The sequence below is a fragment of the Caretta caretta genome, chromosome 1 (assembly GCF_965140235.1).
Source record: "Caretta caretta isolate rCarCar2 chromosome 1, rCarCar1.hap1, whole genome shotgun sequence".
Taxonomy (NCBI): Eukaryota; Metazoa; Chordata; order Testudines; family Cheloniidae; genus Caretta; species Caretta caretta.
Window position 1 is genome coordinate 289,761,124 of NC_134206.1, and position 72,089 is coordinate 289,833,212.

At 40.4% G+C, this 72,089-nt stretch overlaps 1 protein-coding gene across 1 annotated transcript; it reads right to left on the minus strand.

The window, feature by feature from the left end:
- Window positions 1–3,487: 3,487 nt before the first annotated feature.
- CAND1 (cullin associated and neddylation dissociated 1) lies at window positions 3,488–56,550 on the minus strand. Its single transcript, XM_048835823.2, has 15 exons — window positions 56,168–56,550; window positions 51,810–51,953; window positions 30,489–30,643; window positions 22,352–22,475; window positions 21,601–21,857; window positions 21,417–21,522; window positions 20,286–20,431; window positions 15,816–16,108; window positions 14,489–14,630; window positions 12,045–13,538; window positions 10,956–11,051; window positions 7,272–7,441; window positions 7,016–7,180; window positions 6,601–6,708; window positions 3,488–4,384 (listed from the first exon to the last, which is right to left on the minus strand). The coding sequence occupies exons 1-15, from the start codon at window positions 56,233–56,235 to the stop codon at window positions 4,160–4,162; spliced, it is 3,693 nt and encodes a 1,230-aa protein (XP_048691780.1). The 5' UTR covers window positions 56,236–56,550; the 3' UTR covers window positions 3,488–4,159.
- Between the last annotated feature and the right edge of the window lie 15,539 nt (window positions 56,551–72,089).

A 72,089-nucleotide genomic window follows, 5' to 3' on the forward strand; every position in this document is an offset into this window, starting at 1 on the left:
TCTATTCTGGAAAGTAACTAAAAAGGGCACTGTAGTTTCAAGTTTCTTGAATCAGACTTCTTCATATCAAGTGTTTAATTTAGAAATTAAAATGTGTTTCTTCTATACTTCCAGTCCTGCAAACCAACCTGGCTTCTAATAGTGAAACAGGGTTCTTTTCTTCTCATATCACCAGTAATAGAAGTTCTGCAGGTCAAATAAGGTCCTCACAGTTATACCTGTGAGTTCCCAGTATCTTCCGTGAGTCCATACAGGTTTAACAAGGAATTTAGTAAAACACTGATGCAAAATTAGTAGACGTATCCAACTCAGTTTCTTAAACACACTGGCTCTACAGCGATAATAGGAGCAAAAGGCATCAAAAACCTGTTGCTGAAGCAAAAAAGTGACAATACACAGGAGTATTCCTGTTGAACAGGAAGATGCCATTTTAATGGTCACTTTTGAGAGAACCATGCCTTAAATTGTTTATCAAAAAACACTTTGCATCCCAATGTTCCTGGTGCAGGCTTTGCAGCAGTCAAATAATGAATAGGGTTCTCAGAGCTGTGCTGTCCTTGTGCACTGGTAAACTAACTAAAAACAGCTGTTAGTTTCGGTGACATTCAAAAACTAAAAAGTCAGTTTGCTCACTGAAAGGAGGAAATAGATAGAGAAAGATCTGTAAGCAGATAATCGCTCAAACAATGGGGAAAAAAATAAAATATTGTATGAGAATACTTTTCCAAAGCTTTCATTAAGTTTCACTTTCCAATTCTCCTACCGCAGGCAAATTCATAATAGCCTAATGCTAAGACATTCAATGGAAAATACAATCACCAATTCAGCTATTTTTAGCCATTATATTTAAACAAACCAGGAAGCTAACTACGGCTATGTCTACACTGCACACTTTACAATGGCGCAGCTGTGCCGCTGCAGCCGTACCGTCGTAAGGTGCGCTCTGTGGCCACTCTGTCACCAGGAGAGCACTCTCCCGGCTACCAAATAAAACCACCTCCAATGAGAGGCAGTAGGTTCACACCAGTAGGTCCACACCAGTACTTTTCATCGTTAAAACTTTTGTAATTCAGGAGGCATTTTTTCACATCCTTGGGCAACAAAAGTTTTAGCGATGAATGTGCCAGTGTAGACAAAGCCTACGTATGGAGATTTTTTCAAAAGATTTTACAAACGCTCACCACTGTTTCAATTCATTCAAACTGAATGTCGCTTCAGCGACAGTTGCCATTTTACTGATACTTCCTAGCAGAAAACAAGTCTGACAAATTTGAGGGAGAAAATGTCAATCAGAATAGAAAACAAGCATAAGCTTTCAGAGTTGTACGTTATTTAATTTTTTTTAACAGTGGTTTAATATACATATTGTCAAATACTTACCTTAAAGTTTGAAAAACTCCTACATCATCCTTTCATATGATAAATAGCACTGTCTCCATCACAAACTATGCTAGGAAAGAATGATGGGGGGCAGATTTACAAAAAGTATCGAGGTGCTGAAGGAGCAGACAAGCACTTTTGTACGCCCCACTAGGTGACTGTTTGCATCATTACGCACCTAAATACATGTTTAAATCTGATTTAGTGACTTCCTGCTTTGATGTAAGACCTTGAGTTTCGTTGTAATTACTGATCAAAAATCTTACTGAAGTTTAACTTCTGTAGTTTTGTCCTATGAAAGTTTTTTGCTGCATAAGAAAATTTAGTTCTCTCTTCCGACCCTACCTGCAACTTCAGGGGTCAAAGTGGAAAAAGAATAGCTTATATACTGTTTGTTCCGCTTAATAGGCTACGCTTTCTTTCACATCTTTCAATGTTTGGCCTTGAAACTCTGCACTTTACAGAGAAATGTCAACCAAATAGAATCTCAAGCTCCTGCTTAGTCCTGGAGCTTGCTGTATTGCAATTTACTGTGGAACAAGAAAACCAAGTAAGTTGGAGTATCCACAACATCAGATACCTTGTAATACTGACTAATACGTAGCATACCAGTTTCTCCAAGGAGAAGTCTTATTACACTTATATCTAAATTTACTATTTCAGCATCCCTTACTAAGTTTAAATTTGAATTAATTTTCAGATTGGATTCCTTTCCTATGTCTAAGTCTATAAACCCTTCTCACTTATTGTGAGTGCATGTTAGACAACATAAGATCCTAGTATTTTGCTGTTAACTAATAACCACAACACATTCTTAATTAATACAGTTGTTAAAACAGATAAGGTACACAGCAGAGAAAATACTCAATTCATGGTTCCAATAATAAAAAGGTGCATTTTCCAAATATGTAATTTCTCACTAAAATCAGCCATCACTACTTTTCACCCTTGATTAGTCCCCTTCCACTACATTTAAATATATTGGTAGCTCAAGGAGATAAACTGATAAACTCCATTTCCAGTCAACTTCCAGTTACATAAGCCTGAAGATTTTGAGGCTAGATCAGAAGCTACAATATCAAATGATGCTTCTGCACCATTATTTGAAATTGTAACTACTGTATGAGTTCATGTAAACTTTTCCTCTCAGTTCAGGTCCCTTTAAAGTAAAAGGCATCAAAACTCCACCAAGGTATAATCTGGTAAGTAAAATTAAACAATTCACCTCTGTTAGCTAACAAATCCTGACAACCTACTAAGCTCCACAGAATTCTTTGATAGAGCATGATACAGGTAGTCCTGTAAGAATTAATGTGTGCCAAAAAGGTGGTAGTATTGGGCTTCAAGAATTTCTAAATGGCGAAAAGTTATCAAGCCAAACGAAACTAGAGAAAAACCTGAAACAGAGATTGGAATTTTACATTAATCAGTTTAAGGCAGTGGGTTTCCAATCTTTTTCTGATGAAGCCACTTCCAACGAATTGAGGGACAAGCACCCACCACTTCAGTGTCCCCTTTCACTAGGCCCTGGCACAGTTGCTGCAATCTTTGTCCATTTATTACTACTTATTTTCTTGCGTATCTTTTTGCTGTCTAGTTTTCCAGTTTGGTCTTATTTCATGACTGATTCTCTGTTTCCCACTCACCAGATGCTTGAGGTATGGGAGTCCATTGATGGTTCAAGGTGGCCAGAACACATGTGCTATACCTTCTGACCACTACTAAAGAGAAGAGAAGAGTTTCCTCTGCACATTACTTGCACTATTAAGAGCTGAGGGATGGAAAGCAGACGCCTTTCAAGAAGCCACCTCTGGCACGTATTTATAACAGAGGGAGAGCTGGGCCCAAGGTTATGCAGTTTCCTCCCACCTACTATTCTCTGCCCAACCATCCCAACCTCCTTGCTTATCTACCCCCACACCTCCCAGGGAATCCATCCTCCTTGTTGGGAAACACTGGTTTAGCAGACAAGATTACTTTCACTGTAAAAATACCTGTAAAAATTCACTACACCTGCACCTAGAAAAACAGATTAAAATTTAACCCTCTCCCCTTCCTCTATGAATGCATTTTCTATGTAAAAATAAATACCTGAAAATTGCACTGATACAGTATTACTTATTTTAACATGTATTATGAATAAACTGCACATGCTGTTTTACAGACAATATATATTTGTAAACTTGCTCATGCAAAGTTAGTGTGCACAACAGGGATATGAATTTTCTAATCCCCACACCTTTAAAAATGACATTTACTTATGTCTGCACTTTTTAAACTGTGCCCAAACCCTCTGCAATATAATAAATCTTACACGGAACAATTTCTTATCGGCCAGCCAAATCAATTTATGTAGCTGAAACACAAAAGAATAAAAGTTATACAAAAACATGGTGGTTTTGTTTTTACAGAAAGAAGAAAAATTAAAAAAAAAGAAAAAAACATGGTCACAAAATTTTAACATTTTAATCCTAAACATTACAGGGCAAATGGATGTTGGAACCTATTTCCATACACCATATGTTTTAATCTTTTATTTTCATTTCAAATGTGGCCAAATCCACTAAAACATGAGTGGTTTACAACTTCTGGATCATGGAAATACGTATTTCTGGAATAAATGCTAGAAAAGCAACAATGGGAAAAAGCCAACTGTCTCCATAAAGGTAAATAAAGTGGAACAATGTGAAGATTAGATATTTTTCTGTTTCTTACTCTTAACCTGTCAATTCAGTGCATCATATGGTTCAACGTAATGGTCCCCATTTTGAACAAACATCTAACTAGTGTCCATTGATTCTAAGTTAGTGGATGATGAATCTTTCTGGATACTTTCAAAGATGGCTGCCAGCTCAGGGTTAGAGCTTATCTGTGATTGAAATTCACTCATTAGCGGACTCTTCTCTGCTTCTGGAATGGTTAGAAGGGCTGCTACTGCCCTCATGGCAGACCGCTTCAGTTCATCTTGTTTTTCAAACTCCTGTTTCACTGAGTTTGCCTTTACCTGTAGAAAAAGTAGTGTATGTAGGAAGTTTACATTTAAAACTGAGCTCTTCTTAAACCAGTCGATGTAAGGTATCTTTCCTTCCATATTACCACTTTAATTTGACAAGCACTTGAAATAGTTTATACTGCACAAGATACTTTTTTTAGGATGAAAAGAATATAAAGATAACCACAGGAGACTGGACAGCTGTAGTGCATCTGATGCTTAGCAGTCTTAATTAAAAAAACCTTACAAATAGGTTAGAGCCTGAAAATTGCAGATTAAGCAAAAACATTCCTTACAAAAAAATAAATAAATTTGACTTAGCAAATCATTACACAGATTCAAAGCAAATAGCAGCCAAACTGGTTCAATTTAGTAAGGTCAGTAACATTATAAAAATGACCACGAGTTGCTGAAGCACAAATTATAATACAGCAATGGGCATACTGACCAAAGCATATTCTTGATCAGTTAGAAATTTTTGATATCATTCCTAAGCAAGAACTTTTAATGGTACACAGACAGGACTTCATCATTGAAAGTAATACTCCCTAAATCAATCAAGTGAAATAAGGAGCAGATTATTGGTGGAAGATGGGTAACAAGAAACTGTGTAGGTGATATGAAGGTGGAAGTTAATTATTACTGTATCTTAGGAGCCATAGTCACAGACCATGAACCCATTGTGCTAGGCACTGTATAAGCACAGAACCAAAAGATGGTCTTTGCCTGAACAATCTTAAATTTTTAAATAAGGAAGTTTTCAAAAGACGGGCTGAAAGCACCATTTTACACTGCTCTTCTCCCTTCAAACTGCTTATTTCACCTTCTAGAAGCAAGTTGTAAGTTTCTAGTAACTTTTAAACCTCTATAGTTAAAAATTAAAAACTATTTAAAATTCCACATACAGTTTCTTCAATGAAATCTCAGTTTTTACATTGCTTAAATGGGCAGCCTGGCTTCTGAGGGACAGAGAGTAGACCAAATAATCCAAAGAATTTAAAAAAAATTAGAAAAAGTGAACAAGTATATTCAGATTAGAAAAGGGATTTATACTCTTTCCCTCCCTATTTTCTCTTATAATTTTACTAGGAACTATTTTTCATATGATGTATTACATGAGCCTCCCAAATTATTTTTGATCAACAACATTTTAAATTAAAGAGCCATACTCTAACTCAGGGGTGGGCAAACTTTTTGGCCCGAGGGCCACATCTGAGTGGGAAAATTGTATGCAGGGCAACGAATGTAGGGTTGGGGCAGGGAGTTGGGGTGCAGTGTGCAGGAAGGGGCTCAGGGCAAGGGGTTGGAGTGCAAGACGGGTATGGCAGGGGGCTCAATGAAGGGGGTTCAGGGTTCAGAGCAGGGGACTGGGGTGCAGGAGGGGGCTCAAGGCAGAGGGTTAGGAGGCTCAGGGCAGGGGCTTGGGATGTGGGGTGCAGGAGGCGTTCGGGCTCCAGCCCAGCACTGCTTATCTCAAGCAGCTCTGGGTTGGCAGCGGCATGCAGCAGGGCTAAGGCAGGCTCCCTGCCTGCCCTGGCCCCACGCCATTCCCGGAAGTGGCCAGCATGTCCGGCAGTGGCTCCTGGGGGTGGAGTGGGGTGGGGCGGGGCGGGGCAGGCGGCTCTACTGCACGCAGCCCTTGCCTGCAGGTACCACCCCCGAAGCTCCCATTGGCTGCGGTTCCTCATTCCCGGCCAATGGGAGCTGCGGGAGTAGCGCCTGAAGATGAGGGCAGCGCACGGAGCCTTCTGCATCCCCCTCCCCCAGGGGTCACAGGGACATGGTGCTGGCCGCTTCCAGGAGAGACGTGGGGCCAGGGCAGACAGGCAGCCTGCTTTAGCCCTGCTACGCCACGGGGCTGGCAATCCCGCGGGCTGGACTGAAAGCCCTGACAGAGCAGATTCAGCCTGCAGGCCCTAGTTTGCCCTGCCATGCTCTAACTCAACCATGTCAGGGTATGCATAAACAGACTACAGGTGCACTTTACATGAGTGAAGCTACTATTTTGGGCATCTTGCCTTAAAATGCAGTGGAGTCATGCACAAAGTCTATGGATATAAATCTATTGTGGATCAGTAGTCCAGAACTACAGGTAATACTAAATTCATATGGACAGCTTCTCAGACACTAATATACTTAATATTCAAGTCTCAGGTTCTTAACATTTCTATAGAACCAAAAAGTTCAAAGTATTATTCAAGAACATAAGCATCAGTTTAAGACAGTACCTTTGTTGTACATGTGGCACGTAAGGGTTCGACAAGCCTATCCAACCTCTGCAGTACTGCACTTGGACAAAGAGTAGACAGTCTCACCAACATTAAAAACGTTAGCATCTAGTTGGGGAAGATCAATTCAGAGATAATTAAGTTTTGCACAATTAAGGTCTTTTTTTTAGTTCACTACAAAAGGAGTTTTAAAACAGCAACATCCTAGTACAAGTATGATTCACTATACATCCCACTGTATATTTAAAAACAGTTTTCAGGTAGTATTTATATCAGCTTTCTAGTCATCTGAACAATATTTGTACAGCAAAAACATTGCAAAATATTTAAAAGAAGTCACTGTTTAGCCAATATTTCATATTAATTGGGTCAGAACGCTCAAGTTTAAGTGTAAATGTACAAGATGATAATTTACCTTAATGTCATAATGATCCTTCAAACCATCTTCAACATGGTTTAGGAATTCAAATATGTCTAGCCTATCCAGACAGCTATCTAAAAGAGTGTACATGCACTCAAAAGCTGCCTTTCTAATGTCCAGCCCATCATCAACCGTATGCTTGAATGGTCCCATTTCCACCTGTACACAAAAAACATTAGACAAGAATATATTTACTAAAATTTAAAATCAGCTTATACAAATATTTTGCAGTCTCACCAAGTTCACCTACCTCTCTTATTAGTTCCTTTCTGACTTTTGTTTCATTGTAAAGATGAGGAAGCACAGTATCTAAAAGGTCTCTTATTAATGATGGTTTATTGTGTGCCGCTGAATTAAACGTCACTAGGGCCACTCTCCTTACATTGAGATCTGGGTCTTCCAATGTTTTTAGAAAATCACCTGTAAATATGCCAAGAAATTAATTACCATGACATGTTTCTATTTGCTACTCTCAGAAACCTGGAAATATTTCTCCACATGGGATTTATTTTTACCTGTTAACAGAGAGCTTTTTACTGTGCAAACTGTTTTTGATTGAACTGACATTGCTACATTTAGCAGCAACGCTTTAAACTATAAACTAACTAAAATCAGCTTAAAGATTTTAATAAGTTTCAGTTTACACAGCTGCATAACTGCCTAGAACAATGTGTGATGCAAGGCATGACTGCAGAAAGCATGTACAGCACACTAAGGTGGCTGGGGAAATCCCGAGTAATATTCATATTTGAATATGAAAAGAGAAGAAATTATAAGAATCAATATGAAAAACACATGTACATGTAATCTATGGTGTGTCTCACAATTTGAGAGACACAACCAACCAAATAAGGTTTTATACCTTAGATATTTAAACTGAGCAGACAATATGCACTCAAAACAGCTACAAGGCCATAAAATCACATTACTTTTACAGAAGAAAGAAATATTAGTTATAGGGTTTTTATTTTCTTTGGGGAGTGGCATGGGAGAAGAAATATGGCAAACTTCCACATGGAATAGTGAAGCATATGCCTGTAATGCTGCACAAGATTGTGAGAACTGGATATAATTCTATGACGTAAAACTGAAACTATATCTTATATATAATATACTGGTATTAGTGTAATGAAGTTGAAACAGAAATGTTCTGTTATGCAAAAGTAAGTTTCATGAGTTTTACCAGCATTTATACTCATTTTTAAATTGGTAAGTTTTTATTGTTGAAAGGTAAGCCCTGTATAATTACGGAAAATTGTATTAAACAATCATGAAGACTGCCATCTCTCTCCTTATTTCTTTGTTCCAATTTTCTTAAAACATACATATGAGACAGCCACTGTAAACTCTGGAGTTAAAGATGAATTCTCTAATATAAATTCCTGGAAGTACCTTCCAATGTATATTTTAAAATACCCTAGCAGAATCATCCACGGAATCCTCTTAAAATTATCATGAAAAGAAGGATAATTCAACATATATTAAAATAAAAACACCTCTACGGACGATCCGCTGTCCAGATCCTGTGGAGATCAGTAACACAGTACTTCCTAGACAGAATAAATACACTAAGGATCGCATCAGTACTGCTTACTAAATATTATGGGACACTGCTATGAAGGAACAAAGTAAAAAGGGGGAAAAACAGGATGGATGAAACGCAAAACAAAAATTCTAGATACCATCTTTCTTTTTGTGTAACAAAAAATAAAGAGGAAGCAAGGCTGACTAAGGGAGAGGAACACTGCTGGATGTCCAGGAACACAACAAAAACTGGGTTCCTAGCTCTCTGGCCCAGCAAGATAATTTTGAGTTACTCTAGACTAGGGGTGGGCAAATTTTTGGCCCAAGGACCACATCTGGGTGGGGAAATTGCTTGAAGGGCCGGGGCTGGGGGTTGAGGTACGGGTATGGGAAGGGGTGCGGTGTGCAGGAAGAGTTCAGGGCAAGGGTTGGGGCAGAGGAGTGGTGCAGGGTGTATGAGGGGGCTCAGGTCAGGGGGTTGAGGTGCAGGAGGGATATGGAATGCAGGAGGGGGTTTAGGCAGGGGGTTGGGGTGCAGGAGGGGTGTGGGATGTGGCAGGAGGTTCAAGGCAGTGAGTTGGGGTGCGGGGTGCAGGAGGGGTTCAGGCTCCAGCCTGGTGCCACTTACCCGCGCCGTGTCACTCCGGGAAGCGGCCGGCACCATGTCCCTGCGCAGTCCCTGGGGCGTGGGAGGGCCGCAGAGGGCTACGCGTGTTTCCCTTGCCTATGGATACCTCCCCGAAAGCTCCCATTGGCTGTGGTAACCCGTTCCTGGCCAATGGGAGCTTAGGGGGAGGTACCCACAGGCAAGAGCAGTGTGCAGAGCTCTCTGCCACCCCACCCCCACGGGCTGCAGGGACGTGGTGTGGCCACTTCCCAGAGCGGCGTGGAGCCCGCGGTGGTGACAATCCCGCGGGCCGGATCCAAAGCCCCGAGGGGCCAGATCCAGCCGCAGGCCGTAGTTTGCCCACCCCAGCTCTAGACAAATTCAGACTGGAAATAAGACAACGGTCAGAGTAATTAAATATTGCAACAAATTTAACCAAAGGTCATGGTGGATTCTCCATCATTGACAATTTTTAAATCAAGACTGGATTTATTTCTAAAAGATCTGCTCTAGGAATTATTTTGGGGAAGTTCTATGGCCTGTGTTGTACAGGAGATCAGACTAGATGAGTACAATGGTTCCTTCTGGCCTTGGAATCTACGAATTTCTTCTGGCCCTATGAAAGAAGGACACTGGCTGATTCTGAAAGAAGGCCCCTCAAAAACTTCTAGGCCAGAGGCCTTGACGCCATGCAGCAAGGAGTTTAGACAACAAATAGTAAAAAAGTGACTAAATGAAACCGCTTGCCTCAAAGAATGCAGTTCTCAAAGAGAACTTGAGAAAAACAAACAGTAATGGAAGGGAGAACAAAATACAAGTAAGGCTGTAGGAAAAATGGACTCAAAGAAGGAAGGTAGTGAATTATTTAATTTCAGAGAAGGAGACTAACAAAGGCTTTTGGACTATCATATCATTCATGGCGATAGTTTCTTTTGGCTACCCAACCAATTTATGAAAGGCTTTACTAAAACTTGAGGAAGTGTAGTAATAAAGCATAAGTGTAATACAGATACACTGTAATACCTATTCCAGATACAGTCTAAAATAAAGCCCAGTCGTATCATAAGAAAATAACCCATTTGGAAATATGAAAATCATACCAAGGTTTGTATTTGCTTTAAAAATACATGATTTTATAAAGACTGAAAAGCTTGAGATCTAAAATAGAGTACTAAACACATGTGTAGAAATGATTTACTTAATAGATTCTATAAATGTTCTCTCTAGTGGGTTTGACCATACTACACAATGCTAGAGGGTCGTGAACAAGAGTGGATCTAGAGGATCAGAAAGTCATGTGACAATGCAAAGCTTGTTTTTCCCCCTAAAGATTTACTGGATTCTCCAAGTATCTTGGCTATTTATGGATCAATAACACATTTTGACAGCTGACTGGTTTCTTCAAATAATGTATAAAAATTATATGTAATAGAAATCTCTCAGTTTCTAATGCAGTACATGACTGTATATACATTTTAATGTAAGATTAATCACTTGAAAAGAAATTTAACAATTAAAAAAGTCAATGGTTAGCAATCTTGCAGCTACTGCTATCTAGTTTGGGACCTCAGTGGTCTATACTGAAGAATTACCATTTCCTTAATGGCATCCAGTAAGCTTCAGTCTGCAGTCTTTAACAACAGCTCTCACTAATAGTTGTCATTGGTGATTGCTTAATTCAGAAACTTGCAAAGCATTGTTTTAAATGGATTTTTTACACTGCACACCTGATATAAAAGTCTGAATATTAACTGCTTAAAAAGAAACTTGGTTTTAAATTTTAAAAAAACATAAGAAACTTACCTATGCAGTTCTTTAATAGTGGATCTATGGGTTGTGGATGATCAGAAATAGTGAACTTCACAGCAGTAACAACTGAACTTCGAGCATATGATGACCCTAATACCAAACATGTTATTTTAGTTAAAAAAAATACTGAAATTGCTAAATAATTTAATTAAATATATTTAAATATTATAAGTCATCTTCTCTCTTCACAACAGGTCTTCTTTCAAAATACTAAAATTAAACGTTACTGATTGGCTCGCAAGGTGTTAAGTTTTTTTTATAATTTTCCATTATTACATTGTAAACAGGGATTAATGTTAAATGTTAATTAGGAATACATTAAATAAACTTGTCTTCTATACCAAAGTCATTACATAATGAATGCCTTAATTAAAGAAATTCTTAGTTCTAAACAAATGCAAATATCTGTTTATTTCAATACAACCTTAGAGGTGGAATTACTGTGTTGAACTATGTACAATGACCATATATATCCCTCAACCCTTATCATCCTTATATTTCAGAAGTCTTTTGATTATGTCCCAAAACTATATGCTGCTTTTGAAAAAAAACATTGCTGTCTCCATGGTCTTTAAAACTATTTACATGATTTAGTTTACAACTCTTCACGAATAAAACCACCATTACATTATTTTGAAAGCCAGATTCTCATTATCAAAGTGTAGAAGCAATTCATATTACACACTATCTACTGCCTCCAGTATAAGGAAAATGTTATTTTAAAAACAACGGCCATTCAAATACTTATTTGTAAAGTACAATCTAATAAAATCTATACAATGTTCAACTGGATAATTAACAAAAATTTCAGATCACTGCTTCGTAATGTATCATGAAATTTAAATGTCTTATTTCTTACGCCTTCATGCATAATATGTAAAATCAGGTGTCAAGAGGTAGCATGATCTCATTTTCTGAAATTCTCTGGAAGCAGTCCACAATTCAAGAAGAGATTTTTCATACAATAAAACTCAAGGGCAAGCTATTGAGTATAACTTAGACTCTTTGTCAGAAGTACAAAAGTTCTTCCCTTCTCTTAACACAGAGCCTAAATATATATATTTATTTTGAATGACAGCCTACCTGATGCCAAATATCCCTTGAGCCGTGGTAGCAGAGTTTCTGGGTCTATTAAAGTAAGTTTGCCCAAGCATTCAGCAACAACATTCCTGGTACCCTCTTCTGCACACTCACAGTGTTTCAGCAGTAAGGCCCAGATGTTCTCAACATATGGTTTGAGGCCTACCACCGACGCAGAGCTAATTATTTCTTTCAAGGAATGGAGAAGTAGGTATTGCCTCTTAGGCTGACTGGTTATTTCTTGTAAGACAAATGGTAGATATTCAGGAAGATTGCCGACACTAATACTGCCTAGAGCATAAGATGCTGCAGACTTGACTTCTTCACTAGGAGAGGAGAATGCTTCTAGTATTACAGACTTGAGCTCAATTTGTCCACTTAGGTCAATGTGATGCCCAACTTCCCCAAGAGACAGCAAAGCTAAAAGACGAATAGAATCTGTGGACCTTGAATTCTTGACATCTTGAATGAACTGACCTACTACAGCTGGTCCCTCTTTAGGGCATGCGCGTGTAAGGGCAGCTACACATTTGGCAATGGAATAATAAGACTGCTTGTGAGTAAGTGCAGTGCTCTGCGAGTACACTGGACCTGTTAACATGCGTAATAAATCCATATATCCTAAATTATTTGTTCCAGTCACAACCAGAGCTTGGAAAAATTCTAGCATGGCACTAAGTGCTCCACCTTGCAATAATGGTGATCTCACAAGTCCAATAAGTTCATTAAGAATGGACCCACTGATCTTTGAGAGGGAGGAAGGATACACTTTAGCCAGTGTAGTCAGAAAACTGATGGCCATCTGGGAAACGTGCATATCACTTTCACTGATAAGAGGTGGAAGCTCATCCAGGACAGCATCAATCATGGCAGCTGTCAAGCTGTCACTGTAATTTTTAATTAAGATATCTAGAGCAGAAAGCGTGCCTAGTTTCAAAGCTCGCTGGTTCTTTCTGAGGAAAGAGGCAAGGATAGGAACTCCTTCCCCAAGGATTGGCCTCAGATCTATCTTCAAAGGAGAGCCAGCAATCAGCGTCAAAGCCTTCACTGTAGTTAACCGAGTAATCTCATTCTTTAGTCTCTCTAGGAAGATCTGAAGAGTAGTAGGCAAGTCAGTGCCCAGATTATCACCAAGGCTGCAGATGATCTGGCCCATGCAGGAGATTGCCCTCTCTTTTACTTCCTGATCAATGTCAGCAGCCTTCAGTCTCTTGATGGTGCAAGTAAACAAATCTTTGATGTAAGGTGTGGCATCAAAGGAAGAAGGCTGGTCTAAAGGACGAATGACCTTCACAAGCTGCTGTGTAACCAGAAGTGCCTCTGATGTTATCTTGTAAAAAGGGTCTCCAACACAAGCTACAACTGGAGGCACCAGTGCTTGAACATGAGGATGGAAGACTTGTGGAGAATGGTTACACAGGATCACGTACAGACAAGACAAAGCATCAATCTTCAAATTAGAGGAACTTGATTTGTCATTCAGTGAAAAAATTATCCCTGTAAAAGAAAAGAGGTTGTGTTATTTATGTATTTATTTTTAACATCAGAAATAACAAAAAGTCCTAAAAAATGCAGCCAAATCATGCTAACATTTTCTGTTCTTAAACATTTCCTTCCAGAAAGCCTTTCCCACCTTTGATTTAAAGTAATACACTTTCCAAACTTCTTCCACTCAGGCAGCACACATAGGCCGTTCGATGGCTTGTGCTCTCTTTTTCTTTTAACTACTAGAGGAAATTCTGAACACAACTGCTCAAAATGACCATACTTAAAACGTGTATGTGTACACACACATCCCTAGCTATTTCATGAGACTGAAACAAGTTAGAAATTTTAGCTGCTTCTAAAGACTGACACATACTTAATCGTTTTATATAAAAAGTGTCATTATTCTCTGAAAAGTGATTATATAAGTGATATAGAAGATTACATATTTGTAGTTTCTCAGTAGCGTCTATCAAAATTCATCTAGTTTACCAATAAGAGCTTTCTAGCTACCAGCCCTGTAAATTCTACAACAAATCTGAAAGTAAAGCTTTTTTTTGGCTCATCTACCACAACCAGTGGTAAAGATTCTGCATGGGTGGTAAAGGTGAAAAATAAGGGCAGTATTTAGCCCTGCACAAGTGTAAATGTGGGCAGAATTTGGCCTTCTAATTAGACACAAGTTAACAATTCTGATTATAGACTAGACAAAATGAATCTAGCTTACAAGCCCAGGACTTTTTTCTTTGGTTCTCCAGAGCTAACCAAAGTAAAAATGCCACTAAACGATGCACGTGGATTCACAAAGAAGCTAAGCTGCCAATTACAGCGGAGTAGTATTGTCTTAATTTAGAACTACACTTCAAAAGCTTTTTCTTAAATATCAGGATTTAAGGTTTAAAAACTTTTGAAGTCGAAGTCACAATTAACCTATAACAGATTTACTAATACATTTTTCATACCTGGCACAAGTACAGGAATGTGTTGTGTTAGGGCTCCAGGTAAAACATTTACCAGCTCAGTTAGCATGTTAAAACAACACTGACGAGTCTTCACACTCTTCTCCTTCATCTGTTTGTGCAAGGCTTTAACTATGTTAGGAACCTGTAGCAATTACACACCTGTTAACTAGTTGGGCAGTTAGCATTTCCTTTACAGTTATCCTAAATTACAGAAAATAAAATGACAGGTTTCAGAATAGCAGCCGTGTTAGTCTGTATTCGCAAAAAGAAAAGGAGTACTTGTGGCACCTTAGAGACTAACCAATTTATTTGAGCATAAGCTTTCGTGAGCTACAGCTCACTTCATCGGATGCATTCAGTGGAAAATATAGTGGGGAGATTTATATACATAGAGAACATGAAACAATGGGTGTTACCATACACACTGTAACCAGAGTGATCACTTAAGGTGAGCTATTACCAGCAGGGGCGGGGGGGACACACACCTTTTGTAGTGATAATCAAGGTGGGCGATTTCCAGCAGTTGACAAGAAAGTCTGAGGAACAGTGGGGGGTAGTGGGGGGGAAATAAACATGGGGAAATAGTTTTACTTTGTGTAATGATCCATCCACTCCCGGTCTCTATTCAAGCCTAAAATGTCTCTCTGGGCTTTGATTCTTCAGAAGAGCTTTATTTCTAGCTACATTGACAGCTTTAAGTTTCAGATCTTCAAATCAATTACTATTCCAGGAAATTTTAACTTGAAAAATTAAGGTCAGATTTAGCAAAACATGTTTTCCATGTAGCCTCTCTCTCAAATTTCTAGAATCAGATATATTAATTACATACTTACCCTATTAAATCAATTTGGAAAATGATTCTGATAGTACCGCCACTTCTCTCTATTCTGCAGGTAAAATGTGTTCTACTGATCAAGTGTCTCCTTTTTTTATTGTGAGAATTTAATTTTTCTCCTATTCTGAATTTAGCTAAACAGCTATAATAGGTCGCAGACTATGAATGTTTTGTTTTATAAAAATGGGGCAAATAATAACTAGTTTCATAGACTCCACAGCATTTTTAGAGATGAGCAACCAATAATTAAAATAAAATAAGCACTCTATGAGTCCAACAGGTAATTCCAGTTTCCAGAGCAGCTGCAGGTATCTGAGCCAATTTACCATACACTCCCTCTCATATGAGTTAGCAGAGTCAGAACCCATAATCTGTGTACAACTATAAGAAGCTGGTGACAAAGTGATTTCACATGAACCCAGAGCACAATGAATAATCAAGCATCGTCTTCTCTCAAAGTCAAAAGAACAAAAAAAAATCCTGACAGCTAACCTGACTCTGAAGCATTGTCAAAGGTGTCTCTCCTTGTTCCATTGCATCAGGATCACACAGCCAACTCTGCACAGGTCGAGTTTGTTTTAAAAGAGAAAGATATGCATGGAAAACATCTGCTTTTACGTTCTCCTCACGCTCTTTGAATCTGGCTATTAAAGCAGGAGACACGGTCTTGTAGAATTCTGGAAGCATTTCATGTCGTGTGCTAACCACAGCATCTAAACATTTAGCTGCTGCACGTCTCACTTTCCAGCTCATATCGTCATCATCACTATATTCATCATCGCTCCCTTTACAAAATAAAATGAACTTCTATTATACACAAATTCACAAATAGACATTCCATGCTAGCAGATTTGTACAGAAAGTTTTGTTGTAAAGAACCCAAATTTATTTGATGCAACAGATTGTTAAATGTGTAAAACTTACCAGAGACAGATAATATAGTAGCTTAAGAAATTTAAGAAGCAGTCTATAATCAAGATAAAGCAGAAGTATACAAAAGGTCGTTCAAAACTGCCTGAGTCCTAAAACTAATTATCTACTCTGCCAGCTTCCTCACACCAGCCCCTCTCATACATCCCCTCCTCAACTTCAGTTGCTAATTGGACAAAGTCATTCCCACCACACTTGTGGCCTTACTAAATTTTTTATTTTGAATGTTTTCATATATATTCATCACATGAGACAATAAGGCAATAATCAAGAGCACATCAAAATTCTGAAAACTAGCCTCTTCACATTTTACTCCCGTTGGGGGCATTATTACACTAGCAAAAATTGTGCACGGGTTCAACATGTGTGGTTGGTCCGATCACTTGTACACGCACTACAATTATGACAGGTTTCAGAGTAACAGCCGTATTAGTCTGTATTCGCAAAAAGAAAAGGAGTACTTGTGGCACCTTAGAGACTAACCGATTTATTTGAGCATAAGCTTTCGTGAGCTACAGCTCACTTCATCGGATGTAGCTCACGAAAGCTTATGCTCAAATAAATTGGTTAGTCTCTAAGGTGCCACAAGTACTCCTTTTCTTTTTACACTACAATTATGTGTGTAACCCATTCCATAAAAAAGAAGTCATGTCAATCTGCAGCAGTGACTTCTACAAGCCAAAACTTACAAGTCTCGGGTTCTTTCCAGGGTAAGAAACTGTACAGATTTTAATAATTTTACAAAATCTACATTGCTTTGCAAACAGAGACAAGATATTGTCTTTCAAAGTCCTAAATACTCCACAGTTTTGTTAAATCTCTCCTTATATCTCTACATTCTTTGTTGTACCACTCTGGACTACGTATTACAGTCAATTTCTACTGCAGTAATTTGAGTTAAATTGACCAATTTAGAAAGAACTAAATTATGTTTAATAGTACATAAGATTTTGTAACTCTTAGAATATATACTCTTACAGCCTAAACATTTAGTTCCCCTAAGTCAGACATTTATATTATAGACCTGATCAGAATATTCCATTTAACTCTCTTTTACTGGAGAACAAAGCCCTCTGAAGAAACTTCTATATGACTGAAGAGGCTCCTTGTAAAACTATTTAGCAGCTTAAGAGAGCAAGACACTTGTTTATCAACAAACTCAACCACACTATTTTTCACAAAGAAAACAGAACAGAAGCAGAGCATTCAAGAAGTAAAGTAGATTATTACATTAATATTTAAAAATTAATTTAAAGCAGAGCTAGATGGCCCAATAGGAGAATGCTCTACCTTTCCACCTGAGACAGCTTAGGTTCAAATCTACCTGAGTCACAAGCATGTGAGTTCACTGTTCTTATGCTCTGAAATCCAGATTAAGTGATGGGCCAAAGTTTCAGTAAGTATGGCAAGCTACCCAGCAGCAATATAATCATTTTATACTTTTTATACCCAACCAAAAGAGGAACTGAGAAATGAACCCACTGATGGCAACTTGGAAACTTTCCCTGGCAAAAGTGGTGGCCTAGTCTCTGTTTCAGAAGAATTTAACATCTGATTTTTAACAAAAATCAAGTTTCTAGCCCTATAGCTGATAAGATAACCAAATGTAAACTTGGTTTCAGAGTAACAGCCGTGTTAGTCTGTATTCGCAAAAAGAAAAGGAGTACTTGTGGCACCTTAGAGACTAACCAATTTATTTGAGCATGAACTTTCGTGAGCTACAGCTCACTTCATCGGACGCCTACCGTGGAAACTGCAGCAGACATTATATACACACAGAGATCATGAAACAATACCTCCTCCCACCCCACTGTCCTGCTGGTAATAGCTTATCTAAAGTGATCATCAAGTTGGGCCATTTCCAGCACAAATCCAGGTTCTCTCACCCTCCACCCCCCCCCACACAAGCTCACTCTCCTGCTGGTAATAGCTCATCCAAAGTGACAACTCTCTTCACAATGTGTATGAAAATCAAGGTGGGCCATGTCCAACACAAATCCAGGCTCTCTCACCCCCCCCCTTTTTCCCGGGGACACAGACACACACACAAACTCACTCTCCAGGACTCCAGGAGAGTGAGTTTGTGTGTGTGTCTGTGTCCCCGGGAAAAAGGGGAGGGGGGGTGAGAGAGCCTGGATTTGTGCTGGACATGGCCCACCTTGATTTTCATACACATTGTGAAGAGAGTTGTCACTTTGGATGAGCTATTACCAGCAGGAGAGTCAGTTTGTGTGTGTGGTTTTTGGAGGGGGGTGAGAGAACCTGGATTTGTGCAGGAAATGGCCCACCTTGATTATCATACACATTGTGAAGAGAGTTGTCACTTTGGATGGGCTATCACCAGCAGGAGAGTGAGTTTGTGTGGGGGGGGGTAGAGGGTGAGAAAACCTGGATTTGTGCTGGAAATGGCCCAACTTGATGATCACTTTAGATAAGCTATTACCAGCAGGACAGTGGGGTGGGAGGAGGTATTGTTTCATGATCTCTGTGTGTATATAATGTCTGCTGCAGTTTCCACGGTAGGCGTCCGATGAAGTGAGCTGTAGCTCACGAAAGCTCATGCTCAAATAAATTGATTAGTCTCTAAGGTGCCACAAGTACTCCTTTTCTTTTTGCAAATGTAAACTGATGGCGTTATCTCTTGCAGACTTCTCCATCTCTCTGCTGCTGCTCACAGCTTTGTCAAACAGCAAAGTGGTATTAAGACCTTCTGAGTCTTCTGCTCCACACCTCTACAACTGCAGCATTGTTTTACGCAATATTTTGTGGTGCTTTATCCAGTCTAACTGGACATTCTTTTTGTTCTGTGTTTGTACAGCAGCTAACATGAGATCCTCATCTCTGACTAAGTTTCTGAGTAACAGCCGTGTTAGTCTGTATTCGCAAAAAGAAAAGGAGTACTTGTGGCACCTTAGAGACTAACCAATTTGAGCATGAGCTTTCGTGAGCTACAGCTCACTTCATCAGATGCATACCGTGGAAACTGCAGCAGACTTTATATACACACAGAGAATATGAAACAATACCTCCTCCCACCCCACTGTCCTGCTGGTAATAGCTTATCTAAAGTGATCATCAGGTGGGCCATTTCCAGCACAAATCCAGGTTTTCTCACCCTCCACCCCCCCACACAAATTCACTCTCCTGCTGGTGCTAGCCCATCCAAAGTGACAACTCTTTACATAATCAAGTCGGGCTATTTCCTGCATAAATCCAGGTTTTCTCACATCCAGAAAACCTGGATTTATGCAGGAAATAGCCCGACTTGATTATGTAAAGAGTTGTCACTTTGGATGGGCTAGCACCAGCAGGAGAGTGAATTTGTGTGGGGGGGTAGAGGGTGAGAAAACCTGGATTTGTGCTGGAAATGGCCCACCTGATGATCACTTTAGATAAGCTATTACCAGCAGGACAGTGGGGTGGGAGGAGGTATTGTTTCATATTCTCTGTGTGTATATAAAGTCTGCTGCAGTTTCCACGGTATGCATCTGATGAAGTGAGCTGTAGCTCACGAAAGCTCATGCTCAAATAAATTGGTCAGTCTCTAAGGTGCCACAAGTACTCCTTTTCTTTTTATCTCTGACTAAGACTCTAAATGCTATGGTAATACAAATAAAAAGAATACTCATCTCATGCAAAGAAGCAGCACTTTCCCTGATATACATCTTAAATTCATTCTCTAAATTTATTTCAACTTCTAGTCATGTCACACTAAAGAATTCCTATGCCTTCCTCATGTTTACACCATTCAAGTACTTTTAGACAGTTATGAGATTCTTTACTATAATCCCTCTAAACTCACAATACAGGCCAATGGATGCACTCAATACCTATATAAAATGTCATCCTGTTCACCTTACTGAGTGTAGTAAATGGCCATGCCCGCAAAAATAAAAGAGCAAAACATGAAAATGCCATACAATCATTTAAGTTTTGGAAAGACCTGAATTAAGACTTATAGAATTGATCATTTCCATTTCCTCTCAATTTAGGCTCACTAGCTCTTCTCCCCAAAACCAAGAGAAAATATACCTTGATCATCATCATCACCACCATCAGCATCCATCGCATTTTCATCTTCATCTTCATCATCATAATTGTAATTAGGATCATAGGTAAGGTATTTAAGACAAATGTTTATAATGGTAGACACATGAGGATAAACTTCCTTAGGACATCTGCATAATAAATTTAACAAATTAAGTTTAACGTACAATATTAATATTGAACAATTAATTAACAATTCTGCTTTAACAGAAGAAATGTTTATCTATATGCTTTAGTACTGATTCCACTAGCAAATCTAATACTATCAGAATTCCCATTACATATCATATTTTTTCTCAGAATTCAACTCAGTTACAAACATTCAGTACAATCTGAAACTTGCTATACAAGAACTCAGGCCAAACTGACACAGGGTAAGTTAGAAGATTGGAAAAAATACAGAGTTTCACCTCCATAGATAGAATCAAACAAAATATAAATGTAGTACACTAGCCACTTTGTGGTCCTGTAGTTCAGTTCTCATAATTCAGCTCCCAAAAGGTACTGTGACAATTATTGCTGTTGCAATCTGTCAAAGCAGAGGTCAAGGAAACAAGAAGATCCTCTCACCTCTTCAGGGAATGCAAAAGTAGAGGGACAGGGAAGTATGCTCTGCTGCTGCCTATGATTTATATTCATAGATTTTACGGCAAGAAGGGACCATTATGATCTTCTAATCTGACTGCTATCGAATCTTATGATGTACCTTTGGAAATAAGAACGTTCTGTCTCCACTAATGGGAATCTAGCACTTTCTATAAGCATTATATTTATAAAAACAATTTTCTTATCTGTCACTATATACGAATAGCAAATCATGGCCTATTGTGCCAGTCTGTTTACATATTACACTGATTATCAGTTAAATTACAAGATAGTGATAGAAAAATCTGCTTTAGCAATTCAGGAATGATCTCTGATTCAAAATCAGCAAAGGTATTTTGCACCACAAAGACCATCACTTCCATCAGGAAAGGAACACATTTCTTGTGGCTTACCTCAACTCTTTTCAATTGCTCAAGGACTAGCAATGACTTCTTATACAGTCAGTCAAATGACAACCAGTCAACTTGTAAGAAGGAAAAAAAAACAAACCATACCTTAAAAGTAGCTTACCTCCTAACAAAAGATTCAAAAGCTTGAATGCAATATTCTCTTAGTTCATCATCATCTACATTACAAAATTTTACCACTAAAGGGATTATTTTCTCCAGATATTCACCTGAAAAAGGAAAATTAAAAATGATCATTCACATCTAAAAACATGCAGAATGAGAGAAAAATATATAAATTCTCTTACCTATTCTATGACCTGCTTGCCTACTGATAGCAGCAATACACTGTATATACGTCCTAGTTGTTGACATGGAATCATTTTTAGACAGCTCTGTCAACAGATGTTCAATGAGGTCAACAAAAACTATATTGCCACAACTCATAACCAGGTGACCAAGAGCAATGATGGTTCTTTTCCTCACAGCAAGCCTGGGACTAGTCAGCTGGGGGAGCAGACAGGTCAGAATTGAAGGGTGGAAGTTAACAAGCAGTCCTCCTTGCCTTAAAACAGACAAAACACAAACTCAAACCAACTGAATCTAGAACTGATTTCTTTCTTCTATTGTATCATTCTTATTCCAAGTATTCCCAAAATGCCATAGAAAATATATCAAGTGCAAGTAGAATTATTTGGAAAAACTAAGAAACTAATTAACTGCTTTCAGATATTCCTTTAAAGTATAGTGACAACTGAAACTGGTAACTAAAGAAGTTCTCAACAGCTTCAAAAGATAAATAATGAGTTATTTGATTAATCAGCTATGTTTAAATTAAATATATTTTAAATGTAACATTTGTATTCTGGTACAAAGTTTCATTTGTGTTCAATTTTCCTCGTTTGAAACAAGTTACTCAACTGTTTCACATTTACAAAGCCTAAATTATAATCACCTAAAATTTAATTACTAGAAAAATCAAGTTCACAGTGATTTAATCAGTTAAAACATAGCATTAACAATTACATTCTATCACCATTTTGTAACAAGGATGCTTACCTGCTCAGCATATCAGCCATGATATCCAAGGCCTCTAATTGGACAGACACATCTTCCTGCTTGGCTATAGCGCTTGTAAGACGCCCTGTGATCTTTTTACAAACATTAGCCGCTAACGCAGATCCTGAAAAGTACAACGAAACCTTAGCATTTTGACAGTAAAAATGTGTAAATCTAATACCAAATGTCATATTTGCAACAGTTGGAAATTACTTAGCAAAAATTCCTCCCAATGAAGACTATTTAATTGTCCAACATAAGCCTAAATTGACTGCTTTACACTAAAACTGAAAGGTTGCTCTACCTAGAAAAAGTTACTGAGCAAGGTGTTCTTTCATTAAGAAATCTGCATCCAACTCAAAGGAACAGAAAGCTGCTGGCATGGAAGCAGCAGAAAGTAGAGGCCATTGAAAGCCTGCAACAGGGGTATTTGTTGACTGAAAGTGTGTGGAGCCAGAAGTAGATTATAGGTGGGAATAAAGAGAAACAACAGCAAGAAAGTTTACTGGGAGAAGTAGGGAGGTAACTTGACCTGGCTGTGAAGAACAGCTGGTATAGTGAAGTGTCAAGGAGTTTAAGTAGGTCATCATTAATTTTCAGCAGGGCAGATAAAATCAATGAATTTTATTTTTAAAAAATTGGTTTTTATTTAAATCCATGTTTGATAAAAATGCTTTTTGAGGAAAAAACCTATCTAAAGATAGTTTTAATTAAGATACACTAGAGTTTAAAGATATCTCATCATGGAATAGGGATTGTAAATTCTAATTCTATATAGTATGAGACAATATATTCATGTAACGTTTAAGAAAAGTTTTGTAAATGAGTTCCAATAGTTCATGGATTGGGGACCCAATCTTATGGGGTTTCAAGGGCTTCTGTATAGATTATTTAGGTTAATCTTTCTATCTACCCAATGGGACTCAGTGCTCAGTCTAGAAGATACCACCAGAGATGCTTCGTTTTTTTTGCAGTTCTCATACTGTGGATTTGTGTCTCCAGAGAGAACATGTTTGTTAACAGCAAAAATGTTTTTAAATAAATAAATAAAAATATATAGAGGTGAGAAATAACAAACCTCAACCCTATTGTCCCTCTGCAAGTTTGTGTACACAGAGTCAATCCCTTACCTCTCTCTAAAAGTGCAAAGTTTCAAAAAGTTCAATGAAATTGTTGGGGGCGGAATAGATCTGGACAAGGAGAAGTCTGGAGATAAATGTGAGAAGGGAGAGACAGGCCGTAGAAACGAAACTGAAACTGTTTGAGCAGCATATTCCAGAAGTCTTGAGGCTTTCTGAGTGTAGCCTTCATTGACTTGAGATCTACCATACCATTCTCTCACTAGAAGGGAAAACCTATAAATGGCAGCAGGCTGTAAAAGAGATCCAGTTTGTTAATATTTTAATGAAGTTCCTCTACCTGTGGATAAGACAGGCATGAATGCAAAATGCCAACAGTGCAACAAAGAAATGCAAGGCCTGATTGCCCGAATGAAACATCATAAGAAGTGTTACTTCTCAGGAGGAAGCTGTGTTGAAGATGATGAAAGGAACATGTCTGAACACGCAGGATCTTCAGGTTGGTAAACATTTTTATTTCATACTTCTTTTTAAGGACTGCCTGTCTTCTTTCTGGACTATTCTTTTGAATTCTGTAGTTGTTACTCTATGGTACTATCATTTCACATGCAGCTGTCATAAAAAAACAAATAGCTGAAATAGGCAGATCTTCTGTTTACAATTTCATCTTTAAAGTAATACTGTCAGTGAATGCAATCAGTAATACTAAATGAGAAGTATGGTAATAATAATTAAATAACTGCACTGACTTATTTTGTTTCGAAGACTCCATCCTCAACATACAGGATTCTGAAGACTACAGTAACTCCTCACTTAAAGTCATACCGGTTAACATTGTTACATTGCTGATCAATTAGGGAACATGCTCGTTTAAAATTGTGCAATGCTCCACTCTTACGTTATTTGGCTGCCTGCTTTCTCCACAGTTGGCAGCCACCCTACGCCCCCGCCCTCTCCTCCTCCCCACAGCGCCTCCCGTCCACCGGCAGACCCCGCGGATCAGCGCCTTCTCCCTCCTCCCCCCGCCCGCAACAATCAGCTGACTTGCTACATTTTGGACGCTGGAGCGAGGTCTTGGCATGCAGGCTCCCCTCCCTCTGGAACACCGCAAGCCAGCTGATTGCCCCAGGCAGGAGGTGGGGGGGGAGGAAAGAGGAGACCGCACGCCAAGTTCTCGCTCCTCCCCCCACCCCGCCTCCTAAACGCTGCAAGACAGCTGATTGCCCCAGGCAGGAGGAGTGAGGCCTCAGCGCGCCTCCCCCCTCCTTCCCCTATCTCCTGTCTGTGGCAATTAGCTGGCTTGCGGCGTTTTGGAGGTGGGGGGGAGAGGACTTGGCGCATAGGCTCCCCCTCCCTCCCCAACGCAGCAAGCAAGCTGATTGCCCCGGGCAGGAGGGAGGAGCGAGGACTCTCCCCTCCCTCCCCTGCCTCCTGCCCGCGGCAATCAGCTGGCTTGCGGCGTTTAGAAGGGAGGGGAGGGAGGAGCAAGGACGCAGCATGCAAGGTAAAGGGAGAGGCGGTGTGGGGGAGAAGACGCAGGTCAAGGATGGGGACTTGGGGGAAGGGGGGGAGTGGGCGGGCTGAGGGTTGAACCCCCCGGGTGCTTGCAGAGTAGGGGAAGCTGCCGCTGCTGCACAACATGCTTCTCCTAGCCTACAACACCTTCAGCCTCCTTGCCTGCCTCATCTCCAGTGCCAGTGGGCTATGCCTGTGTAGGGTAAGGCAGGGGCACCTCCTCTGTTTAAAACTTATACCTGTATTAAATTTCTTGTTTAAAATGTATATAATGCCTTTTGTCTGGCAAAAAAATTTCCCTGGAACCTAATCCCCCGTATTTATAATTAATTCTTATGGAGAAATTGGATTCGTTTAACATCGTTTCACTTAAAGTCGCATTTTTCAGGAACATAACTACAACGTTAAGTGAGGAGTTACTGTATCTACCTTCAAGATCACCATCATTTTGTATAGTTTCAGAGTTATCTGCCAATGACAGTGTTTCAGTCACATCATGTATGTCACATAGCCACAGTATATCACCTGTAGCAAAAAGAAAAAAAAACTCCATCATCCAAAAACCACCATAGATAAATTTGTGATAAGAACAAGCAGATTACAAAAAGAGGTAATTGGTGAAAAAATTGCCCAGTTTGTTTATGCAACAAACTCTCCTTTCTGTATGATTGAAAACCCACACTTCATTAACATGGTACATTCATTAAGATCAGGATACAGTCCACCCAATAGAGCAGATGTCGCAGGCAAATTGCTGGATAAAGTGCATGAAAGAGAAATTGAGCACTGTGCAAAAGGTCTAGTGGGTAAAATTGTTAACCTGAGTCTTGATGGGTGGAGCAATGTCCACAATGATCCTGTTGTATGTGCTTGTGTGACAACAGAAGAAGGGAATGTCTTCCTTATAGAAACAATTGATACAACAGGAAACGTACATACAGCAGAATACTTACAAGAAGTAGCAGTAAAAACTACAACAAACGGTGAAAAAAAATTCAGATGTCTAGTACGCAGCTTGGTCACAGACAATACTGCAAATGTATCCAGGATGAGAAGAAATTTAGAAGAGAGTGAAGAGAGTCCCAAGCTAATAACGTACAGTTGCAGTGCTCATTTGATGCACATCCTAACCAAAGACTTCAGTGTCCCAGAAATAAAGTCTAATGTTGTTGAAATTACAAAATACTTCCATAACAACCCATTTTGCAGCAGCTGCTCTGAAAAAAGTGGGAGGAACCAAGCTAACTCTCCCACAAGACGTGTGATGGAACTCAGTAGTGGACTATTTTGAGGACTACACCTCTAACCCGATATAACGCTGTCCTCGGGAGCCAAAAAATCTTACCATGTTATAGGTGAAACCGCGTTATATGGAACTTGCTTTGATCCACCAGAGCGTGCAGCCCCATCCCCAGGGCGCTGCTTTACCGCGTTATATCCGAATGCATGTTATATCAGGTAGCATTATATCAGGGTAGAGGTGTATATCAAGACTGACCTAATCTGATGACAGTTTGTGAACAAAATCGTGAAAAAACAGATGGCACTGTCACAGTCAAAGTTCTCAACACTGGGCTGAAGAGAAATGTTGAACACATGCTGAGTGCCCTGAAGCCTATTTCTGTAGCCTTGAACAAAATGCAGGGAAATAGCTGTTTTATTGTTGACGCTGTTGAAATCTGGAAGGAACTGAATGAGATCTTAAAAAGAGAAATATGCAATGACAGAGTTAAATTACAAGCATTAAAAAAAAATGAATGGGACAAGCACTATCTCCATCTCATTTTCTTGTAAATATTCTCAATACTCAGTACCAGGGTAAACCTTAACTGCTGTAGAAGAGAAGTTGGCTATGATATGGACATCCAGCAATCATCCCTCCATAATGCCAACTATAATAAACTTCAGAGCTAAGGGTGAACCATTCAAGAAATATATGTTTGCTGATGATGTTTTTAAAGAAAGTCACACCAGTGGACTGGTGGAAGTCACTTAAGCACTTGGATTCAGAGACTGTTGAAGTGATAATCTCACTTTTAACAGCAGTAGCTTCTTCTGCCGGTGTAGAAAGAATATTCTCTTCCTTTGAACTAATTCATTCCAAATTGAGAAATCGTTTGGGACCCGAAAAAGCAGGAAAGCTTGTTTTTCTTTTCCAGATTATGAACAAACGGGAAAATGAAGCTGAAGACAACTGAGTTAGCTGCAGAAGCCAATATTTTAAGTTTCTCATGATGACCTGGCTGACATAGTCGATTTAATAATAATTGTTGTTGGGTTTTTTTAATTTTTTTTTAAACTATTTGAGTTAAAAACAATTTTAACAAAAACAAACCTGATTTTAAAAAACCTGAATGTTTAACTGAATTCAAAAATTCATATGCTTGTTTTGTTAAAATATTATATGTTTGCTGTTGAAGAGAAAAATCCAGAATACATAACAGTGTTGTTTTAGTTAAATAAAACAATGTAAATGTCTTTCTGGTGATGTTTTCCTCCTAATACAACATGGCAAGAAAATCCTCCAAATATTAATGATTAAATGTTGAATTGAATCTGTTGAATTGGAGATAGTTCACCTCCCAATGACTTCATAAATATCTGCTTCAATTACCTTTGGTAAATGAAATAACCAAACAATCATTCATTTTCTGATATAGCTGTAAAACTAAACTGAAAACTTTTCAGATCACTTTAAAAATGTATAGTGTGTACCTTCTAAAAATGAAACCTACATCTATCTCTGAGTTGTGAAGAATATGTATTAAGGTTATAACAACCAACAAGAATGCACTTTTATGTAGGAATCCATGATTAAATCGAGTCTTCCTGACTAGTGATTTAAATCAAATCTACCCTGATTTTCAGGTTTTATTCTTCTGTTAATTCAGTTTTCTAAAAGTTAGTTGAAATAATCCTATAGCAATTAGCTGGGGCATTTTATAGCGGAAAAGGTGTTTAAAATATTGTATCCGTAAAATTGAAATTACTCAGAGTGTGTTTTGAGTGGTTAGTTTATGCAAGATGCTAACAATTCCTTTTTAAACAATGAGAATAAGTTGAACTGTGTCCACTGTATCTTCACTGTGGCTCTTCCCCCAGCATGGACTGCTCTAAATTTGTACGTACAGTTGCATGAACTCAAGTATCCTTTGTGGTGATGGTACTCAATTGCCTGGTGGAGGCTTTGTATTTGTAAGAGTATTGACAGCCACCCAATGGCTGAAACTTTCAATGCTACCTGATTGGCCATGTGTGCAATGTCTTCAGTAAACATGGAACATTATGAGCTACAAACGAAACAATTTTAAAACTTAGGTTTTAGACACAATTTGGAAAATTATATCAGGCAGAAATAACAATTTTACTGTTTTGACCTTAAAAGCCAATCCATTTCTTTATTAATTTAACTGATCCCTAACAACACTACATAAACTAAAAAATTCACCTCGTAAAATGAGCCACCTATTGGGTGATATATTTACATCACCATGCAGGCTGGGGAAAAGGAAGGAAGCAAGCAGTCCAAATGCATTGTATTAAAAGAGCTATAAATCATAAGGCTGTATTTGACTCTTTGCAATAGAACCTTTAGTTTAATGAGTATTCATTTTTTCCTTTGCCTCTAGATTATAGAGAGCAACAAAACTGACTTATCTTTTTTTAAAAAACAGTCCAAATCTATTATCTATGAAATATCTATTTTCTCCCTCATTTCATGATTATTAGCTCTTTGTTTAGGCATTTTTGCCAGAAGATTCATTAACCAGCATAAAAGCCTAACTGGAAATCACTTACTATAACTTTCTTCTTATAAATTATTGTATATGCTTATTTCTGCTAAAGGTTAAACAAGCATGACTGTTTTTTGTTTTATTTGAGGACCGTAAAGGGATGTAGGCACACCCCTAGGAAGGATTTTTTAAGTTAACATATGCTTTAATGGTGAGTCTTGTAATTTAGCATAAAACATCTTTAAATTTTAAAATATTTAATAGGACATTTGAGAGGATTTTTCAATACATAATGCAAAATAGGTAACATTTAGGGAGACTGCTTCCTAATGTCTAATTAAACACGTGTCAGAACACCTAGCATACATCCAGTGGCTGTAGGTAAATGGGAGAGGACACATAGCATGGCCTGGAAAGAGGCACAAAACCAGTTCTAATCCAATAACTAGGGACTGACAAGAAAATACGATGCCATAATTTCTTTCTGAGCTAGGACTGGGGAGAAAGTTGGGGAAAAGATTTGCTCCATATGATACCCAAACGCTTTAGAGACTACCGTATTACAGATTTCAGGAGAGTAGGAACGAAGGCCTGGGAAAACAGAGAAATTGGAAGTAAGTTCAAATCTTTCTGAAGATTTGAGTCAGCTTCTCCCCTGTAAAGAACAGGTGGAGGAAAGACAAAAGAGACTAAAAAGGAGACAAAAGAAATTGTATACCAGGGAATAAAGAAGCCAAGAAAAAAACAGAAATGGAAGTAGTCCTAAAGAACCCCTGCATCATCTGCATAAGTGAGTTATGCTGAATAAAATTAAAATGTTAGACACTACATTGTGGCCATATTCTACCATCACTGTTTATGCTACAGAAACTGTGCTGTGGATCAAACATAACATAGAGCATTCATTTTTGGCCTGCAAACCATGGTTAAAAAGAAAGTAAATAGAAATTCTCCATCAGTGCTATTTGAAAAATTTCAAAACAAGCAATTTTTTGCACATTTTCTTCCAGTTTATAGCATAGTCAAAATTTCAGCACTTTTTTTTTTTTAAACCAATTCTACTTATCCAGTCTTATAACTGTGTTAGACTGTTTAGTTTTTCTGCAGGTTGCCCTTTGTAATCAACCTAACACAAGAACTCCAGTCCCCAAATCCATTTTGAGTTATCATTCCCTTCTAGCCGAGTCAAATTAACATACTGCACTCACTGTGGTATTTGAGCACCTTCTAGATTTAAAAGAACAAAGTGACGAACATTTGGCAAGTGGCATTCCTCGAGATTGCCTTGTTAATTTTATAGGGGAAGTCAGGCTGTTTGAAGTTCTGTAATTCTATAATTAGAAACACTAGGTACATCTAAAAACACATACTGGGAAAAGAAATGATCACAATCCCATTAAAGAAAAGTCATCTCAATTTAAAAGTGTATTGTCAATTTTTTAAAAATTTACCCAAATGAGATTTAACTACTATTGTTAAAAAGCCTAGGAATATTGTGCCTGAAAATATTTAAGGTAGATATCTATAGCAGATGTAATCTGAAATTACTTCCAGCTGTTTTTACAGTGACTTGACTTCAAGTTTACCCCATCTCTTTACATATCATAAATAGGTAACAGTATGTATAACAGAAGCATCACTCAAATGATTGTCTCCAACAGAAGTGAATTTCAAGTCAACAGTACTGAAGGACAACTGAATCTTGTTCACTGAAGGACACTAGCTTACAATGAAATAATTGGATATAGAGAAATAAAGTCAGACTCATGTTTTAAAAACAGAGAAGGGGAGAAGAATGTCATTTCTTACCACTGGAAGCTGGAGGAAGTTCTCCAATGACTGTTTTAAGGCCAATGCTTGAAATATCACGTAGCTGCTCTTTATCTGAAAGCATATTGGTACAGAGGGTATCCACAATGGTCTCCACTTGATATTCCTTCACTTTACTCACCAAAGGACCAAGACTGAAATAAAACAAAAAAATGATGCAAATAAATCTGCAGGTTTAAACAGAAGTGATATCCAACTACATATACCACTTTTATATTAAGAATCCTTCAAAACATATTCAAAAATGTATTCACAGAGCCATTGTTAATACTGATGTTTGCAGGATTGAGATAGTGTTGCTATTATTTCTATTTAGTAGTATTCTTGATGTGAAAACCAAGTTTCAGTTACTTAGGGTACAATCCTTCCCCACCCACCCCCTGTAAATCTTCTGACACAATGAATCACTGTTTTAGACACATTTGCTTTGTATCAGGAATTTTAAACCTTCCAGATCCAACAGACGTATCAGTGTTGTTACTTCTTCATACTCTCAAACCCTGGAGTAAAAAAGAGAGTTGTCAGCTAATGCCACAACTTGTAACAAAATTACCATATCCACCGACATTAGTTTGTATGCTTCACCATCAGTACATAACATATTCACAGACTCACAGACAGATTCCTATACTACAAGGAACCATTGTGATCATCTAGTATGAAACTCCTGTACAAAATAGGCCACAAGACTTCTCCAAAATAATTCCTACAGCACATCTTTTAAAAAATCATCCAACCTTGATTTAGTGAACCTTGGTAAATTGTTACAATGGTTAATTACCCTCACTGTCAAAAATGTACATCTTAATTCCATTTTGAATTTGTCGAGCTTCCATAACATTGGATCATCTTATGCCTTTCTCTGCTAGACTGAAGAGACCACTATCAAATATTTGCCCCATGCAGGTACTTATTAGGGATGTAAAATATTAAATGGTTAAACGGTAAGCATTAGTCTTACTGGTTCACCCACCCTGTTAACCCCCAGCCCTGGGCCACACCGGCTGGAGCAGCCCCAGGCCCAGACTGGCCAGAGCAGCCCCAGCCCCTCTCCCTTTAATCAGTTAACTGATTAAAAGATATAATTTTAATTGTTTAAACAGTTAACTTTTAAAATTATATTTACATGCCTAGTACTTATAGACTGTAATGAAGTCATCCGTTAACCTTCTCTTTATTATGCTAAATAAATTGAGCTCCTTGGGGGGTTTATCACCCTAAGGCATGTTTTCAAATGCTCCTCATGGTGGTTCTCTGAACCCTTTCCAATTTATTAATATCCTTCTTGAACTGTGGGCATCAAAACTAGACACAGTACTTCAGCAGCGGTTGCACCAATCCCAAAGACAGAGGTAAAATAACCGAATTATTCCTACTCAAGATTCCCCTGATTATGCATCCAAGGATAACATTAGCCCTTTTAACTACAGCATCACACTGAGAACTCATGTTCAACTAATTATCCACCATGACCCCCCGAAAGAGTCACAAAATCAAGTATATATAGACATAGCAGGGTAACAGTGAATTATTTGATTGTGTCATTACTCTAGACATGCTCCGAGCAAGGTATAACCACACAAAGACTCCTTCCAGTGCCTTAATGTGTGTCAACATAAAACAGATGGAAGAACAAAGGCAATGAAACTTTGCATCCAAGTTCTGTTGACTCCAAAGAAAGCCCAGTAACTGGTGGAGTGGTTGTCTGGTTACATGCCTTCTTCGTTTTATTGAATCTGTGATGGTTCTTTTACTCAGTGCTTTACCCATTTGGGTGGTGATGCAATCCCATATTCTTTAATCAGCAACATCTATTTGCACAGAATGTTGCGATCATGAGTTTCTATATTAATGGGCCAATTAGCATTACTACTGGAAAACCTAGTATAGTGGTAAAAAGTAAAGCATGCCTTCCTTAAACATTTTCCCAGCCTTCCCCACACTATTACCTCTTCTAATGTATTTTCCATAACTGATGTGGTGGTTCTCCAAAAGGCTACAATGTAAAGTAAGAAGGTGCTGCTGTTTTTAACAGCTCTATTTCCCTCATGCATTAAAATGCATCAGTTTATCAGTGAAATATTAATTTTCTACTTTTTACTTAGCATTCCAAAGTAAAAAAGACAGCTGAAGAATTAACTGGATTTTTTTTTACTTGCCTATCAAAAGGCTTCAGCACATTCCAACTATATGGCCAAGTTCTGTTCAAGTTACACAGAACTTTTAGAATTTGGCTGCAATCATTATTACTAGTGATAACCCAAGCCAGAAATCCCAGCTTGACTTTCAGATTTAGTTTGCATAGCTGACTACACCACTGGTGTGATGAGACCACTACCTACTTAAGCTGATCAATTAGGTCTCACTGTTGCTTGTACAGAAACTCCTCACTTAAAGTCGTCCTCGTTAAAGTTGTTTTGTTGTTACGTTGCTGATCAATTTGGGAACATGCTCATTTAAAGTTGTGCAATGCTCCCTTCTAACGTCCTTTGGCAGCCACCTGCTTTGTCCACTGCTTGCAGGAAGAGCAGCCCCTTGCAGCTAGCTGGTGGGTGGTTGGAAGCAGGGTGGAAGGGTTGGAAGCAGGGTTGGAAGCAGGGTTGGAAGCAGCAGCCCCCCATCAGCTCCCCGCTCCCCTAAGTTCCTTGTGCAGCAGCTGCTCAGCAGGCTATCAATTGCCGGCAGTTCAGCTGTCCCTCCCCCCACTGCCATGTGCTGCTCCTGCCCTCTGCCTTGGAGCTGCTCCCCGAAACTCCTGCTTGCTGTGGGGGGGGAGGGGAAGAAGAGGGAGGCTAATGTCAGGGTGTCCCCCTCCCCCCGCTTACCCCATCTTCCATAGAGCAGGGGGGACACACCGAGATAGGGAGCTGCTGCCTTACGCAGCAACTGCAGCTGCAGTCCGGTTTCAGCTTGCTGATTTAATTCACAAGGCAGTGTACTTCTGACCCCACTCTTCATACTTAAAGGGGAAATGTGCATCTCTCTCTCAAACACACACAGGGTGTGTGTCTCTGTCTGCCCTCCCTCCTTTCCTGCTGCCTTGTAGTGTGTGAGAGTTAACCCCTGAGGGCTCAGCCAATTGCTAGTTCATCATTTAGCAGTAAGGCATTCCCTGGGAAATATCCCACCCTCTAACTCCTCCACCTCAATCAAGCTTCACAATCACCACCACTGTGTAGCTGTATTAAAAATGAAAAAAAATGGTGAAAAAAATGTACCTGGAACCCAACCCCCTCATTTACATTATGGGAAAATTGGATTCGCTTAACATCATTTTGCTTAAAGTTGCATTTTTCAGGAACATAACTACAACGTTAAGTGAGGAGATCCTCTAGTCCTCTGATTGTAGCAATCTGTTGCCTCTCATTTTATAATTATATTGTAAACTCTTTGGAGCAGATACCATTTTTTGTTTTGTTTGTACAGTGCCCACCACAATGAGGTCTTGGGTATACGACTAGGGCTCCTGGCCACTATGGCAATGCAAATTATAAGTATTGATAGTTAGGAAAAAACCCTATACTTCAATATAGAGAAAAATTGATTAGGTAAATCACTGACACAATCATGGAACACAATGGGAACACAATGCTGTTTTTACATAGTCACTTTTTACACTAGAATCATACAAAGCAAATCTAGCTTGTCTACACTATGCAGCTTTTAGCGACAAGGCTGTGTCGACACAGCCTTGTTGCTAAAAGTCAGCGTGTGTGAACACTCTGTCGGTATTTTGTCGGCACTTTTGCTGACAAAATACTTCCAGCCGACAAAGCCACATTCGCACTGCCACTTGCATCAGAAAAACTTTTGTCTTTTGCAGGGGGCTTTTTTAAGTACCAGTGAAAGACAAAAGTTTTGTCAACAATGGCGCAATACAGACATACCCTTAGTCTTGAAATAAGGGGGGGGGGAGTAATGTATTACTAGTATTAGTATTTAGTAATGTATTACTAAAGTAATGTACCACCTATTAAAAGACTCCTTGAAAAATTCTACTCATCTGCAGCAACAATGCATTAGCAAATGACAAAACTTCCTCCCCCATAAGATTTGTCAAGTCACCCCTTTCTGTCTCCCCCTTCCTGTTTTGGATTTGTGCATTTATTTTCTTCACCTTCTTATTTCTGCTAGTGCCCCCCATCAATGCATAATGTCTCTCCCAAGTAGTTAACCTACCTTGTGGATAAAGGACCCCCATTCTTTGAAGCAGGGAAACTTTCCAGATCCCTATTACCAACTCTTTAACCTCCCATACTACTGTCAAACATACCGCATAACAATCAACCTACCTCACTCCAGGGAACAAGTGTCATTCCCCAGAGTGTTCCAAACCCAAATTGGTCCGGACAGCAAGAGAGAGTTTGGTCCCCAATTACCATACACAATAACCAGGCTGTAAGTAACAGAGCTCCCCCCTCATTTTGTCAGCTTCCTGCCCCCTCGTTATTTTTGGTACGCCTCTTATCACTGCCAATTTTCAATTTTCTCCTTAAGATCAAGCCTACAATGCTGCTCTGAACAGAGTCCTTTGTCAGCCACGCCTGCAGACACATAGTATACACTTAACTCAAAACTTATTTCACGCCAATGCTGCTCTCCTCAAGCTAGTATTTGTTTTTCTCCCTCCAAATGAGTGGATGATTGTGTCTGTTTTGGCTGCCCATATATAGAGAGCTTCCCTAGTAGTTGTGCTTTGCAGCTGCCACTTCTGCAGAAATGCTATGGGTTAGTTCAAGAGCATATGGGTGTGACTCACCCAGGACTGGCAACAATAGCGAGTTGCACTCCCAGTTAATATGTATCTACACCAGAGCAACTAAAGCCAAAACTAGAGGAGGCAAAAGACAATCAAGGTCGTACACAATGCTATCTTTAAGGACAGTAAAGTCAAGTCAGAGAGCTTACAACTGCTCAACAGGTGTAAACAGTTTGGTTAAGGCTTTGGGTGAGTATTCAGGAGGGGAGAAGAACAGTGTCTGACATATTTGCCAGGTCACGATTTTTACCCAAGTATTTCTCAAAGATTTCCACCACTTTGTTGCCATTGTTGCTCCTTGGGAAGATCACAACTACAAAGAACTGTAACTTGCTGATATCAAAATACGTATAACCACTGTAAGAGAAGAACATGATAACAAAGCAATTCAATCTAAAGACACTATCTGAGACCACGTTACAAATGTTGGGATGGAAGCAAGATTTCTTTTTCACACTGAACTCAGAATAGCAGCTCTATATACCTGCTTCTCACACACGTTTGTTTTAGTTGAGGTATTCAGAAAACTAATATTTTCTGAGTTGTGTAGGGGCACTGAACATTAATTTTGAGTAGCTTTATTTTATTTCAGTAACAGTCGAACTGAAAACCACCATGAAGCTTGAGTGAACTACACAGTGATCAAAGCAATTAAGATTAAGAATAAGGAAAACACAAAGACAAAGCTTAAGTTTTCAAACCTTGACCGGCTCTTTCTTAAAGCATTTCACACTCCTGATACTGCAAAGAAGTCTGATCCCCACACCGTGAGTCAAAAGCTTATTAAAATACGTGTGGCACTCAGAAGTTTAACAAGCTGATATCTAAGGAAAAATAAAATAGAGATTATAGTGTATAGAGCCCTGTGCAGAAACAAAATTTGTATCCGCATCCGATCCGCAAACATGGTCCACAGATATCTGCATATATAGTGTATATCCACAGATTTGCAGGGCTCCAAGCATAGTCAAGGCAGTGACTATTTCCTCCTCTATGCTTGAAAAGCTCCTACCAACTTTCTGAGGTCTACTGTAAAACAGTAATAAACATCATGCAAATGACAAATCTAGAAGGACAACAACAGTGATTAAACTATCACACTTTTGGAAAGTAAGTTCAGACACAAATTAGTTTTATCTGATTTAAAGTGTGATACTTGCTTCATTTACATATCACAGCATTTGACAATGGGAGCCCTAGAAAAATCAAGATAAAATAAAAAAAACTTTAATACCACAAGTTGCGTAGGTGTAGAAAATGTCAACCTCATACATTTTAGTTAACAAATAATACTGAAATTACAAGATCATTATACAGAATTTAATCTGATTTGCTGAATGTTGCGACACAATTCCAGTAAGATCTAGTGAACAAACAAAACACTTCTATACTTGAGCTGTAACTCTGAGATTACTAGAAAGATATACTATTTGGATGGGCAGAGTCCAATTCCTTTCAGACATTGATCTAGCCACCTACGAGAGATTGACACCCTGCTTCCATGTAGACCCCCGCAAAGCTCCTGAACTTGAATGTCTTCTTTGGAGAACTGTAGTCCCACCTAGAGAAGAGTCACTGAAAGGCAGACATCTACAACACACTGTCAGAGCAAATGAAGAAGATGGCACTCCCATACCCAGTCCCAGTGCCAAGTGAAAGCAAAAGGCTCCAGCAGAAATACTAGAAGGAAAGAACCTCTGACAAAACTCCCATTATCTGCCTGTACTATGAGGAACTGTACCATATTTTTTTCCAAGAGATGCCACTGTTGTCTGAGATCCCTTGAGGTCGAGGATGATCTTTCACAGGTTTTATTTTTCATGGGTCCTTTGGTCACTGAGGAGTCCGATCCTTGAGCCACAGGCTCGTTGACAGACATTGCAGGTGGTGTTGGGCCAGTTGGGCCGTGATTGCTGCATGACAGTTGTCTTTTCTTTCCTTTCTTTTCTGGCGTTTTTCTGCAACCAGGACAAGGTGATCTCCCTCAAGAGTGGACGTTCCCTCTCTGGCAAGTCTTGGCCAGTTAACCATATCCTGGGCTGCTGTCTCCTAGTGTGTGCTGCTGATGCCACATCTCTTGATGTGTATCTTGAGGATGTCTTTAAAGCGTTTCTTTTGGCCTCCCCATTTCCTTTCTCCCTTGGTGAGTTGGGTATACAGCAGTTATTCTGGTAAGGGTCTATCAGGCATGCGCACACAGTGCCCACTCCACCTCAGCTGGTGCTGGATAATCAGGGCCTCAGCACTGAAGATGTTGGCCTCTGTGAGGACACCGACATTAGTGCAACGATGCTCCCACTTTATGTTGAAGATCTTCCGAAGAAAGTGCTGGTGCTGGCATTCCAAGTTTTTCAGGTGTTTTCTATAGGTCACCCAAGTCTCACACCCATAGAGGAGAGTTGGGATTACCACCACTTTAGAAACTAAAAGTCTAGTATGTGTTCTTATGTTGTGATTGTTGAACACCCAGTGAGACAGTCTGCCAAAGGCAAAGCTGGCACAGCACATTCTGTGCTGAATCTCGATGTCTATGTCTGTCCTCTGTGAAAGAGGGCTGCCAAGATACGCAAAGTTTTCTACATTTTCCAGTTCTTCTTTGTCAATGTAGATCTTCCTTGCTGGGCCTGATGATTGACTGGGCACTGACTTGTAGAGAACTTTTGTTTTGCCAGTGTTCAGAGTTAGCCCTAGGCTTTTGTAAGCTTCAGAGAAGCAATTAAGGGCTGTTTGTAGATCCTCCTTTGAGCGTGCAACTACAGCACAGAGGAACAGCCGTGTTAGTCTGTATTCGCAAAAAGAAAAGGAGTACTTGTGGCACCTTAGAGACTAACCAATTTATTTGAGCATGAGCTTTCGTGAAGTGAGCTGTAGCTCACGAAAGCTCATGCTCAAATAAATTGGTTAGTCTCTAAGGTGCCACAAGTACTCCTTTTCTTTTTGCAACTACAGCACAATCATCTGCTTAACGGAGTTCGGCTATTGTTGCCGATATTACTTTAGTTCTGGCACGGAATTGAGAAAGGTTGAAGACGTTGCCGTCAATCCGATATTGGATGCCAATGCCCTGTAGTAGACGGTCAGGAGTTAATGTTTTCATAGCTGCTAAGAAAATGGAGAAAAAGGTGGGTGCCAGTACAAAACCTTGTTTTACGCCAGTTCGAATGACAAAGTGCACAGAGGTAGAGCCACTGCACAGGATGGAGGCAGTCATCTGGCCTGGAGGAGTCTTACAATGGTGATAAATTTGCTTGGGCAGCCAAACTTTGACATGATTTTCCACAGAGCCTAGCAGTTAACAGAGTCGAAGGCTTTGGTCAGATAAATAAAGGCCATATACAGTTCTTGGTGTTGTTCTTGATTTGCGCAGTCAGGCAGATCCAGGAAAAATGTCATGTTGGTGGTGTCTTGTGATGTTCTGAAGCCACACTGGGACTCTGGAAGTACTACCTCTGCAAGAGGGAGCAGGCGATTCAGAAAGATTCTAGCAAGAATCTTCCCAGCGATGGAGAGGAGGGCAATGCCTCCATAGTTGCCACAGTTGGCCCTGTCTCCCTTTTTGAAAATGGTAATGATGTTAGCATTATGTAAGTCAGCAGAGATTTCTTTGGTGCGCCAGATTTTGAGAAGCAACAAGTGAAGCTTGTTAGTGTTTCTCCCCCACTTTCAATACTTCAGCTGGTATGCCATCAGGACCTGGTGCTTTATTGTTCTTCATTTGTTTAATTGCTTTGCAGACCTCCTCAGGTGTTGGTGGGTTGGCAAGAGATTCCCAGATTGGGTGCTGAGGGATGGAGTCGATGGTGTCGTCAGTCACAGTGAATTCTCAATTTAGAAACTTTTGGTAGTGTTCCTTCCAGCGCTCTTTGATTGATTTGTTATCTTTAAGAAGGGTACTACCATCTTCAGATATCAGAGATGTGAGGCCACATGAGCTTGGTCCATACGGGGTCTTTGTCTCACAAAAAAAGCTCCCCATATCATATCTGTCAGCCAGGGGTGAAAATAAGTTAGAGGACTTACCGGTATGCTGGAGTCCTGAGCAGGGGGTGTGGCCTCAACCAGAAGAGGCAGGGCCTTAAATCCCCGGGCCCTTTAAATCTTAATTTAAATGGCCAGAGCTCCAGCTGCAGTAGTGGCGGCTGGGAGCCCGGGGCCTTTAAGTCACCCCTGAGCTACCAGCTGCAAAGGCGGCTGGGAGCCCCAGGGCTCGGGGGCAATTTAAAGGGCCCAGGGCTCCAGCTGCCGCTACCGCAGTGGAGCCCTTTAAATCACTGAGGAGCCCTGGGGGCTCCCGGCTGCCACCACTACCCCGGGACTCTGGCAGAGCTTTAAAGGGCCTTGGGCTCCGCTGTGGTAGCAGCTGCCGGAGCCCTGAGCCCTTTAAATCCCCGCCTGAGCCCTGCAGCCCAAACCCTGGGGTAGTGGTGGTCGAGTGCCATCGGGTATTTAAAGGGCCCCGGGGCTCCAGCTGCCGTTACCGCCCCGGCCCTTTAAATGCCCGCCGGAGCCCCACCGCCGCTACCCCAGGGCTTTGGCAGCAGGGCTCCGGCGGGAATTTAAAGGGCCGGGGCAGTAGTGGTGGCTGGAGCGCCGGGGCTCTTTAAATCCCCGCCAGAGCCGCCCCACCCGTACCCTGGGGCTCGAGCAGCAGGGCTCAGGCGGGAATTTAAAAGGCTTGGGGCTCCAGCTGCTGCTACCGCCCCGGCCCTTTAAATCTCCTCCAGAGCCCTGCCGCCGCTATCCCAGGGCTTCGGCAGCAGGCTCTGGCGGGGATTTAAAGGGCCCTGAGGGGGGGGAGAGCGGCGATTGGAGCTCCAGGGCCCTTTAAATCCCCGCCGCAGCTACCCCAGGGCTTTAAATTGCCCTCTCGGAAAGCCGGACCTGGTACGGAGCACCAGCTCTTACTGGTACGCCGTACTAGGGCGTACCAGCTTACTTTCACCTCTGCTGTCAGTGTACATTTAGATTTCTTTTGCTTTGTCCTCCCATCATTGTTTTCAATTTATCGGATCCTCCTTTGAACTTCAGCTTTGAGCTGATGGAAAGAGCTCTGCTTCCGACTGGATAGTGGTTGCATCCCAAACTGATATGGTGGACAGTTCTCCACAAAGCACTCTAGACAATACAGAATACAACCAAGACATCACAGAAAGTTCCCTTGACCTCACATGTACCATTGAGCCCAACCAGAAAGGGTTCTTGGCTGCCCAGAAAAATTATGACAGCAGATTCAGAGATTACACAAGAACCCCATGTAGACAGCCAGATTGAAATTGCTGTGGAGGAGGGCTCTACGAGCAAACAGCCTGATGATAATGCAGAGTGGAATTCTACCAGTATTACGTGCTGTATTACAATACAATGGTATAGGAGGATTTAAACTATTTTTTCCCCACGTAGTACCTGTCTGCCACCATGTTGAGTGGAGACAGAAGCATCTCTCTACCTGCCTGGGTGAGGCTGACAAATGTTTTTGTTTGTTTGTTTGCTGGAGGGGGGGGAGGAGGGAGCTGACAAGAGGAAATGTTCAAGGAACTACTGACTGCATCCTGACAGAGAGCCATGAAGACAGAAGGGTGGAGAAATGGTTTCCTGGAGCAATCACAGAGACTTGAAAGGAACCTCATTGCCCTGGAAAGGGACATGATCCAGACAATGCAGAGGTGAAGAGCTGTAATGAGCTACAAAGGTCAAGCACTGCACCCCAACTTTTCACTGTACTGTATTGGTAAGCCTGGTGATCATACCATATTGGGACATCCATTTTAATCAACCTAACTGCACACCATTCCACAGATCTTAAGTTTACATGACATTCCTATAATTTGTTACCTATGGCATTTGTTAACTTTTTTTTTATACAACTCAAATGAAAAATTTCATGGAGGAACATTCCGCTTCCCATCCCCCAATAGAATCAATTCCTTATAAAACCAACACACAAACATTACGGTCATTTCCTTGGTTGTAGTACATTAATTACCCGCAGCTAACCTCTGGTCCAAATAAGAACACAATGGATTCCTGGCTGCTTGGAACATTTTTTTAAGACACACTCTCCAGCTTCCCATAAGGTACAAGAAGTCTGTCCACCTCCTGCTTCCGCCCACCACTGTTCAGGCTCTCTTGCTTCCTCTCACAGATGTGAAAAATACAGCAAGCACTTATCACGAGTCACACAATGATGATAAACCTCCAAACTTGTCACGAGGCACCATCACCTTTCCTTCAGTCTTCCAAACACACCCTCCACTGTCATTCTGCAGCTACTCAGGATACACAGTAACTCCTCGCTTAACATTGTAGTTATGTTCCTGAAAAATGTGACTTTAAACAAAACGATGTTAAGCGAATCCAATTTCCCCATAAGAATTAATGTAAATGGGGGGGAGGTTAGGTTCTAGGGAAATTTTTTTCACCAGACAAAAGACTATATTTTATACACACACACACACAGTGTAAGTTTTAAACAATTTAATACTGTGCACAGCAACTGGTTGAGGTGGTGAAGTCAGAGGGTGGGATATTTCCCAGGGAACGCCTTACTGCTAAATGATGAACTAGCACTCGGCTAAGCCCTGAAGAGTTAATACATTGTTGTTAATGTAGCCTCACACTCTACAGGGCAGCACAAACGGAGGGAGAGGAGACAGTATGGCAGACAGAGACACACTCTGTGTGTGTGTGTTGCACATTGCCCCTTTAAGTTGTTTACCCTACTCTAAGTACATTGCCTTTTTAAGTAAATCAGCAAGTTGAGACAGCAGCTGCTGCCAGCAAGCTCTCTCCGTCCTGAGCCCTGTCATCTCCCCACCATGGAGATGGGGTGAGCGGGGGGCAGGAGCAGGGGGATACCCTGACGTTAGCACCCTTCTCCCGCTCCTCCCACCCCGCCCCGCACAACAAGCAGGAGGCTCCCAGGAGCAGCTCCAAGGCAGAGGGCAGGGGCAGCACATGGCAGTGGGGGGAGGGACAGCTGAACTGCCGGCAACTGATAGCCTGTTGGGCAGCTGCCGCACAAGGAACTTAGGGGAGCGGGGAGCTGACAAGGGGCTGCTGGTCCACCTTGATTCCAAGCTCCCACCAGCTAGCTTCAACAGGCTGCTCTTTCTGCAAGCAGTGGACAAAGCAGGTGGCTGCCAAAGGACATTAGAAGGGAGCATTGCGCAACTTTAAATGAGTATGTTCTCTAATTGATCAGCAACATAACAACGAAACAACGTTAACCGGGATGACTAAGTGAGAAGTTACAGTAGTTAATCCACTCCTTTCCTTTGGTCAAGTGTCCAGTGAAAGGTTTCATAAGCTGGGTCTCCCAGAATCAAAGGAGAAATAACTCTTTTAATGTCCAAAGTTGTCTGGGAAGCAAAAATTCCCTTGATTATTTCCAGCAAACAGGCCTGAGTTTCTAAAGATCCTGTCATTGTGGATCTTTCAAGATCATGCACATTAATACTGGGGAACCTTCACAGTGAGCAACCGGGCCTGGCAGCACCCTGGAGAAATAGCCCTCCTTAAGGTGTTCAGCTTGATGCTGGGGAGAGGGAAGTGTGTGGAAAGAATAGGTATCTGGGGCCCATCAATAACCACTACAGAGTTCAGGAATTCTTTCTGTGAAAAACCATCAATCACCTGTGTATTGCCAAGCTTTATGATTTGGCAATGCTCTTAATAGCCCTGGAAACCATCATGACCACACCCATAGCAGCTGATCTACCAACTCCAAACTGGTTAGCTACTGATGAGTAGCAATTGAGGGTGGTGAGCTTCCAGATGTTGAGGGAAACTCTTATGTTGATTTTCTGCTGCTGCAGCTCCAGAGTGAGTTCCACACAGATCCCTACAAAAGCAGTCTTCCACATCCTGAAGTTCTGCAGCAACTAGTGGATGTCCCAGTTCTTCATCACTAGCCTGTCTGACCAGTCAGTGCTAGTTGGCCAACCTTAGAAGTGGTGTTCCACTGTGTAAAGCTGATCCAAATAAATGCCCTGCTCAATTTCATCTTCCTGCTTCTCCTCAACCTGTAGCCATATCACATAATTCAAAGACCTTCAAAGCTGCCAAGCCAAATATATCCACCTGCATGACTGCCAATACTGGTGCATCATCATCCTGTTTGTATTAATGACTCATGATCACAGTGATCAGCATTGCATCTTCCATGCTGCCTGATAACAGTTCAAAAATGGCACTGGCAAAATAGTTAGATGATGGCATGCCAGGAGAAGAATAATACGTGTTAGTTTGACCCCATGCCCCATATTTCCTGCAGGTTCTGGTGGGCATTTCACCATGTACTGCAAGAAAAATCCCAGTGCACAGACCAATCAGCAGAATACTGAACCATAACGGTGCAGCATTCTAAGCAGATAATCAGAACAAACGCAGAGGTTTGTGGACACAACGATTAACAAGGAAAGTACCTTAAGCCAGTATAACAAAGCAGTGTGGATGCACTTCAAATCAATATAGTTACTTTGCTGCACTTAGAGCAAACAAACTGATCCAATATAACATCCTCATGTAGACAAGCATTTAATTATAAATAATCAAACCTAGAATTTACAAAAGCATGAATCATCATAGCCAGATCTGTGACCAATAGAAGGGAAGATGAGCCAATCATAGGTAAGGTTGCGAGTATGTCAGAGGTCTCAGAAGTCACGGATTCCGTGAGTTCCATGACCTTTATGACACTGGGGCCCCACACCTCCCCAGCCTCTGCCGGGGGGCCCCCCCACACCTCCCCAGCTGCCACGGGCAGTGGGAGACTTTCTGTTTCCAGTCATGCAGATGGAGGGGGACAGACCCCTGCTCCTAGCCCTGCAGGGCAGCAGGGAATCCCCCCAAAAACTCCTTGCCCCGGGGTCAGGGATCCCTCCCAGCACATTAAGCAGGGGCGGGAGGGTCCACAGCTCCCTGCTGCTGCATGCAGTGGGGCAGGGTGATAGATCCTCTTCCCTCTCCATTTTGTCAGGGATATTTTTTTGTAAAAGTCAGGGACAAGTCAAGGCTTTTGTGAACTTTTGGTCCTTGCCCGTGACCCGTCCATGACTTTTACTAAAAATATCCATGACAAAATTGTACCCTTAATCATAAGCAAAAGTGGGTGTTTTTTGCTGCTCTGACAATATGACATTCGATTATATTTAGATGACACTTAAGATTAAAAAATTGACATTTTTATTAATATGAAAGTTTCCGTTTCAACCTGTCTTGTCCAAAACATTTGGAATCTGAGACCACACAAGATATGTGAAATTTGATTTGTTATAGTGGTCTCAGTCCCAGCAAATGGAGACTGAATGGAACCTAAACTGATCTTTCTGAAGATTCCTCTTTGTCATGCACAGACAGTTCAGTGCTGTTTTGTGGATACACTGGGCTCCCCAACAAGTTAAGAGCCCATCATAATTGTCATTTAATCATGAAAAATTTCAGATCAACCTTACTGGATAGTTTAGGCCTGCCACCATCACTTCAAGGAATTTAAAGTCTGAAGGAGGATGCTGGACAAAGAGCCAGGCCAGTAGATAGTTACTGGTCAACACAATCCAAGCTTTACGTATACAAAGCTGGACCTGCTGGTGATGAAAACATGCCAATACATTAGACCCAGATTCAATATCATGGGGCTTAGAATGCAAAGATATCTAATTGCAACAAAATTGGCAGGCTCAAGGTAATTACTTATTTCACTGAGGATCTGAAAGGAACACTTTGTCAACTTAATGAGCTTACCCACAATGTGGATTAATTGCAGAGATGGGAAAAGAGCTCTTGGCTCAATTTATCACTCAGCTGTGAGATTCCAAGATGACAGCACCCTTCTCACTGTCAGGTATCCTCTCATCTATGCCAACCAATTGTTAAGGCACTGACGGATAGAGCCATAGCCAGACTCGCCACCACCTTTATGAGAAGTACAGAATGCCTAGGCAGACTGAAAAGAAGAGGCCTAAGCTACAGTGCCAACAAAATAACAAACAAGAATTTATCATAACATTTTGCAAGTCAGCAGCACATAAAACACTTCTTGGTTGACAACATGAATGTTGTAAATGAAGGATCGCCATACAAAAAGACACCAAAGATGTTCCAAGTGCTCCTGTGCTCCAAAAAGCGACTGTGCATCCATAATCAGATTTTTTTAGGGGTGCATTGTCAGAGTTCTACCTGTTGATTTCATTAATGATAAGGGTTTACTGAATTTACACTCACGTCTGCTCCGCAGAGCCAATACAACTCAGGTAGGCTGTATTTTATTCCAACACTGTATCAACAGAATTGTTAATTAATGTTCTATCAATTAAACCTGTACAACTTAACATAATAGGGTTGCACAGGTATAAAGGAAGGCACAAAGTGCCCTGCAGAACCTTTTAACTGGTACTGTTGTGTGCAACAAGTAAAGATCCCAGTTTGACATTCAGATCCCAGGCTGAATCTGCAGTGCTGGCATTTTCCTGCCAACTGAGCGCATCTCATACAAAAGTAATTTAGAAACAAACATGAAAAACAACAGAAATAATGGGGATTACAAAGCACAGAAAACATGCACTTGGAGCCTGCTTTGTGAGGGAAGACATCAGACACTATTCTGAGCTTTAAAGGATGCTCCTGTATTTCCTTAATGGTCTTCCTCTGAGCAGATCCTTGGGGATAGGGAGGGAGAGGAGTACTAGCCTTGCTGGGGGTATTATGAAAAAAACCCAGCAAAACTGAGACAATATCAGTACAGCCCTGTGCAGATATAAATTGGTATCTGCGGAACCGCAGGGCTCTCCTGGGAACCGCAGGGGCGAAAGGAGTATAACATGGGGCTGCCGCTCCCAGGAGCCAGCACCCCGCGCCAGCAGCTCCTCCAGCACAGCTATACCTCCCCCAGCCCTGTCCTCCAGTGTGGCTGTACATATCCCAGACAGGAGATGCAGTCATGAAGAAAGCTGCATGGAAGGGACAAGGTTGAGGCTGGGTGCGGTACAGCCGCATAGGAGGAGCTATTGGCATAGGGTGCTGGTTCCTGGGAGAGGCAGCCCCACGTTCTACTCCTTTTGCCGCTGCAGTTCCTGGGACAGCTGTGCAGTTCCGCATATACCGATTTATATCAGCATCTGCAGATATAAATTCATATCTGCGCAGGGCCCTAAATATCAGTCTTACATGTGACTACATATCAGAGTCTTGCTGCCATTCTTGTCCCTTTTCTAGAGGAGCCAGAACAGCCTCATTCTGAAAATAACTGGGTTTGGGTGGAGGAGAGACAAAGGGTTCTTTTCGCCCTGGCCTGTAGGGTTCAAACCTGAAAAACAGATCATCCATCAACACTTTGTCCAAAGAGTTACCATATTAAAGGACTTAACCTTTGGGAGGTGACCAAGTTATTCTTAAAAACATTTCATAAGATACCCTTAGGGATGCCCAAGTTTATGTCTACTCTGCAATTAAACACCCATGGCTGGCCTGTGCCAGCTGACTTGGGTTTGCAGGTCTCAGGCTCAGGGGCTGTTTAATTGCAGTAGATGTTTGGGCTTGGGCAGCAGCCGGAGCTCTGTGATCCTCCCACCTCACAGGGTCATAGAGTCTGAGCTCCAGCCTGAGCCGAACTGTCAACACCACAGTTAAACAGCTCCTTAGCCCAAGCACCGCAAGCCCGAGTCAGCTGGCTTGGGCCAGCCTCAGGTTTAAACTATAGTGTAGATATACCCCAAGACGACATTTTTCCCTTGTAGGGGAGCACTATTAAAACAGGTGCAGATGAAAGGTCACTCAAACAACTGTAGGGCCTGTGGGGCTATAAGTAAAAGAGAGGCAGCAGAAAGGAATTTGAATTACACCACAGATGATACAGAAAACACAGGTAAATGCAGAAATGAGGCAACCTGAAAGAAGGAATGTTCCCCAAAAGCCAGTTTTTGTAACCACATTTTACCCAGAATTGGGTTGTACAGACAACTATCTTGGAAGGAGCCCCCAGAACACTTGTAAACTCTCTTTAGAGTTTGACATTTATTCAACCAGCCACAGAATATTAGCATCCACCTGAGCAGTATAAGAACCTTAATAACATATACTTTGAGGTGGAAAAAAAGCTCCTTGAAATATTTAAAGGAGTTTTGTTTCTTAATCGAAAGAATTCATTTCCTATTCAAAATGTTCTGAATAGAATGGTCAACAGGGGGAAAACTTGGAACCCTGCACATATGAGTCACTTTTACGTTTAACCAGAAATAGCCCTCCTCTTTAAGCTCCCAGAGGTATGTTTTAGATTCTATGTGTAATAGAAGAGATACTAACTTCAGAAGTCTCAAGAGATTCTCCCCTCTTCAGGGTTATCAGTGACATCATCATTTATATCTATTGTGTCCACATAAGGATATTGGTCTATCTGGAAAGGAAAGCTCCTTTAGGCACTACTGTAATGCAAATAATGACGACAGACAATATGGTCACACATCCTTCCATATGGTGACCAGACAGCAAGTGTGAAAAATCGGGACAGACGGTGGGGGGTAATAGGAGCCTATATAAGAAAAAGACCCAAAAATTGGGACTGTCCCTATAAAATCAGGACATCTGGTTACCCTATCCTTCCACGAGCAGTACAACAAGCCAGTGGCGGATTAGCCAATCGGGGGGCCCTGGAAAAATGGGCACCCCCTACACCCCAACCCACTCCACCCACACAGTGCTCCAGCCGGGGAGCGGGGTCAGGGCTTGCCCTGTTCTGGCCAGCACTGTGGTCAGGGAGTAGGGTTGGGGCACGGGGGCTTGCCTGGGCCGGGCACAGAGGATGAGTCCCCATGCCCTGACCCATTCCCTGGCAGGAGCACTGGGGGCAGGGGGATGACTGCAGGCGCAAGGGGTAGGGAGAGGCCCCACTTGCTCTGGCCCAGGGGCCCCACAAAACCCTAATCTGCTCTTGCACCAAGCAGCTTTGGAAAAATGGCAACAATCACATCTGAAAGAGGTCCTTTCAGAAAAGCATGCCACTCCCTCCTAGAACCACTGCACCTATTACAGAGCCAACAGTGACTGCTTAGCATAAAATGTCCTTTGGCTGTTAGCCAATGGATTACTCTTCCATAAGGTACAGCAATGAAATCCAGGAGCCTATTTACCCCAACAGTGAGAAACCACAACCCGAAGGACCAATTTTGGTGGGGAGATTCCAGCAAACAAGATACCACTGTAGTGCTGCACGTTTTTAGAGCTCCGGGGGCAGAAGAAGAATAAAAGAAGAAACTTCACTATGACGTACATAAAACTATCTAACCTAGGAAGAAAGGAAAGGACTGAGCAGACAAGTAACCAACACAAAAAGTTAAAAAAGTTAAGTTGAGCCTACCCTCCAAAGGAAGAGGGCCTCAATCTGCTGAGAGACAAAAAACCACTGAGCAGGACATGTCAGAGAGCCCCCTTTAAAGGAAAGTGATATCATAAGAGTTTATAACTTCTTTCCTGCCTCATGCAGGAATTAATATAATGTTAATTAAGCAGAATTAATATAATGTTCTGCAATTGCTTGATAACCTTTTCTTTAATGTTTCTCTTCCCCTTTATGATAAATTGAATATTGTTCTGTAAGACTGATTGTTCTACAAAAGGTTACAATCCATTTCACAGAGTTAATTAAATAAAGTAAAATACAGGTACAAGCATTATGCCAATTGAACAGGCTGAAGCTCTTAAAAAGGGTAGGTTGGTGACTATGCCCAAACTGTGAACGACTGCCAATATTCCAAGAGATATTATGCAGGTAGTGTCTCACTTACACCAGCAATAATGTGGAATATTTGGTCAGTGCAATGATTTAGTTAAATTCCCTAACCTGCAAAATCATTTGTATTAACACTGAGCTCCAAAGACATTTGTAAAATTGCTTTATCTGAAACACAAACTGCTGCTAACACTCTGCTTGATCCTGTGGAAGTCAAAGTTGGCTACTTTTCAGAAGTAGAAGCTGTGTTAGTCTGTATTCACAAAAAGAAAAGGAGTACTTGTGGCACCTTAGAGACTAAGTTGGCTACATCAGTCTTGTTTCCATTTCACCTCTGAAGATGTCTGAAGAGTAAATTCAATAAGACCTTCTAACATAAACCAGTTACCATAATATTACAATGTTATTTGCATATGTGAAACAATGACTATAAGGTAAGACACGAGCAGAAATTTTCTTCCATTCACTGTCTGCAAGTGCTGCTACAGTAAAAATGCAAGAAACAAGCAGTATCTTAATGACTTTATATTTCATTGTTCTGTTTACTTCCTTAAGAATGAGAATGAGAATGTAAAAGGTCAGCCTGCTAAACATTAGATTTGCAGGTTATTGAAGCAGGTTCCTCCAGAATCCTTGTGTTTAATATGTCCAGGATTTGAAAGAGTAGGAAAAGTGGAGATTTCATTTCAGCCTTTTAGTTACAGTGTGTCACCTTTGGTTTACATGTACTTGCATCTCTGTTGTTCCCTTTCAATTTATGCTCGGGTCTTTCCCTGCGCAAGGTTTATGCTTGCATCCTTCTATTTAACCATCACCACTTGTTTTTAAGCATTTAAGTACACATTCACCCATTCCCAAAGCAGTTTAGAAATAGACACTTTTGGCATGAACATTAATTTTTCAACACCATTGTGTCTAAGCACTTTTCTTCCCTTTTCTAACAAAACAAACAACAAATAATTGGCTAGAAAAATGGGATCAAGATCAGTTTTACATGGTTGCTACGAATGCTGGTGTACCAGAGTTAATGGAAAATGTAAGAAGATGCCTGGAAAAAGCTACTTCCATCATGCCATTCACTATTTAACCCATTATAGCTTCACATCCTTCACCTTTCCTAAAAGGTTGCCTTCTATTGCACCAACAATGCTCATTAACACAAATTAAAGCTGCAATTTTCAAATGTGTGAGACTAAAGTCAAATTCCTAATTCCAGACCCCAGGTTTGAAAATTACAACCAAAGTGTTGAAATGTACACAATATGCAGCTGTTTTTTCATTTTTGTTTCCACAATAGCACATTTCCAGGCCTCAACTGAACTCCCATAAACAAACTATTTGTGTTTCAAATTCTGAAGCTATTTTCTTTGTGCTGTTGTCAAATCTGGTCATAAATACAATGTGCAGACTCTATTGGAAGGGGGTACAGCTTCAGTTACCACAGGTAAATTAATATTTCAAAAGTTTAAAATTCAGCCAAAAAATGGCACTCTCTTCGTTCCCCTGAAGAAAGCAGTAATACTATATAACATGCTAACCTAGCATTGCCGCTTCTGTGGGCTACAGTGAAAAGAATATTGATAATTGTATTACTATAATAAAATCATATGTCTGAGACAAAGTTCATGTTCCCTCCTCTGTTGCCTACAGTTCATTTTCCACTGTTTTGGCCAGCCTAATTTTAAATATCACAACTGAAGAAAATTCCATCACTGCTAGAATATTTAAGAGAAAGTAAATGTATGCATTAAATTTTATACCTTGTTCAAACTAAGGCTGACAAAGCCTAAAGAGGATCAAGCTCAAACAAACTAGACAAACACCCAGGTCACAGGGCGAACTGGCTGTTTAAGGGAGTTCTGGGTTCAGCCTCACCTGTAATAAGTTTACCTCTCAGTAAAGGAGTCACGTGATACAAGCATGTGACTAGGAACCAAGCCAGTTGGAAGGTATAAAGACAACCTGGGCTCAGTCAGAGAAAAGACTTAAAGGAGCACGAAGATTGTGTGAGTTACTCCACAGACTAACTCCTTAGAAGGCCTAGGGAGTATAAACCTGAAGGAAACAGGAGCCAACTAAAAAGAGCTGGGTAGAAAAATGTAAGTTGTTTTGAAATCTATGTTAATAAACCAGACTCCAAAAGGAGGAGGGAGAATTAATGAGAAAACACCCACAATGTGAAGACTCCTTAATTGGGGAAAAAAGGGAGACTGAGGCAATGGAGGTACATAAAACCAGACCAGTTGAGCTCCTGCTACTACTCCCCTACTCTTCCATGCATTTATCCAAGCCTAAGCCTGAAATATTTTAAGTTTTGAATCTATTAACTGTGTGTTTTGATACCCAAACCTAGTCATTTGTTAGCATTCAGGTTTCTATTCTGAACTTTTCACAATACCATACTTCACCTCCCCAAATCCCAACTGCAATTTGAACCTTCCCACAGATCAAACAACATCCCTGTGGCAAATGCAGCATTTTTTAACATGGAAAGGTAATAGGAGGTCTAAGCTTCTTTTAATGATATTTAGCAACTGAAAATTAGGAGAGCCATCACCATTGAACCAGCTAGCTCTCCACAGACCACCAGCAAGTGCTATGGAAACTATTTGTGATCTCTGGATTGCAATTTGGATCACTGACATAAACCAAAAAGCTGTGTAAGACTAGGATTAAGGCACATCACTTATAAGGGTCTCTTGAAGAGATGTTAAATTTAAGAAGAATATTGCTATGCAACTTAATTTGAACAATGAAATTAGAAGTCCGTTATATTGTTCAAAGATTAGACAATTGTTTATACTGCAAAAAGAACACATACCATTTGACAGCCAAGTTTTGCACCTCACCATTCTTATCTTCCAGTAACTTCAGAATCATCTTCACTACTTTCCTTTCACTGTCATCATCCAACTTGATGGAATCCTTCTGTAGCTCAGTCATCAAGTCATTTGTAGCCATAAACCTATCCAAAAGAATATCCAAACCATTATAGCTAAACAGATATGGACTATTCACAATGTGCTACAACCCAAGCTCATCAGTTTCAGTCACGCATGATCAAATTTGTGCAGTTGTCACTGTATGCATCCGATGAAGTGAGCTGTAGCTCACGAAAGCTTATGCTCAAATAAATTTGTTAGTCTCTAAGGTGCCACAAGTACTCCTTTTCTTTTTGCGAATACAGACTAACACGGCTGCTACTCTGAAAAGTGATCAAATTTAGTATTAACATTTAATGCTACCACTATTCTGGGGTAAAAAGCACCAGTTTTAACTAATTATAGTTTTAGAATATAACAAATTGATACAAGAAAAGATTCTTACAACATTTCTAACAGCAATAATCTTTCATTAATCTTGTAATTTCTCCTCAAGAACAAAAGCAATCACAAACTTAATTTACTTCTACTGTTTACACTATGTTAAAGTAAAGGTCTGAATAACTATCCAAAATGGAATTCACAGGAAGCGTGAAGACAGAAATGTATCAAAGTTTAAAACAATACTTTCATTTGCTGCAAACAGATTTTGTAAAAGCAAACTTTTATAAACATAAAACCAACAGAAGTGTAGCTACAAGTCTTTATTTTAGAAAGTATCCTTGAGTTTCTTCAAGCTGCATGTGGCAAGTTGCTGAATATGTCACTGGGATCCTGCAGAACCAGGGAAAGACCTGTTGGGAACCAACTTTAACATGAAGAAGGCCAAGGCTGGAACTTAGTGAAGGAAACGGAAAAGTAGGGACATGCTGACCAGGGGTATGTCTATGCAGTTATGGCACTGTAATACCACAGGGTAGATGCTTCCTAAATCAACAGGAGGGATTTTTCCATCCATGTAGTTAATCCAACTCTCTGAAAGACAGCAGCTAGGTCATTCTTCTGTTGACTCAGCTGCATCTCAACCGAAGGTTAGGTCAGTCTAATTGTGCCACTCTGGACACAAGATTTTTCAGAGAACTAACCTAGCTGTGTTTCAGAGTAGCAGCCATGTTGGTCTGTATTCACAAAAAGAAAAGGAGTACTTGTGGCACCTTAGAGACTAACCAATTTATCTGAGCATAAGCTTTCGTGAGCTACAGCTCACTTCATCGGATGCAGCTCACAAAAGCTTATGCTCAAATAAATTGGTTAGTCTCTAAGGTGCCACAAGTACTCCTTTTCTTTTAACCTCGCTAAATCACTCAATCTAATTTTCCAGCATAGACCAGGTTTAAGACAGTCAAGTGAACCGTACACAAGTTCTCATGCCCTTTCTACATCTTTCCCCTAAGCCCTCTTAACACCTATTTGGGTTCGCTTTTCTTATTAGCAGTTCCCATTTATTTCAGCTCCAGGTTCTATAGACTCCCTCAGCACCTGTCCCCAGCAGCTTCCCAATGCCCAATTAATCTTGCACTTCAGCAGTGCAACAGCAGCCTTGACTCCCAACTGCAAAAAAGATCACCTTCACCATAGCTGTCATCCCACACTTCCTGGGGAACAGAATCTGCCTGCTACTGCATGGGCTGCATCCAGGAGCTCCAAATTCTAAAAAGAGCATTTTGAGATCAAAACATGTCAAATGACAGTATCAAAAAGGAGCTGAAGAAGAGCTCTGTGTAAGCTTGAAAGTTTGTCTCTCTCACCAACAGAAAGTGGTCCAAAAAGAGATATTACCTCAACCACCTTGTCTCTCTAGTATCAAAATATGTAAAGTTTAGGACAAAATCTTGATTGGACAGTTAAAGCAAATGGCTACAAAATACTACTAATGTAACAAGTAAATCAATTTAATGTAGTTAATTCTGTCCTTCCTTGGTAATAGAAAGTGTGCATCTCCACCATCCCTCTTTAAGGTATGGTTTAAGCATTACTAAAAAAATCTACAGCACTGGGGGACTTAAAAAGCAGATTCTTAATGTACGATTCCATTCAATATGCAAATACATATTCCGAATATTTTACTGGATTCACAATACATAAAACTGAATTAAGAAAAATTGTTAGTACTTAAGTCACTTCGCAAACCTGAATTGTTAACCATATCTTTTATGGTTTGGGAATTCAAACATGCTAAACAGTCCAAAATTATTTTTCAATATAGACAAATGAATAAAATGTAAAAAACACTTAGAACAAATATACTTCTACTGTTTGTACTCAAACTGTCAAAGAAACTTTAAACACATTTGGCTGGAAAAATGCACTTTCTAGGCTAATACTGTGTCAGTTTTCACACAGGCCATTTTTTTGTGAAAACTTTAAACCCATCAAAATCAGTAAGTATAGTGGTAAGCTATATCGTTAGAAGCTACCCACTCTCCTCACCAATGCAAAATATAAAACATTTAATCGCATGAAAAGAATTAATTTGGAAAAGCTCTAACTTAAACAGTTCTTAACATGAAGAAACAAGATTTAACAGAAAACATTTGAAACACCATTTTCCATGTTAGATTGTACTGTTACAATATTAGTCTTCTAAATCATTTAGAAAGGAAAAAATATTAAACATAGCATCACTCCTTTGATTTGTAGAGCTATAGCTTTATTTTTAAAATAACATTCTAGGCCAGTTATCTAATCAGGCAAAAGACTCACCTGAAGAATCTGACCACTAAGTATCAATAGTTAAATCTAATAAAGCTTGTCTCTAAATGCTATGACTGCTTTATCGAGTGCACAAAGTTTTCTATATACTGTAAATTGAAAACCAGAGCTCACCTACCATTTTATTATACAAAGATCTTTGTAATAATTTAATTAAATGATCTTTGAAATAGTTTTATTTGGATGTATGTATTCTCTCTCAGTGATTGCAAGCTAAACAATGTAGCACTGTGGTAATCCATGAGAACCAGGAATCAGATTTACCAGAAAATTCCTGTTAACAAAAATAAGTGATTAATCTATTGTCCATGTTGAGTTAAATGCAAATGTACCATATACACAAGATGTAAATTAGATTTAACTTTGATTTTCTAAGCTATTTAATACAAGCAAAGGAATAATTTTTTTAATTATCAGGAGGTGGCACCTTAAAGACTAACAGATTTATTTGGGCAAAAGCTTTCATGGGTAAAAAGCCGACTTCTTCAGATGTCTGAAGTGGGTTTTTTACCCATGAAAGCTTATGCCCAAATTTTTTTAATGATTTTTAACCTGATGTATTCAGTAGTTGACACATTTAGTCTTCCACTGCTGGTTAAAGAAATGTTTATTTTAAAAAAATTAATGCATGGAGACAAAACCTCAACTTTGTTTTCTACAATATATTTATAATGAAACAAATCAAATATTTTATGTCTTTATGTCATACTGAAAATTGTAATTTCACTGTCAAATATTCAAAGTTTATATGCACAACTTCTTTAATCTATAGTGATGTACAATTATGATTACTAGCAAACAGCTACTATTTGAGTGCACCTGCACAATTCTAGTTCTGTTGTGACAAATCCTAAACTGTAAGTCACTTTCTCCTCCATCAGCTATAATCTTCAATTAGGCTTCCTTTACGAAAACTTTAAGCATGGACTTTCGTGGTCGGCCTTGGAGCAAGGAACCCTCTGCCCACCGAACAGGTGCAACAAGGCTAGTAGGCACCAACGCTTTTCTATCCACTTCAACCCTACCCTCGTGGGACAGCCTCCCGATGGACCTAATGGACTGAAATCACAGGCAGGTCACCAACTACTGAGGTCAGCCCTTTGTGGCTCCCCACGTCCCAACCCCAGCAGGACTTCTGAGCGCGGCGCACTCAGCTCTCGTCTCGCCACTTCACAGACACCGAGAAGAAGCCAAGCAACTGAGACTAAACTTTCATTGGGCGCCAGAAAACTCGGGGCAATCCTGGGGGGCGGGGAGGCTGGGATTTCTCCCTGAGCCCAGACCCCCGCTCACCGCCCCCTGCAATGCTTCCAGACAGGGGAGCGGGGGAATGGCGCACTCCTTCCGCACATCCCTCCTGACAGCCGGGCCTCTGCCCACGAGCCACAGGCCCCGGAGTCATCGGCCTCCTGCCGCGGGGGCACAACAGCCAGGCCCGGGTTGAGACACGAGGAGGGGCAACAACAGCAGCAGCCTCGCGGGTCGCAGGCGGAGAGCGGGCTCAGCAGACAGGGGCGAGAGAAGGGGCCTGCGCGGGGAGCTCCGGGCGGGCGGGGAGCAAGGAGGGGACGGGCCCGGAGCTCACCTGAAGTCTTTGTCGCTGGATGTCATTTTCTCCAGCAGGTTGGAGATGTGGTAAGAGGCGCTCGCCATGTTGATGGTCCCGGTGGGGGGCGTCTTCTGGGCCTCGCCGGCTCCACCTCGCCCGCTGCGGGGGACGGCGCTGGCTGGGTGCGGCGGCTGTGTCCCCGGGGGCGGCGCGGAGCGAGAAGGGAGGGGGATCAGTGAGGCCGCCGCCGGGGGGGCAGGCTCATCGCCACTTGGTGACACGGGGGGGGAAGGGAGCGGCCTCGCTCAGGCGGGAGGAGGGGAAAGGAACAGAACCCGAGACGGCCACAGCTCGCGCTTGGGGCGAGGTCAAAGTTCAAGTAGGCTCTCGCGAGCCGCCCGAGCGACGCGATTTTGTAGCTGCTGATTGGCTCCGGCAGGCTCGCGCTGTTGTTCGGGCGATGTCACAGCGTACGTGGCGCAGAGCGTGCGCGGGACGTTGAGGCAGCGGTTACAGAGGGGAAGAGGCGGAGGGAAGAAGCGTAGGCTTGGAAGACTACGAATCCCTGCATGCAATGCGCCGAAGCGCGCGAAGTGATCTATAACAAAGCACGCTGGGGCGTGTAGTTTTTCTAGAACATGAGGCGCATTGCATGCTGGGGTATAGAAGTTGCATTGTGAGACGCTGGCGGAGCATTGCATGCTGGGACTTGTAGTCTCCCACTGGTGTGGGGGCGGGGCGATCATTTTTCTGGTTTAGAACATGGCTTTGTATTGGGTGTCCATTTATTGTGATGGCAAAAAGGAAATGAGGGAGCTGGGAGAGGAGGTGTTAACAAACCTGACCTTTTTGCCCGTGTTCGAAGGCTGTGAATCCAAAAAAACATTTTCCAACAGTCTGAATAAAACCAATTCCCTTCTGTTCCTGACAGTTGTTTTTGTCTTTAAAACCCCAGCTCTAGCCTACACGTGCTAACCTGAGCACCTCAACTTTCATTTAAAAACAAACATAACTTTCTAGACCTTCTGGTTGGCGAGACTGGAGCTCGAAAATCTGACCCAAGTGCAGTTTAAGGGGTCAGAAACCAGAAGGCAAATCAAAAGAAACCCAATGTATTTATTTTATCTTATTATTTTGTTAAGAGCTGACTCATGATTTTTTACTATCTGGATCATAATACTGGTGTCTACACTGGGTTTTCATTGCTAAAATTCTCTCACCACTACTATCCCTGATTTAGCTTCATTGGTGGCAATAATGGTGGTACTCTAGTGTAGACAGAACTCCTGGAGGTGGGTGGCGTTTCAAGCACTCTAATGTTCAGACATTGTCTACAGCCTGGTAGCAGCTGAACACCTCTATCGCAGCACTGCTGTCTCAAGGCATCCCTAATCCTCATGATTTTATTGTGAGGCTTCTAAAATGTTTCTAACCCTCATGGTTGAGGAGAAAAGCTTGAAAATGTAAACCCTAAAGGTTCCAAGACCAGTCAAATGAAAGGAACACAACATTTATTATTTTTTTAAATCTCATAATTATATAAGTGACTCTTGTAAATTGTATGAGCCTGATCCATTATTTTTGAATATTTGGTGGTGTTAATACTGCTGTTAGTCTAAACTGATGGGAAATATTGTGAAGACTTCCTAATTTAATGTAGATCAAGCTAGTCTTCTAAGGTGTACAATACCTGCACTTCCAATGTAAAAACATGAGAACACCCGTCTTCATCTTTTCCAACCATTTATAAAAGAAAAAAAAAACAGAAATACCTTTCAGGCTTTATTGATACAAGAAAAAGAAACAAAAAAGGATTCAATCCCAAATATTTTTCCTTTTCAGATTGTTACATGCTCTCCGACCATGTTGCCACGATGGACAAAAACAACCCAGCATGCCAGGGGAAAGGAGCAGCAGGACACCTGGCAAGGGTGTCTTTGCTGGAGCAAAGGGAGTCTTTGCTGGAGCAGCATGTAGCTGCCTCTCAGAGGTCAGCAGAAGAGGGGAAACATGTTTTTTCCCTGCACCAGATGTAGATATGGCCTGTGCCCTTAGCACACTAGTCTTGAACACTTTGTAAAACTGGTTTTAACATCATTTAACATCTCCGTATGTTGGCCTCAGTAACTCATTAGTTTTAAAGTCAGGGCACTGCTTAAAATATTGTTTAATACTGCTCCAGGAAACATAAGCCATTGTGGAGAGACAGGTTTCAGAGGAACAGCCGTGTTAGTCTGTATTCGCAAAAAGAAAAGGAGTACTTGTGGCACCTTAGAGACTAACCAATTTATTTGAGCATGAGCTTTCGTGAGCTACAGCTCACTTCATCAGATGCATACCGTGGAAACTGCAGCAGACTTTATATATACTTCTCTGTGTATATATAAAGTCTGCTGCAGTTTCCACGGTATGCATCTGATGAAGTGAGCTGTAGCTCACGAAAGCTCATGCTCAAATAAATTGGTTAGTCTCTAAGGTGCCACAAGTACTCCTTTTCTTTTTGTGGAGAGACAGTGCTTCCTGTTCAAGACCACTTATTACAACTGGAGATCAGCTACAGTAGATGCAACTATTCTAGGGCAATTTAGAAATGGATAAGGCTAATGTGGAAGAGATTATTTTCCAAATGATCACAAACAATTTAACAGATGGAGTGGGACCCTAATCTGCTCCTGATGGACACAAGTGTTGGATCTTGTCCATTTAGTCTCAGAGATACTTCAAATCTTAATTATATATATGCTGGACCCTGAAAGGATTTATGTTGTCTTAAATTTTGAAATATATTTACAAAGTGTTGAAGGTGAGTGAAAAGTAAGGTTGGTTTACAGATACATTCACGGAGTTCACATTTGAACACCCAGGCGCTTGCACTTTCACTTGTTACAAGAACTCTGAATCCACCAATCAGGAAAGAAAAAGATGCACTGCATCTCTATATATCTGTGTAAAGAATTATTCTATAGTTCTGTATAAGGCTTTAAAGCTAATCCTTTAGGATGACAAATTTAAAGCTGGTTATCAGTTTTTACAACTGGTTGTGCAGGAATAAAAGGAAATTATTGCTGTAAGTCAAATGCACCTAGCTGCTACAATTTTGATCCAGAGAAAATGTTACCTAACTTGTTTTGTCATTTATAAAAGGTGTTTTGCTTTGTAAGTGTGAATTTTGAATCTTGATAAGACACCTAGGAAACTCTAGCTTATTACAATAATGTTTCTCTGATGACACTAAGGAATTATCTAGGTTTAAATCTGAAAAAAAATACTTTGGAAAAATAGAATAGAGAGAAATTCTAAGCTAAAACAAAAAATCACCAGTAATAGAATGCTATATTGGGTAGGGTACATGTGTGTTGTTGTAGGTGTCTGAGTAAATAGGCATTATGGTTAACATACTATATAGAATACTATGTGCCAGTAAACAGAGTTAGAGTAGGTATAGCAACAGTAACTGACAGGTTTCAGAGGAACAGCCGTGTTAGTCTGTATTCGCAAAAAGAAAAGGAGTACTTGTGGCACCTTAGAGACTAACCAATTTATTTGAGCATGAGCTTTCGTGAGCTACAGCTCACACGAAAGCTCATGCTCAAATAAATTGGTTAGTCTCTAAGGTGCCACAAGTACTCCTTTTCTTTCAACAGTAACTGAGTTTCCTGACTTTAGCATCTCAGCTAGAACATCACATTGTAGAGGGTTCATTTGGTTTGGTTTAGGGGGTTTTTTTGTTTAAATTTTCCTTATTTTTGAACTCAGGCTACATACCATGGCGAATCACAACAATTCAAAGTAGGCCATATTATAGGACTAAACAACCTGACAACTTCCTTTAACCTGTTAAAGAAAAGTCATTTTAAGTTTTCCTTTCTCCTGCACAGCCTCTACCTTAAGCTAATGAATTATTCATCTGAAAGCTAGGATGATATATTTTGGGATTCTATCTCCAGAAGTGCTTTTAAAATGTTGTGATAGTAAGAGATTTCTAGAAATTTACAGAGGAAAAGAAGCAACTCACACAACTTTAAACAAAAATGTCATATTCAGATAGTCCAGATACGCCCCTCTCAAAAGCAAAGGAAACTGTTTGAGGGGCCTGGTGATTCCATTGACTTCAAAAGAAGCAAGATCAGGACCAAAGTGCTGAAAATAGTAAATGCATGTGATTAAGTAATTGACTGAAAGGGACTGTCAAAATGTCTGAAATTGCTTTGCAAAAGTATCCAGCTACAATAAACTTTTCATCATCAAATTAAGTTTCAGCAAACAAAATACCATAAAGAGAGAAGTTAGAAGGCTCTAGACAAGAGGTCTGGAAGTGGTTCCACCCTCTGGTTATTTAAAAAAAAAAAGTAAGTATATTCTCAGTGTTCACCATCCAAAACTTTTCAAATATACATCATCCAGAATAAAATTTGAAACCTTTCAAATAAAATTTTACTCTAAAATTGGAGTCGGGAATACAGTATATAGTTCTATTGTTTCAGAGTAGCAGCCGTGTTAGTCTGTATGCGCAAAAAGAAAAGGAGTACTTGTGGCACCTTAGAGACTAACCAATTTATTTGAGCATAAGCTTTCGTGAGCTACAGCATCCGATGAAGTGAGCTGTAGCTCACGAAAGCTTATGTTCAAATAAATTTGTTGGGATACTTGTGGCACCTTAGAGACTAACAAATTTATTTGAACATAAGCTTTCGTGAGCTACAGCTCACTTCATCGGATGCTGTAGCTCACGAAAGCTTATGCTCAAATAAATTGGTTAGTCTCTAAGGTGCCACTAGTACTCCTTTTCTTTTTAGTTCCATTGTTGACATTGCTCAACTATTTCTATACCAGATGAGTTCAGTTTACTGACACAAAGATTTTTTTTCTTAGGGCAAGCCCTGCAAACTCATCCTGGGTTCTGAAAGTCAAGCCAGGTTCTTTATTCACACACATCATCAGCTGATCACCAACCACTTGCATCTGCACGCTTTGTAAGACCTCTAAACCTGGAGTTTCTAAAGGCCAAATTATGCTTTCATTTATATCTATGCAATTCAGCTGACTTCCCATTATGTTAGAGAAATAAGGGGATTGAGGTAATATCTTTTATTGGACCTGCTGCTGCTGGTGAAAGAGACAAGCTTTCAAGCTTACATAGAAGAACTCTGTAAGCTCTAAAGCTTGTCTCTCTCGCCAATAGAAGATATTACTTCACCTACCTTATATCGCTCATATCCTGGGACCGACACGGCTACAACAACACTGCATACTCCCATTATGTTCTCAGACACCTGTGTTGTCCCATTACCTTCAGTGAACTTGCAGATATCTATAACTGATTGGAAGTTTCTGCAGTAAACAACCCTGTTTATGATTCCCACAAAGAAAATGAAAACAACTCACACTTTAGCTGTGTTGATTGTTAAGACTTTTGTAACAGGGTTAGCCAAAATGCAGCTCCGATGACCTGTGCACAGCAGCTAGGCCAAAGTTTAGCAGCTCAGCATGAAATGATGTGCTTCCATTTGTTCCTGTTGTTACTGTGAGTTACAGGCACAGAAGAAGTTTGCCTGAGTGCTGTAATAATGGAGTGTTTCACCCGAAAATTGTGTATATTTCTTTGGATATAAATGCAGCAACATAAAAGAATGTCTTTGCTGGGCTGTAAGTGACCTTGCCATTTTAATTAAAAAATACAATCTAGAATCATTACAAAACTAAACAAAAGTGAAGCACATTTCTCCCTCTACCCCACATAACCATTAGTGACCATACACACACACACACAATAATCTCCCACCCTCAACATCCGCCCCTCCCCCCACATACAGTCCAAGGCAGCTTGCTATGGTGGTGAGAAAGCAGCAGCCCTGAAAGTTACTTGCAACTTGAAGTCTCATTCTTTATTATTCTAGGTTCCACATGTCAGAAAGGTTTGGCCACACCTGTCCCTAGAAAATCCTATGTAAATAGCCAGTGTGTGAATCAAAGCTCGTCTCAGGACTAATCTGCTTTACGGGCTAGCATTTTTAAAGAATTGCTAGTTTTGGTTCTAAATTAGGGACGCTTCATGTGAGGAGGATATGGGTATGCTTTCCACCTCTTTTGTGGGGCTACAACTGATAGCCTGTAAAGATGACAAAATACACCAAAAGTACACTTTCATGAACCAAGCAGAATGCAAATGACTAAAAATAAATTGGAATGTATAAGTCAGATAAAACTAGACAGCATCTGGAGCGTGGCTTCAGGGAGCAAAATTGACTCATCAACAGTCACACAAGGTAAAGTGACTCAGTGCCACGTTACTTCAAGAGCAGATGATGCTAGTTGCCAGCATACATCACTTGAACAATAAAGGTAGTCCATCGCTTGTCAAGATGTGTCTCTGTTCACTGTCACAAGAAGGCTCATGTGGTTTTTCCATTCCCCGTGGATGTTTCAAAAAAGGGATATAGTAGCTCACAATTCATCTACGGCCCAGAAGGGAAGAATTTCTCTCGTGGTAAAACTACATTCAGGATTTTTTCTTTTAAAAATGTTATTTGAGAAATAAACTCAGAGAAGTAGTATTAACTCATTAGGCACTGTGAGCCAAATTCAGCCCTCAGTGACACAAATGTAAATCTAAGAATCTCCACTGATGTCAATGGATTTTCATCTGCGTATAAGATCACTGCATGCATCTCTATGCACATTTCCCAGGGAGCCTTAATCCTGACATCTAACGCCTGTACTATTCTGCACCTTGTGAGCAGAGATTTAGACCTGCCAATCATATTAGAATGGCAATTTAATTATGTGAATTAAATTTCACATTAATCTTCATTAGGGACAAGAATGGGATTACAAAACTCATTGTAATTCTGACCAAATCAAGATTTTCTTGAATTTTTGGACTAATGGAAAAAGTCCATGTAATGTATAGGTCTAGGAACCAGGTAGTATTCCTGTAGAAGAGTATGCTAACCTCAGGTTTGCCCCTTGTGGCTGGGCTTGGCATAGCTGCTCATTCATTGTCTCCTGCCTCCTTGCCAACAGCTGCTCTGGCCCTGCAGTGGTCTCCCTTCTTGTGGCTTGACCCAGCAGCCAAGTCACTTCAAAGTCTCTCCCCTTTCAGGGTATCAAAGTCCCACAAATGAACAATCCAGTGCCCTTATAACAAGGTCTTCAGCCCAAATTCCAGGCCCCGTTGTCCTCCCACCCTTCTCTCAAGGCACTCTGTCATCCTTGTTTCCCTCTCTAGACTCAGGCCACCTTCCCAGTGACTGGTAGGGGAACTCAGGCCCTCTTACTACACTGGGTACCACCCCAGAGGCCCTATAACCAGCAGTCAAGGTGTGGTCAGTCCACCTCCTTGCTGCTGCTTCCTGGGCTTCTTCTTACTCAGCCTTTCTTAGGATTCTCCAAGCTTATCTTTCGTGCAGAACTAAGATTTGCAGTGCTCTCCCCTGAAATCTCTGAAGCAGTCCCAGCATGTAAATATAAACTTAAAAACCCTTCCGCCCTCCTCGGGCTCTTTTCACTCTGATTAATTAAAATTAACCAAGGAACTAAAGGACATGAAGAGAAGAAATTCTTGAATTGCCTATACACCAATGCTAGGAGCCTGGGTAACAAACAAGAGGAATTGGAATTGCTCATTTAAGAGCATAAATTCAATCTAGTTAGTATTACTGAAAACTTGTGGGATGATTCACATAATGTTGGCATTATCTGTTTCTGAGTCACTGATAACTCAGAAGGAACTGATCTTGAATACTGATGGATCAAGATCCTAACAAAAGCATAAGAGGGGTATTAGTTGGTGTCTGCTACAGACTACCAAATCACATTAGGGAACAGGATGACCAGCTTTTTATCTATCTATCTGTAGTGTGTAGGGGAAAAAACTGTGTGATCATGGGAGACTTCAATTTGAGTGACATATGCTGGAGGTCTCATGCTGCCAGTTCTGAAACTTCTCTGGAATGTCTTAACATTACAAAATGACAATTTCCGGACTCAAAAAGTGTTGCAACCAATGAAGGGGAAATCTGTATTAGGTCTTATCCTAACAGATAATGAAGAATTGATCACAGAACTAAAAATTAATGGTAACTTAGGTACAATGATCATGAGGTAAATGATCATATTTATAATATGCAAGCAAAATAAAGTCCAGACCAGTACTATATGTACTTGATGCTTTAACAGGGCCAATTTCACAAAGCTGAAAATAATTATGAGCCAAATCAGCTGAGAGGAAGCATTTAATTAGAAAAATGTGAATGATAATGGGGAATCCTTCAAGAACACCTTACTAGATGCCCAAAAAGACACAATTGAGGAAGAAGGCTGTGCTGGTTTAAAAATGACCTGGATAGGAGGGGAAGTGAAGGTATCTATAATAAATAAATTAAATAAATAAATACAACAAATGGAAGATGGGGAAGTCGATAGCAATTAATATAAATCATAAATTAGAAAGTGTAGAAAATTGACAAGGGAAACAAAGGAACACAAGAAGAAATCTATGGCCACCAGAGTTAAGGATAATAAGAAAGAGTTTTTCAAATATATGAAGAACAAAAAGAATCCTGACAATGTTATTGGTCCATTACTAGATGGAAATGGATCCATAAAATAACCAATAATAATGCAGAAAAGGCAGAAGTGTTCAATAAATATTTCTGTTCTGTGTTTGGGAAAAAACAGACGATACAGTCTCCTCATATGGTGATGATATCACTCTTTCTATTCCACCAGTGTCTCCAGAGGACATTAAACAAAACCTACTAAAGTTAGATCACCAGGTGATTTTTAAATCACCAGGTCCAAATAACTTGCATCCAAGAGTTTTAAAAGGCCTGGCTGAGGAGCTTGCTGGACTATTAATATTTATTTTCAATAAGTCTTGGAGCACAGGAGAAGTTCCCGAAGACTGTAAGAAAATGATTGTTGTGCCATTTTAAAAAAAGGGTAGATGGAATAACCCAGGTAATTATAGGCCTTTCAGCCTGACATTGAGCCTAGGCAGGATAATGGACTGGCTGATACAAGACTCGATTAATAAAGAATTAAAGGATGGTAATTTAATTTATGCAAACAAACATGATATCTTTGGTTGATAAAGGAAATAGCGCTGATGTAACATACTTGGGCTTCTATAAGGCGTTTAACTTGGTACCATGTGACATTTTGATTAAAAAACTTGAATGATATATAATTAACATGGCACACAATAAATGGATTAAAAACTGGCTAACAGATAGGTCTCAAAATGACACTGTAAATGGTGAATGATCATTGAGCTGGTATGTTTCCATTGGGATTCTACAGGGATCAGTTCTTGGTCCTAAACTACTTAACAGTTTTTATCAATGATCCAGAAGAAAACATAAAATCATCATTGATAAAATTTGGAGATGACACAAAAATTGGGACGTGGTAAATAATTAAGTGGTCAGGTCACTGATGTGACTAATAAAGTGGCCAAAAGAGTTAATGCGATCTGGAGAAGCATAAAGAGGGAAATCCTCAGTAGGAGTAGAGAGGTTGTTTTACCTTGTATTTGGCACTGGTGCAACCACTGCTGGAATACAGTTTCCAGTTCTGGTGCCCACAATTCAAGAAGGATGTTGATAAATTGGAGAGGGTTCAGAGAAGAGCCATGAGAATTATTAAAGGATTAGTAAACATGACTTATTGTGATAGACTCAAGGACCTCAATCTATTTATCTTAACAAAGAAAAGATTAAGGGGTGACTTGATTAAAATCTACATGTCAGGAACAAATATTTAATAATGGGCTCTTATATCTAGCAGAGAAAGGTATAGCACAATACAATGGCGGGAAGCTGAAGTAAGACAAATTCAGAATGGAAATAAAGCATAAATTTTTGAAAGGGAGGGAAATTAATCATTGGAACAATTTATCAAGGGCTATATGGATTCTACATCACTGACCATTTTTAAGTCAAGATTTAAGGATGTTTTTCTAAAAGATCTGCTCTAGGAATTATTTTGGGAAAGTTCTATGACCTATGTTCTACATGAGGTAAGACTATATGATCACTTTGGTCCCTTCAGGCTTTCGAGTCTATGAATTGATGATCCCAGAGAGTGACTGCAGACTTCCTGTCTCTTGCTCCACAGCTCCCTTTTTATTAAAAAACTTCCTCTCTTTATAGTAACCCCCAGCTCCTCCCTCAGTTGGGATTCATCATCATATGGGGCTGGCCAACCCACCCAAAGTGTCCAGGTACTTTAAGTGAGCTCTCTAGCTCTAGTCAGCCTTTTTCATGCCAGTATGGGGTATACACCACATCACAATCCCTTTAAATAGTTTGGAAGGCATCTAGTGGGCCTCCCTGTGTTCTGTTGCAGAAGCCACCACAATCCTGCTAGGCCTTGTATATTTATATATAGTTAGTAAACACAGTTATTTGGAACCCAACTGTGTTCATTAGGTTTCCTCATATTATTAACGTTGTGTAGAGAACAAAGACAGAACAGTATAGTAGACTGAGACTATGAGACTATGCTATGAGACTAGAGCAGGGCTTCCCTACCTTTTCCCATTCATGACTCCAAAACTGCCATTTCTTCCTCTGAAGCTCCCATAGCCAGGAATCCTTTGCATCTTATGCAAACAAAGTTTTAAAATGCAGCTGTCTCACTGCTCCCAATCATGTCTCTGGCTGCTGACCAAGAAAAATGTGCGTGCGTGCGCACACACACACAATCTCTGGCTCTGTCTTCACTAGGAGAAAAGGTGTGCTCTTCACTTGAGTTAGCTAACTCATGGTAAAATCCAAGTGAAGACAAGGCAGCTGTAGTTTTTATGAGTTAGCAGGTCAAGTTAATAGTCTATAACTCAACCAGCTACCTTGTGAGAAATCTACAAATCTACAAACTGCCTTGTCTTAGTTACTGCTACGATTTTACCTTAAGTTAGCTAACTAATTAAGAACACACCTTTTTTCCGAGCAAAGACAAGGCCTCTGGGGTGACTGATTGCTTGACCACCATCCACAAAAGTCTCTGCACATCCTGCATGCCAGCAATCTAAACGGTCTGTGATTGTCCTCGGAAGGGAAAGCTGTACCTATAGGAGGACAATGGAGAAATTCAATTAGCCTGTCACTCTGGGTTCCAATGGATCCTAGCAGCCATCCAGATACTATACAGGATTATTTTTAATTGGGAAAATCTTAGCTCTGACCCCATACAACTAATTCCTTAAGGCACACCTTGGGGTCATGATTTCTTTCAAAATTAATTTTCCTCTTGGGTACAGCCCTTTGAGTCCATCTTTGCATACTCAAGTGTTAATAGATAATTATAAAAACATTGATATGAACAGTTTTTGAAATCCATTTGATGATGATTCTCTTATGCCTTTGGCAATAGGAACAAAGTATAGGATTGATTAAACAATCCACTTCCCCAGCCCTCTCAGGATAATATTAAACTGTAAATATTTAAAGCTGCCAGGGCCACTGTTAGAATTGGTCCATCCATAATACATATGTATAAATTTGGTGGCTCATTTGTGAATTTATGTATATGAATGACAAATAGAAAACATGGTATCAAAAATGCAAAACCATGTAGCCAAGAATCTCTCATATCTCCCATTTATTACTCATGTGGGAAAAGCCTCCTAGAGGAATACTGCTGTGATTAGTTATACTGTCTTCAACAGTAAACAATCGTGTTAAATAAGAATAAATGTATATTGAAAATACATTATCATCAGCGATCCTTCAAAGTCGAGGATGATTGTTTTTCATGGATTGTCCATTTGTCCATAATCCAAGTTATCTCTGGATCTGCTGATGGCTGATAAGGCCTATTCTAGAGCCACAGACTCTGCCACATTGCAGACTTGTATTACCGAGCAGGGTGAGTGAACCTGGGAAGTTGGTTCGAGCCATGACACTCTCTTTCTGTCAGGCCTGTTTCTCCATTACATGTAGTCACATCTGGTTCTCAAAGTGCTGAGTTCCCTGTCTCAAGCAATTCCTCCAGTGTTGTCAATCCTGAGCTACAGATTCCCACCAGCTGATGTCAATATTACATTTCCTCATATTAGCCTTGAGGATGTCTCTGTAATGTTTCTTCTGCCCTCCTCTAACATGTTTGCCTTGGCTGATTTGAGAACAGAAAAATTGTTTTGGCAGTCTGGAATCAGGCATCCGAACAACATGACCTGCCCAGCAAAGTTGATAGATAATCATTCCTTGATGCTCATGATATAGCGAGAGGATGCTGATGTTAGTGTATCTATCCACCCATTTAATTCAAAGAATCTTACGCATACAGCATTGATATTTCTCCAGAGCCTTAAGATGCTTCCTATATGTTGTCCATGTTTCAGCCCCATACAATAGGGTGGGGATCACAACTTTGTAAACCATAAGTTTGTAAACCATAAGTTTGGGTTTAATTCTGATGTCGCAATCTTCAAACACCCTCTCTCTCAGAAAACCAAAAGCTCGGCTAGCACATTTGAGCCGGAACTAGATTTCTTCATCAGTGTCAGCTGCGTCTGAGAGGTGGCTTCCAAGGTATGGGAAATGCACAACATTCTCCAGGAGGTGATTGTGGATCTGTACGGCTGGTGCTGTGAGTTGTGCCCAGGAGCTTGCTGAAAGAGGACCTCTGTCTTCTGGATGTTGAGTGTCAGTCCCATTTTCTGGTATGCTTCAGCAAAGACACCGATGATCTCCTGAAGACCTGTTTCCAAGTAAGCAAACACTATAGCGTCATCAGCATACTGATGATTAATGACTAGGGGCGGCAACATTTTGGTTCTGGATCAGAAGCAGCGCAGTTTGAACAGCTTACCACGATCTGCCACCTGTGGATGCGCTGGGTAGTTGTGCAGCTCTGCCCCCAGTGAAAATACATACTTAAATTTCAAAAGAATGTTCAGAAATACCTGCTGCTGTTTCAATATCTCCATAAGTGTTAATGGTGTTGTTAGTTCACATTGAGAGCTGAAATGTATTAATCATTTCCAGCAGAAAGTCACATCTGATGATATTGTTCGGGACACAAAATGCAGCTCTAAAAATAAGCAAAAAAATCTTTCAAAAACTCTGTGCACTAAAATATTCTTATTGCTCTCAGTGTGGTTCCTGAAGTCCTTCCCAGTCATGATATGCCTTCTACTTCCTCAAGTGGCCATATTTTACTCTAGCAGAGGTCTTGAAATAGCATAAAAGCCACATTTTTCTTCTTCAAAAGCAGAGGGCCTCTCCCTCTTGGGCTAAAGAAGAACTTTCACTAGCTTTCAGCAGCATAGGGCCTAAGGCATACAGCTAAGTGGTTCTGATGCCATCTCAGAGAAGTAGTTTGTACACATATAAAATTCAAGTTGAACATATAGCTAGTTTATTACAATAAAAAAGTCAGAATTTTGCAATAGGCACAAGCCAGGAGATTTATAGGAGGCCAGGGCTATTTGTGGGAGTCAGTTTTCTTTTCAAAACAATTGAAAGACATTTGTCCACAAACGAAAGAAGAGAACTTTAGCTTCAGGAAATCAGTTCCCAACATACATTACCATGCAGTGAGTTGTCTAATATTGTAATATCTGGAAGGTGGTCAAAATAGATTGGCAGTGATCCATGGTATTTTGTATTGCTGAGAAAAAGGTGAATTAAATAACTGGGTCAGAGTGTGTCAGCCAATTCAGCTGATTCATCATACTGAAACCCACTGACTTGAATACAGCAAAGCACTTAAGCATGTGTTTAGCTTTAAGCTAATAGGACTGTTCATGTGCTTGAAGTTACTCACCTGCTTAAGTGCTTTTCTGGTTCAGGGATATATTGCAGGTCCATAAAGCAAAGAGAAAAAATCTCTCAGTTCTTGTTCAGCATATTATATTTGAGCCTGAGAGGTTTAGCTTTATTTAATGAATATATTTGCTTTGCTCAGTGGTTTGAACACATCAGTTCAGAGCACAATAGAAATCATCACCTTTTAGTTCCCTTACTAAGGACCCAATTCTGCATAACACTGAATCAAAGGGGAGGCAATGATGCTAAGCAGATCACAAGATGTGCTCAGAACCTTGCAGAGGTGAATCCTACTTGTCAAGTTTTCAGAAAAAAATGAAGCCATGACTGGAGACGTGGTGGATAAATTTCTAAAGCTCCAAAGTTTCATGGAAGGCAGTACTGAGCACATTTGATTTTCCTTTGTTAGTGCCCACTTGAATGTTCTAGATAAATAATTCATAACTAATTTACTCATTTGAAAGATTAGAAATAGAACTGGAATGAAGCTCCATTTTCACATGAACTGCTAGACATTGATCACCGCAGCAAAGAAAATGCTGAACCATACTCTCAGGGGATGGTGCTTGAAACGAAGTGTCTTTCAAGGCAAGGCACCAGGCCAGATTTGGTGCAGTGCTGCAAAAGAGAGAGAGAGAGAGAAATAGCAAATTGCAACTGTTGCCATAGTCTCCCTCCTTGTACAGTTCTCCTCACAAAATCACACTGTTTGTAGTTTCAGCCTTAAGACAATTTGTGCATCTGCCGCTCAAAGATTAAACCATGTCTGTTAAAAAGAAACAGGCTTTGGGGATCACATTAGTTAATCAATGACATGTTTTCTTTATTTGTGCAGCTAAGGATACAGAATTAGCACATTTTTCTTTTTGTGTTGTAATAAACTGCTTGCTATAAAATTGTTCTCTGGAGCCAGTGAAAATGCCCAGCCTGGCAAGCTTTACAGCTGGGGAAAAGGGAGAAAATGGCCTGATTATTCCTAAATTTCTCTACAACAATATAGTTTTCAGTCCCCACCCCACACAGGAAAGTACTGCTCTCTGGTTTCCACAGCTGAATCCTTCATTCCTTCAAGGACAGACAGCCTTGGTATTAGGCTCCTTTGTTTATTTTCTGCACTTTTTTAACATTGTTATTTTATTTTTATATTAAGCACCAACACAGCACCCTTCTTTGAGTGTGATATCCTAAAAAAACAGTTGAGCAATAAGAAAGTGGGAAATGTAGCTCAGCTGGAGCTTTTTGCTGAATAAGGGTTTGTACATAATTGACTATCATAGCTATTCCAAATAACTATTCTACAATAGCTATTCCACACTAGCTCCCCATGTGGACACTCTTATTCCAGAATAAGATTGCTTTTTTCTGGTTTATTTTAAGTCACTTCCAAAGTGACTTAAGATAAACCAGAAAAAGGCACTCTATTAACAAATGCAATCTTGCATATGTTGATCATGCATAACCATTCCGAATGCTGCTGCAAAGATCATTCTCCTAGCCCATCACTTTGAAATTTTCCACTGGCTTCTCCTTCTCTATCGCATCAAACATAAACTACAAAATAACTTGCCCAGATAGACAAGCCCTATAGGACTATAGGACACCATAGGACTACCTTCTTCACCTGATAATTCTCTAAAACGAAATTTATCTGTTAGAAATGGACCTACCTGACTTGGAAATCTCTAAACATGAAGGTACCTATTAACCAGAGCCTTTGACAGCAGGATGAAGTGGATCACGGATGCATGCCATGGTGTTGAACAAACTGATGGGCAGATAGGTCATCACGGGAGATGATAGCTTCAGGCACTCAACATAGCTGCTAGTAAATCATCTGGCACCCACTAGTAGCTTGTTAGTATAGATATACTGGTAAGCTACAAGGCCTGTAGTCCTCTTTCACATCAGGAACTAAGATTTCTATGAAGAAATAATCAGGGTATTGGTACAAGATGGCACCTTATAATGAAAGTTCACCTTATAAGAGCTCACTCTTGGAGTCCAGTCACAATTAATGCATACTGAAATCCAGTAGATAGCTATTTATTGCATATTTGCTTAATTTATCAGCAACTCCTTTGAGTCCCCAAAGTATATGAAAACTCCAAAAATAAATTCAAATTAAGTCACATGAAAGACAATATCTGTTTCAAATCTCCAAAGAATAAAAAGACCACTCTTTT

Bases quoted from the DNA above. Each gene is read 5' to 3' on its own strand.
- CAND1 (XM_048835823.2), bottom strand. From the start codon at position 56,235: ATGGCGAGCGCCTCTTACCACATCTCCAACCTGCTGGAGAAAATGACA. The intron at 13,539-14,488 runs GTATGAAAAATG...TTTCTTTTACAG, and splicing joins CATTCCTGTACTTGTGCCAG to GGATAATTTTTTCACTGAAT. The intron at 6,709-7,015 runs GTAAATTATCAT...TTCCCCAACTAG, and splicing joins AGGATCATTATGACATTAAG to ATGCTAACGTTTTTAATGTT.